This window comes from Cynocephalus volans, chromosome 16 (assembly GCF_027409185.1).
Source record: "Cynocephalus volans isolate mCynVol1 chromosome 16, mCynVol1.pri, whole genome shotgun sequence".
Lineage (NCBI taxonomy): Eukaryota > Metazoa > Chordata > Mammalia > Dermoptera > Cynocephalidae > Cynocephalus > Cynocephalus volans.
In genome coordinates this window covers 56,696,989-56,769,077 of record NC_084475.1, presented here as the reverse complement: position 1 = coordinate 56,769,077, position 72,089 = coordinate 56,696,989, and the positions used below count along the sequence as shown (strand labels likewise).

Below are 72,089 nucleotides of genomic sequence, written 5' to 3'. Positions count from 1 at the left end.
CAAATGATTCTGTCAAGTCAAACTTACATTTGGGTGTACAGTGAAGACTTGGGTGGAGATGAGAGAGAACAAAAGATATCTTCTTTTCTGTTTACTTTCTTAGATGAGATTGCAAAGTAAAAAAGTTAAATAAAATCACAGGCTGTCCAGTTTAAAACCTAAAAGAGAATCTGTTTTAAAAATTATATTTGCAAATAGATCTTATGATGGAAACAAACACCGAGCTTAATTATTGCAATATAAGTAACTTTCACCTAGTGAGCACTGGGGTGGAACAAATGTCTGCAAATATCAGACCGGCAAAAAATATTACAGAGAAAGAAACTTTATCAAGCAGAATGACACAAAGGTTATAAAGTGCTAACACAATGGGGAGAGAAGAGGACGAAGCTCTTTTGCCAGGAACTTGGAGTCTGTGGAATAATGGATCAAGGGAAATAAAAAGCAAATGATTGAAATTTCTGTTTTAGTCTGTTAAACCAGGAAGAAAAAGGATAAGATGATATCATATAGTGAATTTTAAAATGATATTTTCCTTGAATTATGTCAAATGGCTTTTTATGAGCTATTCCTAGGGAAAGCTATGTATCTTGAGAGAATAACAATAGAATTATTAAGATACAGATTTATTATTACATTTTCTAATCTTCTCAGTTATTAAACAACCCCACCTCCAAGCATAAGGACTTCCCTTAATTGAAAACGGCAATTTCTGCACCAAGTTCTGTACAGAGCATATGCTTAAATAATGTTGGCTTACTTTTAGAAGATTCTCATAAAAATAATGTGTAATATTTGAGGTTTATACATTTTGCTGACTAAGATTATAAATGTAGAGAATGGTAGGGATCCTGATCATTTCCTTTGGGCTTTAGTAAGGCTGGAAAATGTACTAGGTATTAAATGCATCCACTGTATTTTTGTGTTATCTACTTCAGATAAGCCTGATAATGAACCTCTTTGAAAAGATAGGTTTGATTAGTTGTACAATGATATGAACTTAAAAAAAAGGGAAACTCCAAAATAAACACGTTTAATTTTTAAAGATCCCATTCCAGCAGCTCAATTACGCACCTGCTCTCATTAATTGGAATATTTAATCAGCTATGATTGCTTATGACAAATATCTTGAAAGTAGCAATGCTGTTGAATTGCCACATGACTTTATCAAAAATCCTTTGGTTGAAGCTAGTTTTTTCCCAATGTCTTAAATTATTTTAATATATTTCTTTGAAAAAAAGATAAGGTAAAATGGCAAAAAAAAAAAAAAAAAAAAAAAAAAACCACTGGAAATATCATTTCTATTGGAGGTTTTCAGGAATGTATACAATGTCCACTAACAGATTGAGGGAGGGGGAAAAAAACCCATGGGCTAATTCTGGCACCTTTCAGATAGGGAGGGCCTGGGTTCCTCTCTACCCTGGCATGAAATGCACTCAGGAGGAAGTGGATCTGAACTTGCTGAGATACACACACACCGGGGCAGTGGACTCTCAGAATCAAGATAGCTTCACGTTCTACCTCTGGGATGGCAACAACAGGTCGCCTGCTTTTGACTGTCACATCACCATCAAGGACATGGGAAAAGGTAAAAGTGTGTGTACCAAGGTTTATTGGTATCAACTTTTGCAACCAGAAGCGAACTGGTATAAATATTCAACAATTGTTTTTTTTCTCCCTCCTCCCCTCCCTTCCTCCTTTCCTTCCTTCCTTCTGTTCTTCATCACTGATATTCCATCTTTTATGATGTAATCCTTCAGCTCCTCACTTGCTTTGTCTGTGATCCATGAAGTTCACCAGAGTCCCCAATCCATTCATTATTTTCAGTATTTCGGAAAGTCTATTAGAAATCTAGCGTTGCCCACAATATGGCTGCACAGGCTGGATTAATGGATAGGGTTTTTTGCTTTAAGTAAAATTTTACCAAACTGATGTGATAACTCTAGTTTTATTTTTAGGAAGTGAACTATCATTTGAAAATGGAGTTTTGATGGAAAAATATTTTCAATATATATAATAATAAAAAGAGAAATAAAATAAATGCATTAAAACATTTAAAGATAAGAAAAAGGAATTTGTCATTGAAAAGTTGGAATTTGTTGCTCTTTTTACTTTGAAAGTACTAATGTATACTCTTTAGGGACAAGGGAAAACACTGTAAGATAATAAGCTTCTCTTGAATTAATTAAGCAGACTCATTTGTATAATACAACTCAGCAGCTTATAAATGGAAGGAGAGTTTAAAAAAACCTCAGCAAGGGAGAGTATAAGCCCTTGATGCCTAATTGTCACTACCCCATAATTTTACTCACAGCTTATATGAGGAGGGTAAAGATCATATCTTGTTCATTTATATAATGCCAGGATCTAGATATTTCCAGGACCAAGCATAGTCTTATATCCTTAGTAAATGCTTGATTGACTGAGTGCTTGCCTTTTTTGCCTTGGTTGCCAGGAAGCTCAAAGCTACATAAAAATCTTACTTCATATGTGATAGAATTAAAATTGTTCTGAAATTTAAAAATATATATATATTTAAGTCAGCTCGGTTGATCTTGAGATGTTTATTTTGGGCTGTATAATAATATGTTTTATTTGCTTGTTTCCTGTTTATAAAATGTATTCCTTGAAGATGTCTAAGTGATGTTCAGATAAGCTAGATGTTGCTATACACATTTATTTCTCTCTGCAAAATACTATGTTCATCATAAGTATATGTCCTGGCAAAATGTAAGGCAGGCAATATTTTAGGGAAGACAACTAATGTATTGGGGTAGGTTATCTTCTCATTGGCTTTCATAGTTTCATAGCAATGGAGGAGAGGTCTGTTCCACACAGTCATCTGGGGACTCTTTCTGGCTAGCCACTCCTTCATCTCTGAAAGCCTTAGAGTCACTCAGAAAGTGAGATGTGGAGGAAAATGAGAGGATTTCATGGATGAGGCTTGAGGGTAGTGTGCCTTTCTTGTGCACATTCCAGTGGCTGAATCACAGTCACGTGCAATGTGGTGAGTACCTCGCTTGACTCTGCCACAACTGACATGATGATTTTAAAAAGCGATTTGTGAAAACCTTCACCAAGGAGATCCACTGAACTATTAACATTTTCCGAAGTTCAGAATTTCTCCTCTGTTTCTTTTTACAAAGTGGTGTTTTATCACTGTACAGTGTTGCGTCCTGTTCCTGTTATTGCTGTTGTAATTGTTTACTGAACATGAGTTTTCTCAGGTTGCTGCATAAATTTACAATCATAATTGTTTATCTCTAAATAAAATTATACTAAACAGATTTAATCATAACCTTAATATCGAGCACTTGTGTTATTTCCATTTGGGAGCTGTTATAAATAACGTTAAAACTTCCAATTGCATTGTGTCTTCTGATTTGCCCAGTGGCAAAATGGTACAGATATCATTGAGAGGAGTTTAGGGGGACATTGGCTATAGTTGACCCTAATCCATATTTGCCCTTACAGTGCTGAAAAGTTGCATCGAGGCAAGAGCCAGATGTTCTTCCTCTTCTCACACCCACTTTTTACTCCTGGTGAAACCTCTTGTGTGTGCTTTTTTGTTTCTTCAGCCTTGTTCATTCTACTTCCTTGATATGTTCATCTCGCTTCCCTCTGTAGCACCTGCAGCTCAGGTTTTGATTGAATTTTAGGATAGTCCTTGATTCTACGTAGGACTAAAGTTGCACAGCATATTGAGATAAAAGGGTAGCATGCCCCAAAGACCAGTTTGGTCATCTAAAGCAGGGTTTCCCAGTCACGGCACTGTTGACATTTTGGATTGGATAATTCTCTGTTGCAGGGGATTTCCTTGTGCACTGTAGACCTCTGCCCACTAGAAGACAGTAGTGACCCCCAGTTACGACAACCCAAAATGTCTCCAGACATTACCAAATGCCCACTGGGGGGCGAAATTGCTCCTCATTGAGAACGTGTCTAAAATTATACCATCTTAATGTTTTATTTTCATTTTTGTTCCTCATGAGACTGAATATCTTTTCAAAATTTTATCGACCATTTGCATTTTTTAATTCAGAGATAGCTTAGCATTTATTTCACATATTTTTCCTTTTGGATATTCACCCTTTTGGTATTGATTTATAAGAACTCCCTGTGTACTAAAAAGAGAGAGCAAAGTAACCAAATGTTTGAGAGCTCTACTTTCAAGTCAGATGGCTTGAGTACCCATTCCACCTCCACCTTTTATTAATAGTATGACCATTAGCAGGTTAGTTAGCATTTCTACACCTCACTCACAAGATTGCTCAAATTCCCTGCCTCACAAGATTGGTGTGAAAATGTAAGACTCCTGAGTCCTGTGCCTGACACAAAGTAGAAGCTCTACGTTTTAGATATGATCACTTTTTAATGGATCTCAGGGGAATGAAATTGGATTATAATCCTTCCTTTGTAAAACTGCATCATTGGTTCATGTGTGACCAAATTCTACCTTGTTATTCATATACTCATTCATACATTTTTTAAAAATTGTGGTAAAATGTGCACAAGATAAAATTACCATCTTAAACATTTTTAAGTGTACAGTTCAGTAATGTTAAGTATATTTACATTGTTGTATATCCAATCTCTGGAACTTTTTCGTCTTGTGAAACGAAAACTCTACAGATTAAATAACAACTCCCCATTTTTCCCTCCCTTTAGCTTCTGGCAATCACCATTCTATTTTCCATTGTTATGAGTTTGACTACTCTAGGCTCCTCATATGAATGAAATCATCTAGTATGTATCCTTTTGTGAGTGGCTTATTTCACTCAGCATAATACCCTCAGGGTCCATCCATGTTGTAGCATGTGCCAGAATTTCCTTCCTTTTTTAGGCCGAATAATATTACAGTGTATATATAAGCGTGCTTCAAAAAGTTGTGGAAAAATAGAATTAAAAGATAATAGGATCTTTTCATGAACTCTTTGAAGTACCCTCATATACATTACATTTTGTGTATCCATTCATTCATGGATGGGACTTGGGTTGCTTCCACCTCTTGGCTATTATAAATGATCCTGCTGTGAACATGAGTGTATGGACGTATATTCTTTTAAAAATATATAATGAACACTTGTGCAACCTGCACACAATTTAAGGACAGGAATACTAACAATAGGGGACAGCACCCTATGTGCTCTTCCCATCCTCCAGAGAAAACCACCATCCTGAATTTTGTATTATTTTCTTACTTTTGTTTACAGTTTTCTTGACTTGCTCATGCAACTGATAAATGCTAATAAACAACATCTGTGTTGTTGCTCGTAGCTGTAGACCATTCATTTTGCAACTGTAGGAAATTCAGTTTTATGAATAGGCTATAGTTTTTTTTTTTAATACATTCACCTTTTGAAAAAGCATTTGGGTTGTCAATTACAAACAGTGCCACAGTGACCATTTCAGTACGTGTCTCCTGGGGTACAACTGCAAGAGTTTCTCTTGAGTACACAGCGGGGGTGCAATTGCTGGGTCAAGGTGTATGTGAATATTCAACTCTTTGCAAAATAATGCCAAATTGTGTACCAGTTTACAGTTTCTCCAGAATTGTATGCACAATTCTCTTGATCTCCGTCCTCTTCATTACTTGGTACAGACTTCTACATCTTTGCCAATCAAACAGTTACAAGATGGCAACTTATTTTGATCTTGATTGTTTTTCCTCAATTATTAATGAGATTGAGCATCTTTTCATATCATTATTGGCCACATGAGTTTCCTCCTCTGTGAGACAGCTGCTCATGACTTTTGCCTAATTCTTTTATTAATAATAGTTATATAAACCTTTCTATGTCATGTTAGTTTTGATTTTTGTACAGTTTGGCCTTTGTCTTATAGCTTTACCTTGGACATTATATATTTTTTAATATGGTTTTTGACCACAACCTCTTTTGCCATGCAGGTGAAATTGTCATGCTCACAAAACCACTCGTGGTGTCTAAAGGTTCCAGAGGTTTCCTGACGACCACCACTCTCATGGCTGTGGATGGAACAGACAAGCCTGAGGAACTGCTCTATGTCATCACCTCACCCCCACGATATGGCCAGGTCGAATATGTCCACTATCCTGGAGTCCCCATTACAAGCTTCAGCCAAATGGACATAGCAGGACAGACAGTCTGCTATGTACATAAGAGCAAGACGGCTGTCCCCAGTGACACATTCAGGTGAGCCCATGGAAACTTTTCTGAATCCCTTCCGTGGATTAATGCTTAGAAAGAGAAGAAGAGAAATGTTAATGTGTTTCACTAAAAGTAACCATTTTACTAAATAGATGTATCTCCTAATATCATGTTGTATACCTTAAATGTATACGGTAAAATTTATTAAAAAAAAAAAAAAAAAAAAAAGAGAGAAATGGAGAAAAAAATGATTTTTTTTCCAGCTCTGGTTTAGCTCTGTTTTTCTTCTGCCTAGCTGTATGAAATGCGAAGGTGCATAATTAAAATGACAGCAGCAAGGCAAGAAATTAGGCAGCAGTTGAAAAATGAATACAATGAGCAGACCTAAATGCAAGCTCTTCTGTCATGGGGGACCTGAAGAGCTGAGGGCCCCAGCTAAGGACAGACATGCAAAAGTAATTCCCCTCTTTTTTTTAGTATGTTTTTCTATCTCAGGAAAAGGCATTTATTGGTAAACATTCCGCAGAAGCAGACACTGCCTTTTAACACAATGTGTTCTGGTAACTGTATCATAAATCATGTTGTCATAAGGTGGATCATATTTTCCTATAGAAACAATGATAGAATTGGGGGCTGTGCACCTGTTCAAGGATTCTGTATCAAATAAATCTTTGGAATGAATAATAATCTGGTGAAAAAGCAAAGATACAACACTAATGAAAGTCTACATTCATTCAAAATGTGGAAATTTGTTTCAAATCACATAAAGCAAGAGAAATATAGAAGATTTATCATCCAGCGGTTCTCAAAGCTGGCCGAATTTGAGAGCCTTGATAGAAATACAGACTCTAAGGCCTGGGATGAGGAGGGAAATCTTGGGCTAGCCTTTGGGGGAACATGACACGTAATCCAGCCATGAGTTTTACCGGTTAAGAAGGAGGCCCTGGGAGCCTTGGCTTATCTGCCATGAACACAGGGCATCTGGCCCTTGGCACAGTCTTCACCATGTCACAATACGACCTTCTAGAGTGCTATAAAATAGCATAAATGGAGCATACTCCTGTATCATTCAGTGGATTCCCATATACTATCAAATATTACTAACATCCATGTTCAAATACCACTTTTCTCTATCATATACATTTTACCTATCTAAATCCAATATATCTGCTATGGTAAACATGGTTTAAATCATCGGTATAGGTGATTTTGCTTCCCTCTTTAACATTTAAAATGATTTCTGAAAGATAATTTGAATAGTCTGATTGTTAAGCCAAAAATCTATGGAAGCTTGAGCTCGCATCTTTTTTCTCTTGGTAAACATCCCTTAATAAGCAGGTAATTACTCAATTGATCAATATCTTAACCAATTCAGTGCTTGACTGTTAGGCATTAACTAAAACATTAGATGTGGGGATTCCTTTTTAAGCTGTTTTTTTTGTTGGAGAAGTGGGATATTGCAGTTCTTAGGTACAGACTGGGGGTCAATTCCTGCCTCTCTGCTCACAACTCTGTGGCCTTCATCAAGTCACATGACCTCTCGTGGTCTTGTTTCCTCTTCTGGGAAATGAAATGATGTTCATAGCATCTGCCTTACAAGGTTGTTTAAGTAAGCCAATGCATGTAAAGCACTTAAAACAATACCTGGCACCTAGGAAAAACTAAATAAGTATTAGCTGCTTCTATTATTACTATTACTGTAATTTTTATCATTAATTATTATATATTTTCCTTGGCCCCTTTTTTACCTCTGACCTTTACAACACCAAGCACGATCCTGCGGGAGGAAAGAAATTACAGAGAGGAGCAATGGTCATTCTTTTTTTCCTCTTTGTTAATGGAGGCTGGGTGCTTCTTGGCTTAATACATGATATATCAGATACAGGGCTTTTAATTTTACACCCATTTCTGGAACTTGTTTTTTCTATCCACTCCTGCTTCCCCCAGTCAATGCCCATAGGAGAGTCTGCTGAAGACATTAGCGGCTGTATTGGAGAAACCAGTGACCCTGCTGTAGAAGCCAGTGAATGAATACATAGAGACGTTGAGGAATAAAGGTTAGGTGTTGATCAGATGGTGAGAATAAAAAACAAAATCTTCATATGTAAGGATTGGAGATACTGTAAAAAATTTTAATTTGCATTCATAGAAAGTCGTATTAGACTGCATTTTTAAATTCATTTATCCCAAGAATCTCTACAGAGAATTACCTGGGAGAATTACAAAATACAAATTTTGGGGCCTCACCCCAGAGAAGTGACTTTGGTAAGTCCAGTCTCAGGGCCAGGAATCTGTGTTTTTAAAAGCTTTCCAGAAAATTCTGATGCTGTCAGGACTAGCAATCACCAGTCTGGTCCAGTCCATAGTTCAAAGAATGTTTTTAGGAGCCTGGAGAACTTACGGAAGCCCTCTCAGGGCCTCTCAGAGACAGAAAAGGAAGAGGCTGAACTGGTGGGACTCTGGGACTCTCACCCCAATTTACTGATCAAACTTTGTTTTGTTTTGGTTTTTGATGGTTTGTTTTCTAGATTGTTTTGCACACTTGGCTTCCAGGCAAGGTTTTCTTTTATGACACCGTGCTCTAATCAACTGAGCTAACCAGCCAGACCTCAAGGTTTTCTTTTAGCAAGAAGGCTGTGGCTCTATTTCCCAAAGCCAGTGGTTTGTACCATCAGTGATACAAAAATGCAAAACGATGTGGGCTGGTACAGGCACGAGGCAGTCAATAACAGGGACTCAAGAGTGAAAAACTACTCCCTTTTAGTTCTCTCTGTCCTTCTGCTTGGTTCAGGAAGACAGTCTCAGGTTAGTGCTAATATACCTTCAATACCTCTTCATATTTACAGTTGTCCTTTTTTAACAAAGAGAGTACAGGTCTTAGGCTGCAAGCCATCAGACAACAATACCGTATCTAGCTAGAATTAAACACATTGTTTTCTTGTATTTATTTTTGTAGTATTTATGGTAATTACATTTTTAGTATTTAAAACTTCCAGTTATTAGTATTAAAAGGTTTCCTATTAAGCACATCTATTTAAGTAGAAAAGTGAATTGATATAAAGCAAAATAGTAAATCATAAGAGTATGGGTAGTATGAGCATTTGGCAAAAATAATAATGGTGGTGTTTGAATGACTAAAGATTAGGAAACAGGGCTACAGGGAGAAAACAAACAATAAAGGCTGAAAAGCGTTGATTTGGTCCTAGCCCTTCACTTACACGTAGGAAAGCTAGTATTGCCCGGAAGCCTGCAATGCCTCAGGCCCTTTTTGTATGTTGTTTCCCCTACTCCGCATACCACTGCCTTGAGACAGATGCAGTTGTTCCCATTTTACACATGAGAAAACTAAGGCTCCAAGAGGCAAAGGAAGTTGCATTAATTGACATAACTGAATATCAGAGCTGAGTGTGGGGCTGAGAGCTCATTTCCAGTGGAGTGTTCTTTCCATTATACTTGGTTGTACTGAAAATTTGTGGAGAATATGCGTTTGTGGGAAGGTCCCTTCTCAATGTGTCATTCTGTTCTTTGGCTAGCAGTTTTACATATTTATAATGGAAGAGCCTCGCATCTGCCCAAGACCTGCATTTTAATCTCCTCATTCCACTAACCCAGTCATGGACTGTTGTTTGTCAAGTGGCATTAAACCAAAGCTGAAAACCTGTTTTAATGAAAGTGAGATCATGGTGCTTTTTAAAAATTAAATATATGCAACCAATCTAATCACCTAAATTTATGTTGCTTGCTGTTAAATTTGGCAAAGAATTTGGCTTGGTAGAAGAGATAAATTCTGACAGAGGATTTTTCCCTCTTCTCTTTTTATGTAAGATATGGCAGCATTAATTAAACAGGGGAATTTAATGGTCAGATTTTACCTTCTGCAAAAATATTTTGTGAACCATAAATTTCTCCTGCATTGTTTGGTGCTGCTGGCCTGGAAGAAAGATTTGGCAGCACATTCTAGGACAGATGACACCAAGTGATTAGCAAACTGACTTCAGCTGCTGGCAGCCGGGTACTAAAAGAACATGCTAATGTCCTCCATTTTGACATGCCGGCTGGACTTTTTTTTTTTTTTTTCCTGAGGAGCTGGCACTATTTATGATTCCATTTTTATCTTTTAAATGCCATGACAGATGGCAGATTCTTCAGCCAACTCTATTGCCAGGAAATGCGGAAAGCTTGAAAGCACGGTGGTAATGGTGAAATCAGACCAGGCAGGCACCCCAGACAAATCTCAAAGTCACTCCCCAAATTTCATGAGAACAGTGGTCATCCTGGCTGCATCTCTTCTCAGAGGGGCATAATAAGGGGAATCAAACAAAATGGACCCACAGAAGGAGCTGCTAGCTCAATACTACCAGATTCTTCACCTCAGAATGTATACCAAAATAGCAATGGCCCTATTGTTTTAAACCTTGAGAGTATGTTTGGAGGAATTTGGGGTGTGGAGGGACAGGACTATTTGGAGGATCATGCGGTCAATGTTTGCAGACACAACCAGCTCTGGCCTTGTTTCACCTGTTCCGCTAGCTTTATTTTGACTGGGAACCCAACTATAACCACTCACTCTGTCTCTCTCTTAGATAATGTTTCTCTGCCTGTGAGTGCTTTGCTCATGAATGTGGAGTGATGTATTGGATCCAGCCATGTTTAGAGACCGCATCCTTTTCACCCTGGCTTATTAGCTTTAGGTCAGTGCAGACAGCTGCCTCAGTGTCCCAGCTGGGAGCACTGGCCTCAGTAAACATATTTCTTACTCTTCCATGGTCCCTGGCCTGCTTGCCCTCGTCCCCATCTGTCTGATGGCAGGCTGCCTATTTCCAACGTGGCCAGACCAGGCAGGGAGGAGTTAGAGATGGACAGTCTGGATCATAAGGCTATTCAGTGCCCTCACAGAGATCACGCATGCATACAGTAAACGTGGCCGTCCTGAGACTGAACTGTGAGGACCCCATCAGGCGTTTTTGCAATTCAGTCTCTAGGGGGGATGTCAGTTAGGTAGTCAAAATGGCCACCTCTGATGGAGCCTCTGGCATTCCCTGGAGCTCACATTTAACCTTGCTGCTCCTGAACCCCATCTCTCCCCTTCTTTTTCCTTCCTTCTCCACTGATGTTTGATAGGCTTTTAATGGAGCACAATGTCTTTAACTCCACAATTAATGATAATACTAAAAATACATGTCCTTAGGCTTACATGTCTTCTATCAGTGGCCGATATAAAACTCTCCACAAGAACACATTTGATACAGGGATCTAGTAGGAAATAGAGAACCACTTTATTTGTGAAACAAATAGAGTCTGGCAGAATGGGAGGTGTGAAATATATTTTTGTAGGGATAAAATGGAAAAAGGAGAACTTGGAGGCACTGGGGGAACACCTAGTCTCCTTCCTACTTTATCTTGGGTCACATGATAGGATCTGAGGGGGAAATATGAAAAAGTAACAGGAAATAGAATAACAGTGATACAATAAAGGCATAATTCCATCAAAGGCTCTGCCTGAGAAATAGAGCATGACTTTTATCACTAAAAATGCATGTCACTTGACCTTCACAACTATCAAAGTGACTAAATTAAGTAAAAAGTTTGAAGAACATGAAGGTATTTTTCTATTCACTTCTTTTTTCTTTTTCATAAATAACTAATTTTGTAAACACCTCATGATCCAGCAGTGAAATTGCCCAATTTGCTTAGAATATAGCTATCAAAAGTTTAGCTTTACAAAAGGAAAACAAGTTGGTTTAAGGAAACTATGTGATTTTGCTCAATCTACAATTCTAAAGGTAATTCAGTACCTTTATTCAAAATGTAAATAAAATGATGCTGTGGGAAAAAAAGCATGTTACATTCTTTACAAGACGGGTGTGAAATGTCAAAATTTACTTTGTTATAGGTCACTTAGCAATTTTAACTTCGTGTACATAGATTTCTTTTTCCATGCATCACATAGTATTGTCCTTGTAGGCAGATAAGTAGAAATTAATCAGATAATGAGAAAACTCAAAAACTTTAGCCTAGCCTTCAAAACAGAATCTGTACTCAGCCAACTCACCTCTGAGGGTGACACAAGAATCCCTTTACTTCTCGTCCAGCATCCAGCATTCTCCTGAGTCCTTGGTCTCAGGCAGGCTGGCGGACTCACTGCACTCCTGCCACCTGGTTTCAGGTTCCTCCATGGTCAGAGGTAAAGCGTCAACCCTCAAGCCCTCAAACAAGACACATTTCACAAATAATAAAGAGCTTGTTAGGCAAATTTGCTCGTTTAGTAAAATAAATGTAAACCCCGTACCTTTTCTAGTTAAAAAAAAGAACCTCTAAAGAAAATTTTTAGTGTTATATTATTTGTTGTATTAATTATGCATAATTTGTTATATTCCACTAATATTATTTGTAGAGATTTTTACATCAGTGGAATAAAAGAGTATCTCCTCCATAAATATTTCTAGTAACTATGGTACATGGAGAAAAACTAATAAAACTCTATGATTATTTCCAAGTACAGTTCTTTGGTCTATGGGGAATTTGTTAATCCCATTTGATAGTAGTGATTTCCTGACTTTTTAGAGTTTTAATAGTGCACCTTGTTTGCATGATTTCATGATACTTCTTAATTCTCCTTAAAATAAAAATTATATTTTGAAATGTTATAAAGGTAATTTATATCAGTGTTATTGTGAGACTGACTGCAGTGGGTAGAATGTCATTTAGTGATTACTCTAATCAGTAGCACATTATGGAATCACAAACTCAAGATTGTAAAGAGATTTTGCTTCCCTCGAATGTGGATCATTTTGGTTTTGATGCCACAATGCTTTTATGGTGGAATGCTAAACCAGCATTTAAAAAAAACTCTGCAGGAACAAAGGCAGAGGATCAGGAGACCTAGGTTCCAGTTCCAGCTCCATCTCCTACTCGCACTATGATATCTCACCATTTCTGTACTTTTCTTTTAAGCAGGGAAATAAGCCTTGTCTAGCAGCACTCTCACCTATCTTATAAGGAGCAAATGTGGAAGCATGTGTAAACTGTGAGAGATTGGACCCTCACATAATATTTTAGAGTGGGATGGTACTTAGTGATCTTCTGGTCCATCCCCTTCATTTGCAGAAGAGTGAACATGAGGCCCAGAAAGGGGAGATGAGTTAGTTAAGATTACATGGCTGAGTAATGTGATTTGTCCTTAAGAAATTTGCCTCGAAAACAGATAAATAGAATGAATTAGCCAAATTAAGCCTATTCAGCACTTCATTGTATTGGCCCCTTATTTATCAGTCTTAAAATTTTAGCTTATTACATTCCCACAAAGAAGATGCAATTGCAAAATTATAAATATATAAAAAGAGTACACTTTTCACACTCATGTAATGGGTGTATCTGGGTATGAAATTCCTATCTGGGGCAAGGAACTACACTAAGCACTGACAAGCCTGAGAACACTGGCAGGATTTGCCTGCTCCCTCACGAGTCTGCTGCCAATGCTGTTGAGAAAACACTGTTGGGTATAGAAGGGTCAAGTCATACGTTACCCAGCACCTGGTCTAATCATAGAGAGGCATTCTTCTGAAGCTCTGCCCTTGATTTTTCATTTGAGTCACGACACAGGATATCCTTTAGTAAAGGTGTGTATTGTTATCATTTCATTCCAGTAGATGGTGACACAAGAATCCATGCTGAAGGCTGCCTTGCCTCTCTTTGCTAGATTTATCATCAGCAATGGACTGCAGACCAAGCACGGGGTGTTTGAGATCACACTGGAGAGTGTGGACAGAGCCTTGCCTGTGGTGACCAGGAACAAGGGGTTGAGACTGGCCAAAGGGGCCATAGGGCTGCTCTCCCCTGACCTCCTGCAGTTGACCGACCCTGACACACCTGTGGGGAACCTCACCTTCCTCTTGGCCCAGCTCCCACAGCATGGCCAGCTCCACCTGCGGGGGACAGTGCTGCTTCAACCCAACTTCACTCAGCACGATGTGGACGGCGGGAATGTGGCCTATCAGCACTCAGGAGGGGACTCTCAGACAGACCACTTCACTTTCGTGGCCACAGACAAGACAAACCAAGGCTTTGTTGTGGATGGGAGAGTGTGGGAAGAACCAGTTTCATTCCCCATTCAGGCAAGTATGACAGACACACAGTTCATTGCCAGAAATGCGAAGAAAGTGACTTGGAGGAGAACTATTTCCCATTTCCTTCCCTCTTTCATTCAGATATGGACTGTGACTTCACAGCATGCCAGGCATGTTAACATGAATAAAACAGACGTGGTCCCCGCATATGGGCTAATGACTGACCTTGAGAGTCAATGCGGGTACAGAAAGGGACCGGAAGCATGGGCTTTGCAGTCAGGCAGACCTAAGTTTGAATTTCTGCTTTACTGTTTATTAGCTGCGTGACCTTAAACGTAAAAGAGTTTCTTAACCCTTCTGAATCTACTTTTTTCCTTCTTTGAAAAACATGCCTACAGCATTGTGGTGAGAATTAAATAAGATTAGGTATCCAAGGCACTAGCATATTGCCTGAGATATATTTGATACTCAATGTCTTATAACTACTGTTACAAGACATCACTAACCATGCGGTTGTGATGGTGCCTGTTGGTCCATGCCATCCACGGCATTTTAATGGTTTTCAACTAAACATACGAAAACTTAAACAAAGAGCGTAATAATGATGAGCATAGTAACAGCAGCAGCTACAATCTTTTTAGTATTGACTATAGGTCAGTCCCACTTTACATAAACCTCATTTAATTCTCATAAAGATCTTAAGAGGTAAGTTTTATTATCTTCATTTTACAGATGAGGGAACTGAAGTTCAGAAGTGAAATAATTTGATCAAATACACACAAAGACCTCAAGCCTTTCTGATCCCAAATGCTGTGTCCTTTCTATGGAACTGCCACATTTGTTGGCTATTACAATGATTCCTGAAGGGCATAATGTATTTTTCTTTTTTTAATCAAAATACAGCAGGTATGTTCTGGCCTTCAAACCCTTGAATCCACTCTTTTTGGATGTGGTGCACTCCTGTTCTACACACTTGCACCAAAAGCGAAAAAGATACAAATCTGTCTCTGACTTCAGGATGCTTTCTACGAAATAATTATATTTTCCCCTGTTCTTTAGTCTCTGTATTAGTCAGGGTTCTCCAGAAAAATAGAATCAATAGTGTTTACGTGTGTGTTTGTGTGTATATATACATGTATGTATGTATGAGATATATAGTATATATATGTTGTATGTATAGATATATAGATAGATAGATAGAGATTTATTTTAAGGAATTGGCTCATGCAATTGTAAGGCCCAGCATGTTTCAAATACACAGGGCAAGTGGCAGGCTAGAAACTTCAGCAGGAATTGATATTGCAGTCTTGAGCCCCAAAGCAGTCTGGAGGCAAAGTTCTTTCCTCTTTGGGGGACCTCAGTTTTTTCTCCTAAGGCCTGCATTTGATTGGATGAAGCCTACCCACGTTATGGAGGGAAATTTGCTTTATTCAAAGTCTGCTAATTTGAACATTAATCACATTTAAAACATACCCTCACAAAAACATCTAGCCTGGTGTTTGAACAACTGGGCACCGTAGCCTGGCCAAGATGTCATAAAAAATTAACCCTCACAGTCTCTACATAACGTGGGGAGTCCTGATAACATAGAGAGGGTACCGGATGACTCTTTGGCTCTAGGTAATGAAATGATGACAGTGTAATGAAATGATGACACACCGGGAGAAGAGAAAGGTATTGAGGTCATTGGACAGCATGTTAGAAGCCCTCTGTACATGTTAAAATAATTCCTTTACTTTTGTTAGTCCCATTCCACTCTTCAGTCTGTTACTGTCTTTTTCTTGATTCCTAACAACCCACTTTGGGTTGGGAAATGTCACTGTACTGTCCAACCAGGAATAATTTTCTGGGTCTATTTGGCTGCAAATTTGTAAAGAGTTATAAATTCTGAGTGGAGACAGAAGAGTTTCTTCCTATACTCTAGAGCAGAGATGGGAAAGGGGGTAGAGTTTGAAGAAAGTACCAGAACATAAATTAGGTCTCTCCTAATACCCTCACTCATCTTAAAGATCATGGTTATCATAAGAGAGTTATCTCTTGGAAGTTGTGGAATTTACTGATAGGAAAATGTTGGATACATGTTGTCAAGTTCTTTTTTAATCAAAAGCATAAGGTTTTCCTTGCAAAAAAAAAAAAAATATATATATATATATATTAAAGTTATTATGTGTAAAAACCTCACAAGGAAAGCCTTAGACTTTCTCCCATAATTTCCCTGAATTCCTAGTCTCTCTGAGCAGAGATGTAAAGCGGCTTAGGAAGTGACTAACCCCCGCCAGCAGCATATTTTTGTTTACCAACATGAGAAATGATTATTTTTGCTTTTAAAAAAGCACTTTACCAATTTGAGAGGGAAAAAACCCTCCATTTAGAAATAAACAAAAGGAGGAGCTGTAATTTTCTCCACCCCAAGACAAATGAACAGTTTTGTACAAATTCACCCAGACTTTTGTTTATGTCTATACAGCCATATACTAGGGTGCTTCAAAGAGTTAGTGGAAAAATAGAATTAAAAGGTAATACAAATCTTTCCATGAACTTTTTGAAGTACCCTTGTATATGTATTTTTTAAACAAAAATACTATAGTCATATTCTATTCTGCAACTTGGTTTTTTTCAATTAACACAAAATTATGGAAAATTTTTATTATTGATTCATCTTGCCCTTAGTCTTTTTAATAGCCGCAGAGTAGTTTATTTAATCATAATATGCAAAATACATATGGTCTTGTCATCGACAGGAATTCTTCGCTGTGGTGAACTAAGATTTACAGTAGTATCATTTTGGAGGAAATGAAGTTAAGAAAGAGATTAGAAGTGAGGGGAATGAAGGTACTATTCTTGCACCTGTTTTCTAGTGTCAGTGGGGAATTTGTGCTAATCCATCCAAATCTGCTCCACCCCTAAACTTCTGCAGTCATTTGCAAGATGATTGAGCTCCATACAGACTGCCATACCTGAATGACTTCTGTAGTGTTTGAACCTACACTCCTGTTCTCACTCATGAATAATTGCTCATCCACCATCTTCGTAAGTCTAGTCCACCTGTTTGGTTACCTGGTCCTTACCTTCAATGAAATAGGCAAATGTCTGAAGATAATCACCTTTCACTTTTTTTTTCACTGAGGTATTTCTATTTTTATTCAACATTTTTGCCATTTAAATAAAGACATGCCAAAAACAAAGCAAAACAAAAAAACCCAAAAACCTCTATGTATTTGTAAACTCTTACAATTCTGTTTCTATAAATCACTAAACCCTGGAAAAATAAGTTTGCAATACAATTCTTGGGTCAATTTTAATATGTTTATTTAACAAATATTGCTGGGGCTTCTGTTATGGTTCAGACACTGTGCCAGGTACAGGGACTAGGTAGGGGTGGGGAAAGAAGACCTGGTGTTGCCCTCATGGAGCTTATATTTTAAGGGGAGTCAGACAACAGACAAATTGATAAAGTTCGGTTGAGATTTATAATGGAAAATTGGCCTTTGTTGCAGGCACTGGGATGTTTACTGAGGATATGGCCAATAAGACAGTCTTTAGCAGAAATTAACAAATGAGTAGTATAAAGAATCTGAATCTTGGGAGAATTTGTCCTTGTTGAACCATTAAAGCCCCACGTTGCACGGGGGTGAGAAGCCTGTGGATAACGTGGCATGTAATTATTGATGATTCAGGTGGACCCGTTGGACAGGACAGCCCCCCAGATCGCACGTTTGCATTCTCCTTCTCAAGTGGGGCTCCTGAAAAATGGCTGTTACGGGATTTACATCACTTCCCGTGTGCTGAAGGCATCGGACCCTGACACTGAGGATGATCAGATCATCTTTAAGATTTTACAAGGCCCACAACACGGACATCTGGAGAACACAACAACAGGTACTGGCTTCCTTAATCCTTTTAATTGCTCATTTAAAAATATCCAGTGGTTGGCAGGGCTAGAGAGTAATTTAATTAAGCGCAAGCCCATTTGGTAAACACTCCCCAGGGATTACTGATAGATGCAGTTTATAAATCAATATTGGTGCTAAAGAGAGTTTGAAGCTGAGCTTTCCTAAATTCATTTTGACTGGGAGAACCAAATACGGATATACAGCTGTTTATTGTTTACATTTTTTTCCAACAGCCGGATTGTAATGTATTCAAAGGAACCCACAGTGTCAGGAGCAAATTCATATTTGTGACTAATTTTTTCTTCTATTATAAATTCGAAATGATGTCAGTTTATTAAAAAAAAATTCTACTTTTTTTCCTAATGGTTTCTCTGGATTGTATATTATTTCTGCTTTATAAAGACAATGATCATAATATATCACTAAACAGAATGGCACAGAATTACATTTTTCTATTATTGTATCTTCCTACTCCCTCTCTCTCTATTTTTATATTTTCTTTAAGGCAGACATTTCTGAAACGAAGTAAATTTAAAGCCTAATTTGAGTTTAATGTTTTGTTTGATTATCCATGAGATTCATTTGTTTCCTTTTTTTTAGGTGAATTTATCTATGAGAAATTTACCCAAAAGGACTTAAACAGTAAGACTATTCTTTACATCATAAACCCATCTTTGGAAGTAAATTCAGATACTGTGGAATTTCAAATCATGGACCCCACAGGGAACTCTGCCACTCCTCAAATGTAAATGCTTTTGCTTATTCAATAATCTTGTATATAACATTCGTAATGTATCTGATTAGGAAAGTGAAATGTTCTTTTTCAAAGAGAACCTAAGAAGAAAATTTGATAGGCTGTTCCAAAAGCTCATAGAATTTATTTTGGAGAGGGAATTTTCCTTTTATTACTGCTTGAGAATGGGAAAGCCAATAGATTGGTATGGGAACATGAAAAAGTTAGATTGAATAGTGCTGTGTCATTCATAATATGCATGTAAATGCACACACTTTCACACACAGAGAGGTTTCTGCCTTGATCATTCGCTAGCATCCAGGACTGAGCTTGCGGGCTCATGTATAAATCCTGCAGCAAGAGGTCACTATAGGACCACGCTAGTAACCAGTCTTCTAAAACATTGAGGGTTGAGAAGAACGAGGTAGTCACGAAGGGTTAGCCAAACATCATCTCTTTCCCTTACAGAAAAAATACAATTACTTGAAACTGCCTTTATAAGTTAATAAACCTGTCATAGGTAAGATGAGGACAGTGTAAAGAGGAAAATAGACTTGGGTTATTAAGTGACACTTGGAAGGTGAATAAAATGTATGACTCTCAGAATAACAAGATTAACAAGTCTTCAAAATTAACAAGATTAACAGACCACAGTAATTTCGTTGACTGGCTCCCTACTCTGGACTTTTTTTGAGTGTAGACTTTTTTTTTTTTTTTTTTTTGTCGTTTTTTCGTGACCGGCACTCAGCCAGTGAGTGCACCGGTCAGTCCTATATAGGATCCGAACCCGCGGCGGGAGCGTCGCCGCGCTCCCAGCGCAGCACTCTACCAAGTGCGCCACGGGCTCGGCCCTGAGTGTAGACTTTTAATAACTTACCAGCTAGTAGATGGACATAGCAAGGTCTATCAGACTTGAATTCTCCTTGTGCTGTGTTTTTTAAAAATTTTATTTGATGCCCTTCCCAGTCACCTCAAAGTTGCTAATTTATCTTAGTTTTAGTGTTCACCATATCCTAGCCATACTAAACCCCATGAGTGAGTACAGCCAGGGTATTGCCCTTTTATGATGGAATATGGACAAAGGAAGACACCCCCTCTGCTCTTCAGTCTCGCCTTTTCTTTCCGATCCTAGTTGTGGTTCCAATGTTCACCAGCAGAGGTCTCTGTAGTCATTGTTAGAAAAAAACTGGCATCCTCTTAACAAAACACGTTCCCGGGGTCCCAATTCCATTGCCCTGATAAAGTGCAGTACCTGGCCCAGATTTATGAACTCTACAGATTTTTATTGAGTGGCTGCTATATGCCAGGCACGTGGTACTAGAAGCTGGGAAATAGTTGTAAACGAGGAAGACCTGGCCCCTGACATCAAAATCCTTTATATCATTTATAATCCTGAGGTTATAAAACCAAGACGGATGACCCCCACCCATTAAACTTCCTTTGCCTAAGAAAAATGATTCCTCAGGATCACAGTCTTTATAGAAAATATGTGAATTACCTGTAATTTCAGATAAACATCTTCCAATTCTCAAAAAAGTAAAAAAAAAAAATGCTGTTCCAAAAAGGTTGATAAATTGACTTCACTTGTTTTTCTTTTAAACAATTTTTAACATAGTTCAACTAAAAAACATAAGAATATTGATCAGACTTGTTACTGACCTAATGCTGACCTCTGATCCTCCACGTGTGAACCCAGTGTAGCAGACAGATTTTTTCCGCCCAGTAATGGCGCTGGATTGACATTGCTCACACACATGTCCATTGCATTCCCTGTTGTTACCAAGGGCATTGCTTTTTGAAGATGATTTATGCTTTTAAATAGCCCTCAAATTCATACGAGAATCACAGCAGAATTTACTTAATGTAATTATAACCTTAACTGAAGCTATTTTAAACAGGCTCCTGATTGTGTTGGATAACAATTTTTATGTACCTATGCTGGAGATGTTTCTAATTCAACTTGAAAAGATTGGAACCAATGGAACGAAATGCTGCAGCATATGCCTACCAAGGGAAAATACAAAAATAACTTTGATTTGATTCTGACATATATTAGATTATTTTCTTTAGAGTGGGCAGCGGAGATAGAAATTACTCAGCATTTATCTTCATAATTTTTGAATGGTATAGATGTCCCCAACCTCATTTGTAAGTAGATGTTTTTTGGAGCTAGATGCACATTATTTCCAATAAAAAATTTTGTTATGAGTAGGGATTTGTCTTCCCAAGAAAGCCAGCAAGAGCCTAGTTACATGTACAATATAAATCAGAGGCATCTGAAATATAATTGTATGTTGCTCTATTTCAGTGCTACTCATTTAATTATTGCAAACACCTGTGAGTTAGGTACCATCATAATCCAGAATTTACAGGTGAGGAAACTGAGGCATAGAGCTAGGAAGTGATTTTTCCAAACTTATGCAGCTAATTAGTAAAGGAGCTGAGACTCAGGCCCAAGAAGTGTCACTTTAGGGTCCATGGTTTCACTCAGTGAATTGAAGAACTTCTTGCCCACTCTTAAAGACTGTGCTGAACTGGCTGAAGAGAACAGAGCAGCAGACTTAAACCCCTTCTTTCTCTCCAGACATTGGTTGCCCAGGCAGGAAAAAAGAAGAAATACTTATTCCTCAAGGACCTTAAAGTTCAGTTTTTTTAAAAAATGTGAATTACAGGTATCAGTATTAGCATGAACCCCGTATCTAACACATTGGGAACTACCAGGTGTAGATAATAAAACACTGGACTTGGAGCTGAAGGACAGGGTTTGATCTTTGGCTCTGCCATTTGGTTAGTAGTTGTTTAAGCCTTCGATATCTCATGTGTAAAATGGGGGCAATACCACAATTTGTGTAGAGAAACAATGAGACAAAATATATGAAAGCATCTTGTGTATTTAACATCCTCAGCAAATCCAACTGGTGGTGGTGATTACTATTGTTAATTCATGTGGGTACAAAAACTGACTGTTTGAAGAAGTATCCCAGAACCATTTGGTAGATTAGAAAGCCCATCTCTAATTAGAAATTGATTCTGGATGGTTCACAAAGTGAACAATCAATACGATTATTAATCAATAGCTAAATGCTGTGGAACTCTGTGTTCTTCTTTGGCTTAGACAGGATTAATAGATTAATATTCTGCATAGTTGAAGGGGTGAAAACCTTTTGTAATAAAGCTAAAGGGACTGGTGGATGCAATCTGGAGCAGAAAGGAAGCTCTCTTAGAGCACAAAAATGACCCTTGTTCAGTGGGAATGTCCCATAATCTTTATTGCTAGTAAGCTTTTGCTGTTGCAGCATTTCTATGGAGTATCAGTCCTGAAGGATCAATAGATGTTCCATTTTAGAAAGTATGAGGAAGTGCTGATTTAGGTGAGTTTAATTAATTTATTGCCAGCTGGCTAGCTTGTGTGCTTGTTTAACTGCATCCCAGAATCATCACGATGCTTGTATGGATAGGTCTTCTCTGACAGAGAGAGAGAGTATGCAGCATATCTCAACCTAACTGGGCTAGAGAACCACCTTTCTCTCTCCCTCTTCCCCCTGCCCCCATTCGACTTCAGGGAACAAGTTTGTCATGGAATACATTTGGGAGACCCTTTGTTGTAAATAGAAATTATTTTATAACAATGAAATTCATGGAAATTTGCATAGAGGTTTAGACTTGGCTAAATTTCAGGCACTGTGCTGGGTGCTTTCACATGTATTGTCTAATTTAATCTGCAAAAATAGTCATTTGAGGATGATGAGGAAATTGGGCTCAAAGCATTTAAGCAATTATCCTGAAGTCACTGGAGAGGAGGCAGAGCTGGACGTGAACCCTGACCTCCAGACCTACTGAGTGCTCATCTTATTGGCTCGTGCCTTGGCACGACTCACTCACAGCTCCTGTCTGTTTTCTAGTCCAAGTTGAATCTCCATGATGATCTGCAGAACTCCCAAGCTAAGTTACACAGGACCCACATCATTCACCAAAAGCACCTTTGTGGACCACCGAATGTAGCCAACTTCCCACCAACGCAGTTTTCCTAATACATCTTCCACGTTGACCTCTTTTTGTGCCCAATGAGAAAAAGTGAACTTCAGAAGAAGAAAACCTGGCCCCTGCTGAAGGTCTTGATAACTCAGTGGCTGCTTCTCCAGTTGCTTCTGCATCATTCTGAACACTCTGATTCTTCTCCTTTCTCTGGTGACCCACATTCTAGCTGTTCTGTTATTCACTCTTGGCTTTAAAAGAGAAGGGGCAGAAGAAATTAAAAAGTAAAGGAATTTCTGTCAGGTGAACTTTGCCTTGTTTTAGCAGCTTTTATGAAACACTTTGTAGGGGAAGAGGTTGACACTACTGGCTAGGTAACACCTGCACGTTACCTGCAAACCAGGAGTTAAAGCATTTGTCTCCAGACTAGATCTTAGGAAAGCACAGAGGAAGGGAAGGAAAATAGCACATACTGAGCATCCACTATGTACAGGTGCTTTAAACATATGAACTAATTTAAATTTTAATCATTTGACGTGAGTGAAATTCTCTTCATTTTAAAGATAATGAAAAACCAAGGCCCAGAGAGATTGAGTAACGACTATAATCACGCACTAATAAGTGGCTACAAGGTGTGCTTGACTCCAAAGGACTTGTTTCCAGGACACATTATGCTGCCTTTTGGCTAGACATTGTTTCCCCGTTATCAAGAGAAAAAGAGAAACTTGAAAACACAGGTGTTGATAGCATTAGATTATGGAGCTTAACAGCTTCATCTTTGATAAGCCTTTGACTACTTGGAAAAATATTTTTTAACATTTCAGTTTTCTTAAGTTAATATGCTACTTGATCATAAATGAAGATATAGTTATGAAAATAATAATTTAATCATAATTTTAGCTTCATAAAACCTTTTACTGAGAAGCTCAAGATACTTAGTGAACATTCATGAAGATTCATTTAACCCCTTTTAGGTATGGACGTATTGTTATTACACTTTGGGATGTGGGGAAATTGAGGCATAGAGAGGCTAAGTAACTTTCAGAAGACCCTTATTAACCTGAATTAATGTCCCAAATCCCACAGTGGTGTTTCAACCTCAAATATTTCTTTTAGTTCATTGTTCCTTTATGTAAGTTAATCACGTGACCTCAAAATAAAATATCAGTAAGTACATATTTTTTACTCTAGAAGAGGTTCTCTCAACACTGGCACTATTGGAATTTGAGGACAGATAATTCTTTGTCATAGGGGAGCATCCTGTGCATTGCATGATGTTCAGCAACACCCCTGGCTCCTACCCACTGAATGCCAGTGCCATGCTCTTCCCAGCTGTGACAGTCAAAACTACCTCCAGACATTGCCAGATGTTGAGAGCTACATATACACCTTAGAAAATAGCATGCACATGTGTTAAGAAATCATGATTTATGGTGGAATGCTCTTTTATCAATGCCACCTTTCTCTCTAATACGTCTAATAATATATCACCTCCTTGTGGGTGGCCCACCACAGCCACACAATAACCACGGCTGTCACGAAAGAGGCTAGATGCCACAACCACCATGTAGATGGTCCATCAGCCACTGGAGTGCATTGACACAAGGAGAGTCACCAGCAGAGACTAAAGAAAAGAAGAGGACGTCTCTCTCCACAAAGCCCATTCCAGAGTGACAGAAGAAGCAGCTGCCTTATGATAATATTGGGAGAACTGAACACACCTCTCAGCATTGGGCAGATCATATAGTCAACAAATCAACAGAGTAACCATTACTCTTTCAGGAGAGAAGAAATCTAGGGTTATCAGAGGTGGAAAGAGGGAGGGAGAGGGGGATAGGGAGAGATTGGACAAGGGGCATACAGCATAAGTACAATTTATAATAATATACATAGTAGTAATATTGATTTGGTCAACATATGTCAACATTGAATCCCAAAAATATGTATAATCAAAAATGATTCAATAAAAAGTTTTAAAAAAACAAGAAAAAAAAAAGTCTAATAATAGTCAAGGAATCTAGAGTAAGCCAGGGCTAGAAAGAACATGTAAGGATGATCTAGCTTAGCATTTTTTCGAAATGTGTGAAAGATGACGTGTTAACAAGGTTTGGAGAAAATCATTCTCAGTGGTCAACTCAGCCTGGGAAACAAGAGTCATTCATTAATTAGCAAATATATATTGAGCACATACTATGTCCTAGACACTCTGCAAGAGACTTTGGATGCATCAGTGATCAAAAGACCTGTTTCCTTGGATCATACGTAGAAGCTAAGTAAATTAGTATGTAACACATGACACCCACTTTGAAAAATGAAAAAGTTGGTCAGGATAAGAGTGCTGACAGGTGCTGGGCTTTGGGGAAGATGTTGCAGTTTGAAATTGGGTGTTTAAGCAGCATCTCATATGTCTGACCGCTTAGAGTGAGTCAGTGGTGGAGGGAGCAGAGCCGGCTCCAGTTTCACTTCCGCTGCTCCATGCTGCGTCTTCCGTTCACAATAGAGGTTGTTGGGGACCAAAATTTAGCTTCCACATTGAATCAACTTTTCTGTTGTGATGAGTACCTGAAAACCACTTATGGAGGTAATTCTCGACTGGGGGTGACTGTCCACCCGAGGGACATCTGGCAATGTCTGGAAACAATTTTGATTGTCGTGACTGGAGGGAAGTGTTGGTACTGCACCTGATGTGGAGAGGCCGGGGATGCTGGTGAATGTCTCACAGCGCCAAGGACAGCACCCGTGACAAAGAGTTATCTGGTTCAAGATGTCAATAGGGCTGAGGTTGAGAAATCCTGACATAGGGGCTTAGGGAGTTTTCACTTCCTGCTAAATGACTTGAATTGATTGTCATGTGGGTTTTGCAAAAAAATGTGTCTGTCACCTTCATTTCTGACTGTAGAATGAGCTTTGCTCAATAGTAGTAAGAGAACGAAGGGATCATTAAAATGTGAAGATATAAACCAATCCTTATTTATGTGATACCTACACATCCAGAACTTTCCAAATTTCTCTCATGGGCTCCTGCATATGGATATTTACATGATGCCAAGCATATAGCTTTGTGGCTTTTTGCAGGGAGAGTTCCCAAATGATTGATGACATCCCTTATTTTTCTTCCAGGAGTTTGTGTAGAGTTTAAGCAAACACAATCTCAGCATAGAAAGGTCTTTCCACTACAGTACTGAAAAAAAAGTCACATTCAAAACATATGTCGCACATATCCTGTAGGTATGCAAGTGCTTTGCTGTTTAAATATTTTTCTGGAAAATATATAGCCTGGCTTAAATGTCATGGCTTTTCAATAGATCTTTATTATTTGTAGTAAATAGTTTTAAGAACATAAAATAGAACATTGCATAGTAACCTTAACCTCTAGGCATTAAGCAGCGTTGTTATGTTGCATCAGGGAAATGTATGCACATTCCCAAGCACTAAGACTCTTTATGCCTAGAAGCTGAACAGCCCTCTAAATGGTTCCCTTCTGGATCTAGATCAGCAATCAAATTGCATTTAGCTTTAGGCCTTGCAGTCACTTGGAACTAAAGAGTGACATTGATAGGTTTTTGCTTGTCATAGTTAGCATTAGCGATGTATGGATTCTCAGAATTGGACATTGAAACATTTGAACCTTACAGAGACTTAGCTGAAATCCATCCAAATTTATCTGTTTCACTCTTTCCCTCTGCCCTCCTTTCCTTCCCATTTCATCTTTCTGTCTTCTCCCCTAATCCCTTTTGCTGATTTTTCTTTTCCTTTCTTATTTACCCAGATCCTGTAGGTATTCTTTGTAACATGTTATTTCTATTGGCATTTATAATATCCTTGTTCCTAGTTATCTTGTAATTCTTTAAGCATAGTTATTTCTTTCTGTATTTCTTGATCTGTGCCATGCCAGATTTGAATTTAGTTGCATTGAAGACCCATTAGGGTACCAATATCTTTTGGTATAAAGATCCTGTTTTCATAACTAAAATTTTCTGAAGCCTAGCATGCCAGTAACAATGTTTCATATCCATTGACTGCATAAACATGAATGTGTTATAGATTCACGAACCCCTGTAGTAATTCTATGCTCTCACCCTACGCCTGCTCCCCCTGGCCCGTGATCCTGAGGTATCAACCAGTGATATCGAGTTTATTTTGCTAGTGAACTTAGTCTATAGGATGTGATTGTGTTACATGATCAGTGCAAGGACATAAAGTGGTTATTTGAGGATAAACTTACCCTCTAATATAAATGGTACCCAGGAAAGCCTGGAGAGCTAATGAAATTCATGAACTTGTGTTCCACATGGTTGCTCCCAGAATTTCTTGTTCTGCAAGCAAGTAAGCAAGCAAGCAAGCAAGCAAGCAAGCAAGCAAGCAAGCGAATGAATGAATGAATGAATAGAAATTGTAAAAGACAAAAATTTAAAAATCAACAGAAAAGAGTCTGAATCTGATTGGAAGTTTGGGAAGTACAGTAAGGCAATCACTGAGGGTTTTATAAATCTAGAGTAAAAGGGAAATAAAACAAAAGCAATGGGAGGTGTGTTCAACAATCATAGCAAAAATTGCTTGTGTCTTTCATATTGCTATATTGTAAGGTTACGGAGTGGGGTAAAAAAGGTGAGAACGTGTTTGGAGAGAAATGTTTAGGTAAAATGTTTCAAGTACTCTCCCCTCAAAAAGGGAAATGTTTCAGGGTAAAGATAAAAGTGTGTTGTTCTGCTTGAGCTCAAACAGGAATTATGAAAGAACTTCAATTGGGAAGAGAAATGGTAGAGAAGGAATAGATTTGGCATCAGATTTATGTTTAAATTTCATGTCTGCTACCTATTAGCTTTGCCATAACTTTTGACTTTGAGCTGGTTATTTAACCTCTCGGAGGCTTGGTTTTCTTTTCTTTTTTGAGAGAAAAAATGTTCCTCTCTACATGATGAGGATTAAAGAATACAATGTTCATCAAATGTTGAACTCACTACATACATTATAGAAAAAAAGACCACCCTCTATCAGATTTATTTTGGTTGCATCCAAGCTACATGCTAGTACAGTCCTTTTTTATGCACAGAAAGAGGAACAGCTAATGGTTATAAAACACACGCACATTTTAATTCCTAGGTACATTCTCCAGGGTAACTTGTTAGTACACTGGTTCAGAGATCTGTGTCTGGAACAGTTCTTGTTGTACCAATGAGAAAGGCCAAAAGATAAGACAAGATTTCATATTAATGTCTTTTGCAATAACAAATGTCTTCTTGAACCTAACGGCTTATTCCTTTCCCTTCAGAACACTCAAGTTTGAGTTCCTTTTTTTGTTGTTAATAACTGTGGGACCTTTGGCAGTCTTTTAACTTTAGTTTCTTTATTTGTAAAATGGAATTCTAATACTTACTCTACCTCACGGAGTTTTTGTAAGGATCAAATGATATAATGTCTGTATAAGTTCTTTGTGAACTAAAATGCACCAAACAAGCATGAGGAATTTCGATTATTGGTATGGGTTCATCAGCCACGTTTGCCACCATGATGAGGACCAGTGGCTCAGTCTCCTATCCAGCAGAGAATCCCTACAGGCATCTAGTATGTATTTCTTATGACACCCCTTTTCTTTTCTTTCCGTGCACAGTTTGGAATTGAAGTGGTCTCATATAGAATGGTCACAGGCTGAATATGAGGTCTGTGAGAATGTTGGCATGTTGCCCTTGAAAATTATCAGGAGGGGACATTCCATGGACTCGGCCTTTGTGGGTATAAAGGTAATAACTCTAAAATGCAAATTGTCAAGCTAAAACTTATGTTGCCATTGGTGCCTTTAATGATTTTCTTAGAAAAATTCAAAGTGACCAAGTAAATTTCAAACTTCAGGGACATCACACTAGAGATTCTAAGTACAAAATCCCTTTGTCCCTCCATCCTTAATCTAGGTTCATGAACTAATAGATATGATTTAAAGACCCAGTTTTAGTTTTGAAATTTGGTCATTTGTTTCTATAAGCTCTTTAAGTTTTAAAGCTTGATTTCACAGGGAAATATATCTAACTTCATAAAATTGGGCCAAACTCTGCTTTGGAAAGAGAAGTTGTATGGAAGATATTCTGTGGGGTCCCCAGGGCAAATTGTAGTCCCCATATGGCTCTCTCTCTGTATCACTTCCCATGGTCTCAGTGGATGAGGCAAAACAGGAGGTTTAAACCTATCGCAAGAGTCATCCAATTCATGCAAAAGTAGGAGAGCACATATTAATACAGGAACCCTGAAATATAAAGAATTTTCAGTCAATTGCTTTTGGATTGGTCACCTTGCTGTTCTTTTTCATTGACATGGAAATGGAGCATAACCAATAGGTTCCTAGAATTGAAGGGTTTTTTAGGAGCCATCACAACAATAGCAATAAAAGTGAATGAGAGCATAAAAAGCTTGTACATACTAAGAAAGGAGAACGAACCTTGAAGACTTCTCAATCTGATGAAAAAGGCCTGATACTAGCTTCTAGGGCAAATGGCATCTCTGTTAAGTCTCAATTTTAGTAATGAATTTAAATCACGCTCAGAAACCTTGTGCACCTAAATTTGACCATATCCAGACTCTGTGTTTATCTTTCCAGTGGACACTGGCTCTTTTTCCCAGATTCACTGGTGCTCTGTTGGTATTAAAACAACAGAAAACTTGGTATGCCTTATAATTTTCCAGAAGATTGCTTAGAGAAAAAGAATCAGGCTAGATGGTTTTCTAGTAATTCTCTGGTCCTTCATAGAAAGCACCATATGCTCTAGTCTGGAGTCTTGGGCCACACTACCATTCACTCTGCCAGGTAGAAAGAACAGACGTGGTGTTACATGGAACCTTATGTCTACTTAAACTGAACGCGCACCATGAACCTGCCAGCTGAGTGTGCAGGACTTCACGAAACACAGTTCCTGAGTCTTTCAGTACAACTCTACCCCGAGCAGAACCTGCTGCTTTACACAGGAGCTTACTGGCTACTTGTCTAAGAGCCGGGAAAGAGAAGTTTCTTTTACCCTGTGTGGTTTGCCCTGTTTTGAATTGTGCCACTTCACCTGTTTTTTCCAACCTCCTTGCCTCAGGCCATTCCTTTTCCCACATAGGATTCTGTAAACTCAGTGGTGGTAAATACTAGGTAATTGCACATGCAAGAACCATGCGGGGAAATGTAACTTCCAGCATATGTTGGATACAGGTGTACAATAGGCTGCCTTTTCACAATGAAAGGTGGTTCAGGAGGAGCCTTGGCATTGTAGACAAAGAATAAATGGAAGCTTAGGTGGTAATACCTGTCTTCCAAACAAATGTTTTCACTGCAGACCCACTAAAACATGTCAGGGCCTTTGATTTGAAATGAACATATTGTCTGAGGCCATAGAAACACAAAATTTTAAGTTTTTAATTGTGTACTTTATTTCTTTGTAAGAAGGTGTAGAAATATACTAGCCCACTTTCCTAATCACCTTAAATGTCTAAAAAATGCGCACAAGTAACATACCTATTATGCTTGCACAGGGTTCTCACTCGACCTCTTTTTCAAACCAGCCAAGGACTGTTTCTTAACACGTATTTAGGCACCCTCTGGGGAAACTTTAAGGCCATGACTTCAGAGCCCTAACATTGGCTCTTTGGTTTTTAGCCCTGGAGCTGAGGAGCAGGGGAGTAGTCAACAGTCTCCTTGGACGAGGGCGATTTTTTTCCACAACTTATTTGGTGGGAGCCTCCAAAGCCCTGGGTTCTGGGTGTGGATTGCTTTTGTCTGGCTGTTCACCAGGCCTGTCAAGGCCACAAAGCTCTCATTCATGTCTGCAAAGAGTGATGGTTTCATCCAGACAGGAAAATGGACCAGACTTGTTTGAGTTAATCTGGCCTAAAGGTGTTCTGTGCCCTGGAGCTTGCAGGAGACCTCAAAGCTGGCTGACAGATCCCCTCACAGGTCATCAGAAATACCTGTTTTTTCTTCTCCTCTTCACTTCTCTCCTCTCTTTCCTTTGAGGCACTATTCTAAAACCAAGCTGAGGGAGAGAGAAGGTAATGAAATAAAATTGTATGTGTAACAAAGAAAAAATATTGTTTAACATTCATGCTTTCTCCAATAACTGAATCATTTATAAAGGAGAAGCCAAAAAAAAAAAAAAAAAGCTTTTCTTTCCATTGATACTAGTCTAGCAAAAACTTAACTTTAAAAAGGATCCATGTAGTCTGGATCTAAAATGGTTTATTATAACAACAACAAAAAAAACTCACTTAATATTAAAAACAGATTTCAGAGCATGAGTTTAGTCTATGTGAGGGAGAATAGATGTTTTTCTATTATAGAATATTTATTTTTATTTAAAAAGACTTTTTTTTCTCTCTTAAGGTCAACCAAGTGTCAGCTACAATTGGAAAAGATTTCACCATGACTCCATCTAAACTGATTCAGTTTGACCCAGGTACGCCTTGTGTCTGCAGTTTGTTTCATGTTTTTTGTAAGCAAGTCTGGAGATTATGGAGAAGACAGAATATTATGCAGCTTCAGCCAGCTGGAAAGTCCTTAGGGAGCCATATCACCGCACTCCAAAAGAGATGAGTTTGGACTTGAGGTTTTGCCCTCATATTTTTTTATTGCAAGTGTACATTTAAAACGAGAAGGAAAATGATAACAAATATAAAACAACAAAGCATACATCCAAAACAATCCAGAAAACATAAGGTCATTTTAAAAAATATTTAAAGGGCTGACACAAAGCTGTGATGATTTAATTGCCTCATATTTGCTGGAAATTTTCAGAATGTAATATTTACATGGATTCCTAAGGGGTTTTTCTGAATGATCTTTTTTTAAAAAATTCAATTTTATTTATATATTTTTTGTAGGGTGTACAGTGTGTTGTTTCAATACATGCATATCCTGCACAGTGATTCTCTTAGGATAGACAGCATAGTTTTGTCTCTCTCCATTAGTTCACTCCTTATCTCCCCCCTCCCCCACTCCTGTAACCATTATTCTACTCTCTACTTTTTTTTTAAAACACACAAAGATCCTTAATGCAAAAAGAACTCTTAAAAATGAATTAGAAAAAACTAACCTGAAATTCGGTGAAGGACATGAACAGATAAGTCACACACACAAAGAAATACATGTGGTTAATAAGTATCTCTAGGATCTGGTCGCGGGCAGGGGCTGGCCCATCCTGGCCTCTGTCTCTCAGGATCCTTTCGGTGTTGGCTGGCTCTGTTGCTGGCCTGGATGTGTGGTGGTGGCGACGATGGGGACAGGGCCAGGGCCCACGGCCCCTGTCTTCCAGGACGCCCTGGGTGTCACGCTGGCTTTCATCACTGGCCTGGCCTGGCCAGGAAAAAGTGATCCCCCTTGGAATAAGTTGGTAAGATGAGATTCCAGGAGAAATTATTATTTAATTAAATAGCACGTATTTTGTTTTAAATTTGTGGAGAATTTTTGCTGGGTGCGAAAGGGAATACAAAAGTCTGGTGCTGGTTCTCAAGGATGCTCTAATGTATGGAAAAACGTAGACATGAAAACATTCATTAATAGTACATTGGGACCCAAAGGCGAGACATTGTTGTGGCTAAGGAAAATCCTGGGAGACGTCCATGGGGAGACAGAATTCTAGCAGGCAGAAGAAGAAGGAAACTCCAGGCTGAGAGACTAACACAAAAGGGCTGACAGCCTTTGGGGAACCGCGTCTGAGGCTGAGGCTGGAGCCCCACCCTCTTTCCCTGGCTTCTGTGGACGGGGCAGGTAGCTCTACCCCGCCACGTCATGTGGTTCCCTCTCTTTCTCTGTGGTGTGGGATGGACCTGGATCACCTGTCCAGGGGCAGATGGAAAAGGTGTGGAGAAGCAGCCGGGCTTGTTGCTTTGTGCTTTCCTGCAGAGAAGATGTTCTGTGCTCTAGAATACCCCACCGTGTATAACGTCTTGACATTATCTGCAACTAACACATAAAGCTTCCAACAAAGGCAAAGTGGCCTAAATACCATCACCACCCCAAAACTGACAATCAATACTGAACATAGAAAAGAAAATCCTTTCTGTGGCTCAGCACAAAACACATGATGTTGGATAACTATTAGTTTCATAGGTCTGCCGTAACAAAGAATGACAAACTGGGTTGCTTAAAAAGTAGACGTTTATTGTCTCCGGAGGCTAGAAGTCCAAGATTAAGGTGTCAGAAGGGCTGATTTCTTCTGAGGGCTGTGAGGGAGAATCTGTTCCAGGCCCCTCTATCATGCTGGCAGTCTTTGGCACTCCTTAGCTTCTGCTGCAGCACCCTGATCTCTGCTTTTATCTTCACATGGTATTCTCCCTGTGTGCATGTCTGTGTCCACAGTTCCCTTTTTATGAGGACATCAGCCATAACGGATTAGGGGCCCGCCCTAATATTCTAGTATGACCTCATGTTGACTAATTACAGCTGCAATTACCCTATTTCCAAATAAAGTCACATCCTGAGGTACTAGGAGTTAGAACTTCAACATTTCACACAGCAATCGTGTGAGGGACACAATTCAGCCTGCAACAGTGACCCTTAAATTTGACATGCAACCACCCAAATATTATTAGTGGCCTCCTTCCCATGACTTTTAACTTTCTAATGTGGGTAAGTTGGATCCTCAGCCTGACCACACTTTGTAGGAAAAACTATCCCTGTTCTAACTAACCCTCAGGCTGCTACAGGCTCTTGTGTTCTGGTCAAATCAAAAGGTTTGCTGCGTTTGTGATCCACCCTTTTTGTACCTCATGTTAAGGAAGTTCCAACCTTTCCACTTTGAGAGTCAAGAGTCTTTGCCATTTTTTATCTTTATTATTTGAGATCTGTTAGTTATAAGATCAGGATTGATTTTGGCTTCCAGTAGGTTTTGAGCAGCCCACCAGGTGCTGTGTTTGGATTGATAGGAACTAGAATGTATGGCACTAGGGGAGGATCTGAAATCTACCTCTTGGAGATTCCACTGGATAAGATAAATAAATACCCATTTGTCTAGAACAGTTTATATGCTGTTTTGAGTAGATACTAATTACTTCTGGAAACTTTAAATAACCTTATGACTTTAGAAATTATTTAGACATTTAAAAAATAATATAAGCATGTCTTATAAATTGAAAACATAGTTGAGTGTTCATTGTTTTGAAATTTATTAAGCCAGAAAGTTTCTTAAATCGAAGTCTTGCTTTAGAGAATTTTAAAGTTCCCCATGCCCACAGATTCAGTACATGTTTATTTACTCCCATATTGTTAATCCTCACCTCTTTGGGATCTGGTGTCCCCAACCCCACTCCTGTCCCTTTTGCCCAGAGCATTCTGTTCATTTCTCTAGAAACAGCAGCTTCCATGACTGGGTGAAGAAACAGAAAGTGAGCAATCAAGGACAGTGGGATATTACAAGGTTTGAGTCCACTTGGGAGGGAGCTGGTGGGAAAGCTTGCCTTGCAGCTATTGTACCAAACCAAAAAATGAATCCTAACTACTTTACATTCTGCTATTGTGACTAATCTTGAGTCGATGTGTAAATACTCTTAAGAAAATGATTGTTTTCCTTTAAAATACGTGTTCTTGAAAGGTTTGCTGCATTTTTAATTGAAACTTCATCATTCCTAAGAGTCAAAATGTTTTCCAAAGGAACAGATCTCTAATGTGGCATTTACTAAAAAATATTGAGAAAATGTCTTTCAATAGAGAAACCTGCTTTGCAGGAAAATATCCAGGAATTACTCTGTAAAGGTGGATATGTCTGCATAAAATGACACCTTCTCTCTTCTCTTCAGCACCTTTTGTTTTGTGGGAACAGGGGGCCAGTTCAAGCCTTCTGAAAATACTTGTGTATCTCAGGGACTTAACAAATACTTTGCACCTTGAAAATGGAAGAGGAAGGGGAAAAAACCCAATAAAGTTCTTACTTCCAATCTCATTAACCTAAAAAAGTTCGTCCTATGTGCACACCTGGTAGGCATAGAAACAGAGTTGAAATGCACACAAACAAATCAGAAGCACTTAAATGAAACTCAGAATAGATTTTTTTCTAACCATCTGGCTCTACTCTTAAGTTTTAACAAAAAACTTAAAGGTTTTCTTTGGGGAGAGGGGAGTTACTATACTTTTAAAAATAATTCTTAAAATAAGAGGGCCATTAGTTGGGGCTTTGAATAGTTTTTGTATTGGACTTTATTTAAACAATGCTTAATGGTCTTTGAGGGTCGAAGCATTTCTCTGAATACTAATAATCTTAGTATTCGTATGTTTTCTTCATTGTTTACCTCTTATCTTTTCAAGCCAATTTTATTGCAATAGCTGCCTATGCAGTCTCCCAACTTCTAGCATTTCTGCCTATCTGTCTGTCTCCCCAAATCCTCTCACATAACAGTTTCATTTTATAAAAACATCCACTTTTAGCATGTCACTCACCTCTCCACTCAAGAGTCTTCTCCATTATCTATGGTGTAAAGTCTGAATTTGGCCACGGGATGTCCAGGGCTCTCTACAGCCTGTCTACAAACAGTTTTTGCACCCTTACAGCCTCCTGTCTACATATGTGACCTCTCTGTCCCAGCCATCTCCTCCACTCACCCTTCCCTAATCTACTTTGCTGTCTTCCTGCCCTGCCTATGTTGTTTTCTCATTTCTTTTCTGCGAATCCTTCCACTTCTGCAGCCTACATACATATGGTATTTGCCATCTATTCTATATCTTCTGGCAGAAAATCATACATAACTTTGAGTAATTATTTGACTTTTCTGGTATTTATGTCTTGTCTTCTTCAGGAGGTTTTAAACTCCTTCAGGTCAGGCTTGGTTTATGTCACATTTCTGATATTCTCCACAGTATCTAATGCAAAGATAAACATGCAATAAGTACAAGATATATATTTTGATGGATGGATTCATCTATCCATGAGATGGGAATTATATAGTATTTTATACTAGATGCTTCGACTTCCATTTTTGCAAAAGCGATTGATTTAAGAACTCAGTTGATACTGAAAACTTAATAAATTAGCTGTCAGCTTGTTTTTTTAAGTAAAATTATTACAAATACACCTAATTTTTTCCCTCTAAGTGCAGCCAAGAGTGGGATAAGTGAACAGCTTCATCTTTCCACTGGATTCTGTTGGGGATTGATGAGACTTTGATGAAGTTGTGAGACCTATGTGAGGCTTACCTCCAAGAAAGGTGCCCTTATATAGATGGCCCAGTTGAGAGGCATAAAACCATAGAAGGCAATCTTTAAGAAAAAAAAAGAGTCCTATTTTCAAAAAAGAAGGCTAGAAATAAAAATATTTAACTGCTTTATGTAGAGGGAGTTGATGGCAGTGAAAGCACTCAAATAGCCAATGAGTGAACGGCAGGGTAAATTTTTCAAATTTAGCCCTAAAAGGTTAGTCCATAAGTTTACTGTCTTTTTGCCCCTTAAGCTTGAGTCTTCTTTTTCCACTCAGCAGTATTCTCTTTACTTCCTGTCACCACTTTCTCTCCTAAATAAACTCGGGGAGATGTCCTATAATCCTCATCATGGAAACTGGTCAGGATTAGACAATCTCAGAAGTTTTTTCCAGCCTTAATGTTGTTGTTTCTCTGGAGTTGCTTTGCTTCCCATCTTGTTGGTGACAGGTTGGCTGGGATATGTCACATCAAAACTGTTTTGTATTAACTTCACAAAGTTACTGTGAATCAAGCTTGATTGTAACTCCATGAATAGAGGCAGACAGAAAGAGGGAAAAAAGTATTGGCTCAGTCTATTTCTAGAACCCCCGGCCCATAAATTCTCTCTAGGAGGATATCAAGCTACTGAGTATTACATCATCAGAAAAAGCATCTGTGGGCTAGAAGGATCTCGGAAAGTAGGGCAGCCGATACAGGCAGCTGACTTTAGCAATCAATCATTTCAAGGGTTCCATGAATAGCATGAAGTACCATCCAATAATCACTTCTGTCTGCATCAACATCTCAAGATTTTTGAAACTATTAAGATTTTAAGATTGCAGTACTTGTTTATTCTTAAGAAGAGAAGGGACAGGTTGGGAAAAGAATTAAGTCTTGGATCTCATGTACTAACCTTTTCTTTTTTCCATCCTTAGCATAATGCAGCTTAATTTTTTGTTACAGTGTTTGCATTTAAACGGAATCATCATTGTCCAGGAACAAATGTGGTCTTTTCATATTATTTGGGAGAACAGCAGGACTTCAGTGAATTGGTAGCAGTACAATAGCTCACTCAGGCTACTGCAGTCTCGCTGAAGACATGTTAATTAATATATTTCTCTGACACCTAGGTGATTGAAATAGCAATTAAAGAGTAATTAAAATGTTTACTTCTTGTAGGAATGTCAACTAAGATGTGGAATATAGCAATTACCTATGACGGATTAGAGGAGGGTGATGAGGTCTTTGAAGTAATTCTGAACACCCCTGTGAATGCAGTTCTTGGCACAAAGACAAAAGCTGCAGTGAAAATTTTGGACTCAAAAGGAGGTATTCTTTTGATCCTCATCTTGAAATCAAGAGTGGTACTGGCGCCGTAGCTGCTTGCTTTCAACAGCCAACGTGCTTGATAACACCTTCAAATCAAAATGCTTAATTTCTTGTCCAGAAACCACCTCGGTCATGATGTAGGCCTTTTATTCTAGTTTCTGCTTCATGTGGTTTTCCTCCTGCTAAGAACCATCGCTAGAGAAAAGCAACAAGTCAGTGCCGTGGTTGTTTTGTTCCTACCGTCTGTTGTTCTCACCGAGGGGGAAACAATGTTGGTGGGAATCTATCGACAATTATTTTCCCCCAGAGTTCGTAGGGCTGTAATTATCTTCCTCCGTTAAAGAGAGCTCTCAATGCCTAAAATGCGAGCCCCCACTGTAATGTGATCAGGAAAATTCTGAGAGGAAGGAATTGGAGAAAAATCGAGTGAAAGATGCAGCTGGCTTGGGGATTCAGGAGCAGCTGGAGAATATTAATGAGTGACTTTGGAGTGCGGAGCCAAACAGGTCCTGGATAGTATATGCTAACAAACAACCTGTGAGCTAAATAAAATAAAGACCAGCAAAGTCCTTGGTGCTTTTCTGCTTTTTTTTCCCCCCCTGCTGAATACTGTCTAGTTGCTTGTCTATTTAGCATTTGACAAGTGTCCAATAACATACTCGACTTTATACCCCTGTTTTTATACCTGTGGTTCATTTTTTTAAAAAATCTGGAATCTGTGATCTCCTCTTCTCTTTCTTACCTTGTAATAAAAACAGGCACTATCCTCTTTCCTTTATATCTATGTTTCCTCAACATCTTTTCCCACCACCTTTTTTTTTACCAAATACATTTCTTTTCTAGTAGAATTTTCTGGTCACATTAAGTACCCAAAATACACACTTTATTCGTGAAATATAAAATACCCAGATGAGGGTTCTGACCTTAAAATTTTTTTCATGCCTCCCAGAAATACAAATTGGTTTCTAATAGAAGCAGCTCTGTTAAAATGTACTGGGTCTTTGTTCTGTAACAGTCAGATATAAATTTTTATAACCACTACTTGATTCTGTGACATCTTTAAACAATTCGGTTTCTCCCTCTAGGAGATCAGGGAAAGGACAAATACTTTGAAGTGCTTGTGGAATAATACTTGATCAGTGAATAAACCTGGTCTACCGAGAAGTACTATAATATGAAAAGATGTGAGGCTTTTTCCCAAGTATATGGTATGGTTATAAAATCATGACAATGATTTTCATTCATGGTTTGTGAAATCAGTTTCATGATTTTATAATCACACTATAGATGTGCAGAAGGGCACAGCTTTCCTGGATGGAAACCAATGACGAGTAAAGGAGTTTCTGGCAAATGGCAAAAAGGCAGCATCTGGTGGGAAAACCATCCATCTAAGTTTAATGACAAGCTGCTCCAGGAACTGTGTCAATGTGATCACTTATGTGTTTGTGTAAAATGAACTGACCACCTGCTGTCTTGCATGCCTCCAGGACAGTGCCATCCTTCATATCCTTTCAACCAGAGCAAGCACAACTCACGGGAGAAGGGCGTTTGGCACCCACTGCCTCCAGGGTCTTCTTCATCCACCATTTCTGGTTCCCTTCATCTGGAAGGAAGACCCTTTCCATCTCCCAAGGAGCTTGCGATCACCAGGGGAGACACCCTGCGGGGCTTTGATTCTACAGATCTTTCTCAAAGGAAGCTTAGGACCCGTGGGAATGGCAAAGCAGTGAGTCTGGGAACATCTGGGAGTTGGTGTGTGGAATACATATTAAAAGAATCAGAAGATATTAATAAGTATTCTGAAATACTGAAGAAGCTGTTTTGATTCTCATAGTGAGTGGGCGCCATGGCTCCTTGTGCAGTCTATGCAGTGCCTTTAGTATGCAAAGTTTATGCTGCTACTCCACTTCAGGAATTGTACTAATTGAGGTGATAGATAATACTGATTCATCTATATGATTTCCGCTTTGGTTCCTTTTGTGATCAAGACAGATAGAGAATGCCCAATGACCCTGGAATAGAGAGAGATTAAGTGGAAGCCATGGCTTTGACCTTCTCAGCACAGCGTTCTAACCAGGCACACTTTCACGCGTGCATGTGTGTGTGTCTGTGTTTTCTTGGACCTCTGGGTGCCATAGATGTTCCAAAAAATAAAGATCTCCTCTCTCCCTAACTGGGACTATATACGTACAAATCAACACAACAATCATAAGTTGTGACTAGGCCTAGTATTTATTAAAATTCTAATGATTTGGGCATGGAAAATCTCAAGAAATATATGTTTTAAAATATTAACAAACATTAAGATATCGTACTGGAGGGGTTTGTACCCTATTGCTTATTGTTATTTAAGCCAATTTTGTTCCTATTTTGCTCTTTGTTGATTTCAGGTTCATCCATCTTCTGTCCATAGAAATGGAACAGACATCATCTATAATGTAAGCATAGTCAAAGAACTGCTAAATTTTTCCCGTTTATGGATGCAAAATATTTAGTGAAACAATTATTTTATATCTTTCATACTGATATATTTCCATTAAAAATTGTTTCAAAATTTGTTTTAGAGTCTTGGGTGGTCAGAAATAAAACCTTTTATCTTTTGGCTTTGATTTAATATTTGAATTGCTCATTTTTACAAGCATTTTTAAAGTTTGTTATCTTGGTGTTTGTTTTTTCTTATTGTTGTTGATTGTGGGTTTCCTCAAGTATCATGGGATGGTTTCCTTGAAACTAGAGGAAGACAGTTCCCCAACTCACAAAAGGAGGGCCAAAGTACCCAACATCACTCAGCCACAAAAGATAATCAAAGTGGCAGAATTGCCTCGAGCAGATAAGGTGGAATCCACAACTGACTCACACTTCCCCAGACAGGTATGGAGATCTTTTTTCCTTCCTATTCACCTTGTAACAAGCTGTTTGCTGGGCCATAAACACACTTAAATCACAAAATAGCCTCCAAATTTGGGGATAGTTTACTTAACACAAATGCAACCCAACAAATGAAGACCCAAAGGAGGTAAGTGTATGATCAACTTACACTAAGTCAATTCTAAATTGCTTTTCCTTCCTGTAGGACCAGTTGCCCTCCTTTCCAAAGAATTGCACTCTGGAATTAAAGGGACTCTTCCACTTTGAAGAAAACAAACAAAAACTCTATCAATGCAATGGGATTGCCTGGAAAGCCTGGAGCCCCCAAATCAAGGTGGGACACAGGCCAAGGAGCCAAACACCTGTACTAGCAGTGTGTCCTGTGACAAGTTAAAAAAGGGAGTGATGTGGTATGTGACTGTCAACTCATGCTACCTCTGCCTACCTCTTTATTCTACCTTGAAGGCCAAGAGGAAAAAATGGTCTATTTTCTTTTTAAAAATCACAAATACATTAGTTAAATGAACACAATTTAAGAAAATATTTACTCATTTAAATTGTTAGAGCATCAAAAACATGTAAAATTGAAACATTGCTGATTGTGGTAGTATTTTCTGTAAGCAGCCATTGCATTTCTCAAGATGGAGAGCTGGAATTAGGGCTGACTCCCTTTTGGTGACAAAAATACTCTATTGAAGTTAGGGGACTCATAAGGCTCCTCATGCTGAGAGCAGACTCTAGATTGTAAAGACCATTATGATGCGAACACAGACAACTATTTTTCAGGAGCTAGAAGACAAATCCTGCCCAGCTGGGTGGCACCATCACTCAGGCTACTGTCACATCTTGATCACAAAGGAGAAAGGCACCTGGAGTGCAGCTGCCCGAACTTGCAGGGAACAGTAAGAAAACTTATTTTACATTTGATTGATGTTTTCTTTTCCATCATTTCTCTATTTTCTCATGGAACTGTAGGGCTGTTTCATTCATTCAACAAGTATTGAGTGTTCAATATCTGCCTGGCTGTATTTTAGGAATCTGGAAGGAGTTCTGTAGTTTACAATGGATTTGCAACTGACCCTGATAATGTAATTTGACTTAGCTCTTTCCTGTTAAAGCTGAGCCATTCCCACATTTCTTTTTCTTTCTTCCCTCCCTCCCTCCCTCCCTCCCTCCCTCCCTCCCTCCCTCCCTCCCTCCCTCCCTTCCTTCCTTCCTTCCTTCCTTCCTTCCTTCCTTCCTTCCTTCCTTCCTTCCTTCCTTCTTTCCTTCCTTCCTGTCGTCTTTCTATCAGTCTTTTGGAGAATGTCAGGAGGAGCTTTTCTGAGTCAGCAGCATTGCAGGTTATGAGACACACACACACACACACACACACACACACACACACACACACACACACACACACACACACACACACACACACACACATATATTTTATGTGATAGGACTTCCTGCCCAGTGGTTTGAAAATATATAGTAATGAAAGGCCTTATAGCATTAGGCCTCTGGCAATGAAAGAGGCAATGATGATTATAAAGCTAGACAAATTGGACAAAACTCATTGGGAAAGAGAACATTTAATGAAGGATGACTTGTGGTCAGATAATAGCAACAAAATTTATCTAGTTCAGAAGGACTTTAAAAATGCATATGTAACTATTCCTGACCCTCCTTTATTTGCCAACCTGGATATTATCCAAGCAGTGCAATTAAAGTGATATGCCCCGTGGCTGGAAACTGAGACTTTGAGAGGTCCCTGGTTAATATTGATCAGATCTTGTACTTCATCAAATTTTAAAAGTTATGCTCATCTAAAGACACCATTAAGAAAATGAAAGAGCAAACCACATTTAGGAAAAGCTATTCTCAAATCGTGTATCTGATAAAGGTCTTGAATCCAGAAAATGCACAAAAACCTCTTAAAATCAATAACAAAAAGGCAACCCCCCAGATAGCAAATGGCTTGGAGGCTTCACAGGAGGAGATGCACAATTGGTCAATAAGTAAATAAAAAGGTGCTCAGCACTGTTAGATATCAGGCAAATGAAAACTAAAACGACAGTGAAATGCAACTTCACACCCAGAGACATAAAGATGACAATACCAAAGGTTGACGAGGTTGTAGAGCAAACAGAATTCTCATGTGTTGTTGGCAGAAGTGGAAAATGGCACAAACACTTCATAGAACTGTTGGCAATTTCTTATAAGGTTATGTACATCTACCCTATAACCTGGCACGTCTACTCGTAGGTATTTAACCAAAAGAAATAAAAATATATGCTAATAAAAGATACACAAAATAATTTTATAATAACTTTATTCATAATAATAATATTAATTTGGGTCATTTGCTTTTTTGTTATTGGTTTGAAGAACTACTTGATATTTCCTCCATCGAAAAGAGAATACTTTTTTCCTTTTTTTTTTTTGATAAATTGCTTAATAAGCAATGAAATGGAATAAATTACTGAAACTGCCAACACTGTGGATAAATTGTGGATGAATCAAAAAGAGAATATAGAGAGAAAACAGCCCTACATAAAAGAATCCGTACTGTATAATCCCATTTACATAAAGAGAAAAATCTGTGGTGTTAGAAACCAAAAATGGTATCTCTGGCAGGGATTGCGGGATGTCTAGAAAAAGCACGAGGTGATGTTCTCAAGTGATAGAAAGGTTCTACGTCTTATTCTGCGTGGTTGTTATGTGAATGTATATAAAATTGGTAAAACTGGTCAAATGGAATATTTTACACATTTTATTATATGTAAATTATACCCAGATTTTTAAACAGCTAATTTTTTAAGTGTGTTTAAAAACTGTTCAAATCAACTACCTTTTTCTTTCTTTTTCTTTTTTTTTTTAAACATTTACTTGTATATTTTTGTGGGTTACAGTGTGTTATTTCAACACATGCATATGCTGCACAATGATTCACTCAGGATTGATAGCATGGTTTTGTACACATTAGTCCACCACTTCCCCTTTCAGTCTCTGGTAGCCATTATTTTACTCTTTATTCCTATGAGAACCACCTTTTTTTTTTTAAGTCCACATTTGAGTGAGATCATGCACTATTTGTCTTTCTGTGCCTGACTGACTTCACTTAACATGATGGTTCCCATCCATTTTGCTGCAAACAATAGGATGTCATTTATTTTCATAGCTGAATAGTATTCCATTGTGTGTGTATACCACAGTTTTTTTGTCCATTCATCCATTGATGGGAATTTTAGGTTGATTCCATCTCTTGGCTATTGTGAATAGCATTGCGATGAACATGGGAGTGCAGGTGTCTTTTTGATGTATTAATTTCCTTTGGGTATGTACCCACTAATGGGGTAGCTCAGTCACCTTTTTCTTCACTGGTCTGTTTATGTCCTAACTACGGGTAGAGTTACCATAGAGCCTACCCAGTGGCCTGCAGGTTTTTTGTTGATAAGTTGGTGGTATCAAATAAGTTAAAGTATAAAAAATCTTAAAAATAATCATTGTTTAAGTACATATACAAGGGTATTTCAAAATGTTTGTAGAAAAATAGAATCAAAAGATAACCATCTTTCCACGAACTTTTTGAAGTATCCTTGTATCTCCACAGTGCTAGATGTTAAAGAACAAATAAGACATTATTTGACAAAAATCCTACTTTCACAGATGTGCTACTTCTGTTTCAGGTTTGTCTGAAAGCTCAGGTAGGAGTAGTGGTACTGGTCTTTTTTATGCCTGAGGAAAGAATTTTGATGTAGAATCAAAAGGTAACTGAACTAGCTGGAAGAACATTGCAATATGCTACAGAAGAGAATATTATGGCTTCTCTACTGATGAAAATGAAGGCATCTTGTGCATCTTTCAGTGGTTCTCAAAGGACAGTGAGAGTAACTATACTGGTCTATAATGAAGCTTTCTTTGGTACTTAATGTTATGAAAAACATAAGTACATGCAGTGAGAGGTATCTTGCCATCCAGTTGTAAATGTTAGTGTAAGGTCCCAAGCGTCTTTTCTTAGGACTGTTTTTTATTCTGAGATTATAGTCTTCTAACTTTTTGGTGAAAAAAATTATTTTTTTTTATGAAATAATGGCAACTTTTGGTAATATTGTTGATGCCCTTATGTTGGCAACCCTACATCAGTCTCTCAACATGTTATTTTATTGGTCCATCTCATTGCAGCTGGGTTTTAAAACATAGTGAGTAGCAAGACTAGTTACAGAGAGATTCTTCACATATCTATTAATATTGTGCAATTCAATTATCCCAGTAATAAGCTTAAGGCTCAAATTAATTTAAAAGCCTAGCTACTTCCTCATGGACTTGACCTAAGATTTCATCTGCAACCTGGTTTTAAGCACCTTCACCCATGCATGACCCTTTTACAATAGTCTAACCTAGTTCTATATGCTTCCTTGCTAATAACACCTTACTTTTATATTATGCTTTATAGTTTACAAAATTCCTTCACATGTATTAATTTATTTGATCCTCCCATCACTTCTATTATTATCTACAGTTTACAGATTTATTTTAAAAAAAAAAGATTCAAGGAAGCAAAATCACTTGCTTATGGTCATACAAGCAAGTTAATGAAAGAGATAGGACTTAATATTCCCTGCAACCCAATAACTAAATTATTCCTTATTCATCACTAGGCTTCAGGGAAATAGATACCATAACTCTCCAGATCCAACTGTCCTACATGGCAAGTCCTAAATGCTACATTTTATATCAGTAAGGTTGTCATACTGTCCCAATTCCTTCCCATATCTCCTTCCCACAGAGCTCTATTAAGAGTGCAAAAATTGCTGAATTTAAATTACAGAATTTAGTTTTCATCAAGTTGGTGTCTTACTGTAGGTCCAATTAAGAAATTCTCTAGGCCTAAATGAGATAATATGAGTTGCAAGCAATATTTGTTGATTGTACATATAAGAACATAGATGGTATTTAGAAATACTATGAGTAGAAAGACATTTTATTCTGGAATAAACCATTATAAAATCTATTGTAATACCTGAAAATTTTCCACCTCCCCTGTTAATTCAAGTGGGTTACTGATCATAGCTAACAGATCAAACTTGATATTATAAGCAGGTTCAGAACTATTTTGCTCAAATTATTTCAAAGTTATTTTGATAAACTGGTTTTAGGGAATTGTTTTAAGCTGTAAAACTGTAACTTCTTTTTAGATGTAAAACTGAGAAAGCTCTTAGAACAAGAAAACATTTTTAGGGACAACTAGAGCTTTTCCACCATATTCTAGAAAGCAACTAATTGTCAGTAATGTAAACTCTTTTAAATTATGTATTATCTATTTACCATATTGGTCCAGAAATTAAAACATCTATGGGATATCATGGTATTTCAGAGTGTGCAAGTGAGGTTAAAAAAAAAATATGTATGGTGCGAGATTTAAAAATACGATAAAAAGCTTCTAATTTAAAAATTTTAATTGAAAGAATAGATATGAATGTTTTATCTGATTGCATTTGCATGATACCTCAATATACATTTTATTTCAGAAGAACAAGAAGAATGCTTACTGTTGTACTAGTTACAGGCATTTTAAAAGCAAATTAAAAGAAAAATAAAAGATTACCATATTCCTTTGGATCAGTCATTCTGGGCAGAACATGTTTAGGTGGCTAGGCCACCTCCTCAGTATGACTTTTCTCTGAATCTCAAGTCCTTGACTGCCCACTGAGCATATTTTCATTCATCCTTTGGGCCTCCCTGCCTTCATTCATTACTTTTCTGTTTCATTTTCTCCTCTTTCTTCTCCAACCCAATCAGCTTGAAAATGGGCGTTCTTCTTGGAATTGTCAATTCCTTCTGTGATGTAAAATTCACAGTTTAATATTGTATAACCTGGAGATTTGCCTTCTCTTTAGGTGTTTTAGAAGATGGTTTTAAATTCTAAAACTAGAATTAGTAAGCTTGTAGTACGGTTTTTGGTTTGGTAGGGACCATTATTCAATTCTGGACTATGTTTCCTTGGACTCCCTCACTGGTATATGTACCTGAAGGTCCTTCACCCTTTATAGAGGGTCATTTATAACACCCATGTTTCAGTAAAAACAGCGAATTTTACTTTATCCCTCGTCCCTAATCAGATTGCCAACTCAAGTCAATCTTCTTTCCATATCTCCAATCTTCTTTCCTCTGCATTGGCGTTTTATTATTTTTCTAACTCAAAGGAGCCAGACTCTTAAATTAGGCATTTTTGAATTTACATATTGTAATCTCATCTACTCATTTCCTAAGGCAGTCATTGTACATTGGGTAATTCTATTATTATAGATCATTATCTATGAAACCATTTTGTTTTCCCACAGGTGTGTCTAGAACCCCTGCTGTCCTATCCTTAGAGTTACCCTGAAATAAACCTACACTTAACCAAAAACTTTCAAAGAAGAGATGTTTATTTCTACAACCAGAAAAACTAAGGGTTTTGTTTTTAATTCTATATTTCAAATGCCTTCAATTTTCAGAACTATCAAAAAATTCTTATTTGTTTGTGTGCCTATGTATTTTATTTTTATACCCATGTATACGTATATTTGTACAAATAATATCTACCATATTTATATATATGACAGTGAAAGAAAAACATGATATTTTTATAAAATTATCAATATATAAATACCTAAATACATCTTTTGTGAATAACTATGCTCTAACACTTTAGCTATCTAAAACACACCTATTTTCCTGTCTCGTTTTTTTGGGGGAACTTCTTGCTTTTTGGAGAGTCAAAAAGAAAACCAAAATTGTACTCGAGCAACTAAAATGGATTTTATGAAGTCTGTTTTAACGATAGTTTTAAGAATCATTAAGCTAGAGGAGTTGTTAAATATCCTTGAATACAACTCGTATTTCCTAATGATGAAGTTGAGGCTGTGAAGTTAGGGAACCTCAGTGAGGGAATTACTTTAGAAAGTGAATTAGGGAATTCAGTAAGGAAATTAAAGGGCAGAGCAGGAAGTGGAACCCTGATCTCCTGTGCTCTGTCCAATATGCCATATTGACTGACAGCCACTCAAACCCTCCCTTGGCCTACATTTAACACAACTTTGATCTTCTGTGTTCTAAGCCCACAGCATGTTAAAATGACTTTATATTAGATGGGGTGGGGGGGAGAGAGGAGAGAAGATGCCCCTCATACCTGCTGTAACTGTCAGACAGGAGCTGATAGTAAATAATGAGGTCAAAACCGAGTCACAAAACCCATATCCAGCAGCCTGAGGCCATTCAGTGGAGGTGCAAAGAGCCTTACCTATCTCAGGAGACCTAGAAGTCACGATTGCATTATAGAGCAGCAAAGTACTGGTATTAGTGGGGAAAATCATTAAGAAACAGACAAGTTACGTTCGTCATACATGATCTGGAAAAGCAGAGAAATGGATCTGAATTTTGGAAAGACATAGGCAAAATGAATAAAACTAAATTCAACCATTGTTGAACCTTATACAAGTATTGATAATTTTGTTTCCTACTTTCTTTTTTCATATCAATGGCTATTAACCAGGCAAGAAGATCATGGTGATTTTATTTTTTTTCTTCTTTGATTAAAAATTTTAAAAAATTATTTCTTTAAAATTTTGTTTTTATTTTTTAAAGTTTATTCTTAAAAATATTTTATTTTAATATTTACTTGTACTTATTTGTGAGGTACAGTGTTTTGTTTCAATACATGCATATACTGCACAATGATTCACTTAGGGTAGATAGCATAGTTTTGTACCCTTATATATGTATGAGGTACAATGTGATGTATGATAGATGTATACATTGTGTATTTATTTCTTGTTTAAAACCTTCTCTTATTTATTTATTTATTTATTTATTTATGAATATTCATGAGATACAAAGCTGATTGTTACCCCTCATGACATGATATGAGGGCCAGATTCAAACTGGCTGCATACCCATTACCAGAAATTGCTTTTGTACCCCGTGTCCCCCACCCAATTATCCCCACCTCCCTCTGCCTCCACCTTCCCTTTTCCCTCCATTTCGTAGCCCAAGGAATGCTCTCTCCCTCTACGAGATGAATGCACTACTGTGGTCTTTCTTTCCTTCCTTCTTTCTCTCTTAGCTCTCACATATGAGTGAGTACATGTGGTATTTATCCCTGTGTACTTTGCTTATTTCACTCAACATAAGTTTCTCCAGGCTCATCCATGTTGTTGCAAATGGGAGTATTTCATTCTTTTTTATGGTAGAGTAGTATTCCAGAGTAGTATGGATAAGGAAACTGTGTATATATACCACAGTTTCCTTATCCAATCATCCATTGATGAACATTTAGGTTGGTTTCATGTCTTGGCTACTGAAAACAGAGCTGCAATGAACATGGGAGTGCAGGTTTCCCTTTGACATGATGATTTCCATTCCTCTGGGTATATACCGAGAAGTGGGATTGTTGGATCATATGGAAGATCTATCTGTAGTTTTTTGAGAAACTTCCATACTGTTTTCCATAGCAGTTGTACTAACTTACAGTCCCACCAAGAGTGCAGGAGTGTTCCCTTCTCTCCATACCCTCACCAGCATTTGTTATCACCGTCTTTTTGACTATAGCCAATCAAACTGCAGTGAGTTTGGTATCTCAATGTAGTTTTAATTTGCATTTCCCTGATGACTAGTGATGTTGAGCATTTTTTCATGTACCTGTTGGCCATTTGTATGTCTTCTTTTGAAAAATGTCTATTCAGCTCCTTTGCCCATTTTTAAATTGGGTGATTTGGGTTTTTTTACTGTATAATTGCTTGAATTCTATGTATATTCTGGATATTAATCCCTTGTCGGATGCACAGTTAACAAAAATTTTCTCCCACTCTATAAGTTGTCATTTTACTCTGTTGATTGTTTCCTTTGCTGTGCAGAAGCTTTTTAGTTTGATATAGTCCCATTTGTTTATATTTTCTTTTGCTGCTTGTGCTTTGGGGCTCATGTTCATAAAGCCTGTGCCCAGACCTAGTTGCTGAAGTGTTTCACTTATATTTTCCCCTAGTAATTTTACAGTTTCAGGTCTTATACTTAAGTCTTTAATCCATTTTGAGTTGATTTTAGCGTATGATGAGAGATGCACATCTAGTTTCATTCTTCTGCATATGGATATCGAGTTTTGCTAGCACCTCTTGTTGAAGAGGTAGTCTTTGCCCTAATGTAGATTTTTGTTGCCTTTGTCCAATATCAGATGGCTGTAAGCCTGAAGAGAGATTTCTGGGTTCTCAATTCTACTCCACTGGTCTGAATGTCTATTTTTATACCAGTACCATGCTGTTTTGGTTACAATAGCTTCGAAGTATAATTTGAAGTCAGGTAGAGTTATGCCTCTGGCTTTATTTTTTTTGCTCAGGATTGCTTTGGCTATTCAGGGTCTTTTGTTGTTCCATATGAAAGGTAAGATTGTTTTTTCCATTTCTGTGAAGAATGTCATTGGTATTTTGATGGGGGTTGCATTGAATCTGTAGATTGCTTTAGGTAGTATAGACATTTTCACAATGTTATTTCTTCCAATTCAAGAGTATGGAATGTCTTTCCATCTTTTTGTGTCTTCTTTAATTTCTTTCAGAAGTGGTTTGTAGTTCTCATTGTAGAGGTCTTCTACCTCCTTGGTTAAATTGATCCCTAGATATTTTATTTTTTTCCATGACAATTGTAAATGGGCTTACTTTCTTTATTTCTCTTTCTGTTAGTTCATTATTTGAGTATATAAATGCAACTGATTTTTGGCAAAACCTTCTCTTTTTTTAAAGAAGAAGAAAGGAGAAAATAAGAATCTATTGGCTTTTCAATTAAAGTATATTTTTTAACTTATTTATTTTGGCAGCTTGCTGGTGCAAGGATCTAACCCTGGACCTTGGTGTTATCAGCACCATGCTGTAACCAACTGAGCCAGCCCTACTTTAAAGCATTTTAAAATAACTTTCAGTAAGCACTTCTGGGGAATCAAATATTGCTTATAAGAATAATTCAGCTAGCTGCAAAAATAATTCATATAGAATTCTACTTTGTGCGAACGTTTCTATATATGTTTGTAAGAACAGGTGCATTAACTTCTACACAGTATGTAAAGAAATGACAGTGAGGCTATGCTTATCTCACTGTGTACAATAAAAGGGTCATACTTATTGGTTTATTTGACTAAACACACCAACTTCAAAATTTAGACCTCAAGTAATTTTATCTGAATAGTTACCTTATTGGTCAAATTAACTGGATAATTGCCAAATTTAAACCAGTTAGAAATAAACTTCTTATGAGAGGAGTAATATTTTGGCGTCGAGTAATTAATCTTTATTAGTAGGCAGTTGCTGACTTTCCAAAAAGATGTTCAAACCCTGCTGAACTGTGCCTTAAAGCCCAGATGTGGTAATAGAAGATCACTTCCCTTGCTGTCGCCTACCCCCACCCTGCTGATACTCATTAAAGTAAAAATAGAATATTAAAATTTTGGAAAGTTCTTTCTACACTAAATACCCCCCTTTTATTGTTTGTTAAACGTATTTTTATTTCTGTTATGCATTTCATATCAGCAGAAATGTTAACTCCTTGTGGCTGATGCTCTCATTTATTTGTGTGTAGGCACCTGGGCAGTCTGGTGACTGTATTCTCCAGGCAGCACATGCAGTGGCTCTGGGATCTCAGTGGAAGAAAGCCCTTTTGGATAGGCAAGTATCTGTGCTGCATGGGGAAAGGAGGCAGCAGCATGAAGAGAATGGGCCACCCCTGCTGCTCCCTTCCATGGACCAAATGATTGTGGATACGATAACAGGATGGTTAGATAGTTGGTCTAGCCATGTGTCTTTTAAAAGCCATCTTAAACCTTTGACACAATACTTTCATCTTTAGACATCTATCCGAAATAAATAACTGGGGATGTGGTCAGATTGATAGCTGAGAGAATTCAACACAATGGTATTTCTAAAAATGAAAAATTAGAAATATCTTTAAATAGGAATGGTTAAATAAATTACAGTATAGCCATATGAAGGAATATTTAATATTTAATGTTTGTAAGGCATTAAATATTAAAGACATGACAAAATGCCTCATGTTTATTAATTCAACAAATATATGTTGGATGCACATTATATTGGGTATAAAATATATAATGTATTACATTTGTGGCAAGGTGCTAAGTAAAAAAAACAGAATCCACAGCCATATGAAGAATAAATAATTTAAAATAAAAAGAAATTTATATTCATAAATATAAATATATATGTAAAAGAAATAGACTCAAGTAACCTCCAGTTGAGAATTATAAGTGATCTTGATTTTATTCCTTGATTTCTGAGGTTTTAATATTTTCTATAATTTTAAAAATAATAACAAATCTTTTCAAGCAATGTTAAAAATGGAATTCTCAAAGCACATCAAAGTCAGTATCCTCACTACTTCTCCTTCGAGGCATTGTACTTAGGGGAACTATAGTAAACCTGGTCTTGGCTTCTCAAAACTTGTGTAATATTCAGAGGATCTCTAAATTCTGAAATGATCTGAGAGTATTACAAGTTCAAGCTTGAGAATAAGTTTTCTCTACATTCACAATGGCTGATTTTAAGGCTCTGTCCTTACAAAGTATTTAGGCATAATATGATCTGATCAATAATTCAAGGAACAATCTACAAGAAGGTAGGATATTCTCAACCCAAATGTATTTCATTTGATTCCACCCAAAAATATTGACTGAGAATCAGCTGGGAGAAGTTAATAATCTATGAAACTAGGATTATTTTTCATGGTCAAATTTGAGTTGGGAGATGTCAGATCATGCTTTGGCAGGGGTTCCTTTCCCATTTTATTCTTTTTTTATTTCTATTATAAGAGACAGTGAGGAGAGGATTACTTCTTTAAGAAAATATTGCAGAAGCTCTACAACATTAAAATGTAATTTGCAAAAATTGCCAGTGAGAGTGGAGAGGCAAATAGAGAAAAGCTGTTTTTTACTGGAATTGCAGCAGATTGAAACATCTTAAGCTCCAGACTGAAAATAATACATAGTAAGCTACTTTCAAATATGAAAACCAAGACATTTAAATAATGAGGGAGAAGAATAGAGGAGAGAATATATTTCCCTGAGGTAGGAGTTCTGTATGTAGAATGATATGAATAGTAATAATAGCTGCCACTTACTAATGCTTATATGCCAAGAACTTTACATTATCTTATTTAATCCTCAAAACAGCCCTAGATGTACTATGTTTATGCCCATTCCTTAGATGAAGAAACTAAAACCTCAGAGAGGTTAGGTAACTTGCCCAAATATGGCCAACTAGCAAGAGGCAAAGCTAGAATTTGGATTTATACTCTTAATTGTGTCCTACAATATTCTCAGTTCCTCTTCCTTGTTTTAGAGCCTGGTCCCATGTTTGCATGTGATAACTGAGCATTGAATGAGAGACTGGATATGATATCTAAGTATAAATGTAATAAAATTGCTTGGCACGTTCTTTTGGTTCACATTAGGTTTGAATGACCAAGTGCGAGCTGGCCACTGGGAGTGGATCGGTGGTGAACCTGTCGCCTTCGCCAACGGGAGGAGAGGGCCCCCTCAACGCTCAAGGCCTGGAAGAAACTGTGTTTTAGTTCAAAGACGAGGGAAATGGCAAACCAAGGACTGTAGGAAGGGCAGACCTCACAATTATGTGTGTTCCAGGAAGCTCTAAATGTAACTCACCCTACAGGTGCCCAGCTGGCATTTCTCACCTATTTATTTGCAGGATTTGTGAATACTGCTCTATAGAAAACAAAATGTCATGACTGACTGGGTACATCTTTGTGATTCTATCTAGCAAAAATGGAACTTAGATTAATAGTTCCAGGAAGATTGATAAATGAATATTTTTTACAAAATGAGATAAAATTTTTGTATCTCAATACCTTTCAAAATAAATAAAGTGTAAGATTTGCTTACCCTCCTCACCCCACTTTGAATCTCAGGCCTTGGATTTTTTTGTCCCATTACCTCAAATGAGTCCATTCTGAAATATATACTGTAGGAGCTCCTACTATTTCAGTCTGAATGAAGCCAGCCCAAAGATTCATTAAACCAAGGTTGAATTGTGAAGGATTGGTTTGTCCCTTTGGAGTCCTTTAATTGTGAAACCCAAGATTAGAGGCTGTAGATGAAAAGCAGAATTTTCTGTGGTGAGAAAAGTAGGCTTTAGATGGAAGAATCTTGCAGATGGAGGCTATCTGTAAAGCCATAGTTGAAGTAAGAATTCAGGGGGCTACCTGCACTTCGGAGGTCTACCCATCACTACTCATGAAACACATCTCTTTTTCCAGCATGAATGTTGGCATTGTATCATGCCAAAGCTAATGATTGGGTTTCCCCAGTCTTACAGAGTCATGAGAAATGTGAAGTAACATCATCTCTTTATCTGTGTTTATTGTACTGACTAGCATTTCTCAAGGACATTTGGAGTAAAGAGTATATAGGAATGATGGTTGACATATGGGAGAAAAATACTGCTTCCTCACTAGTGTCCCCATGAACTATGCTGATGAACACAGAAAAGTAATACTGAAAACAGAGCCCTTGAAAGGCTATATTCTCGGAAAGAATTTTAAGGCAATTGGAGCCCTTAAATCATTAATATTTGCAGAAATCCATCGTAACTAGATTCTCTAATGGGAAGTTATCTTATTAATTTATAATCTCAGCTGAGTGAAACATTTTTATAATAATGAAGCATGTCGTAGCCTTACAGAACTCCTTTCTGAAATCAAGGTTTAATTACAGGAAATTAGAACTTTATTTCTAAAACATTTATTCAAAATTTTCCTATTTTCATAATCACTGAAAAATGTGGTTGTGCCCAATGTAACTTGCTATATGAGCACCAGTGTAACTTCAGAATCAAAATCAGGTTATTAAGTAGACTAGAGCCTTGGTGCAGGTTTTATTGCAATAATATCATCAGTGTTGTAGACACTAAAAATGCTTGAAGAAAGCGTCCAGTTTCTGGATATAAAACCATGACAGGATCATTTTATTTCTTCTCATTTATCAAAGTTTTAATTAATAGAAAAATTTACAAAGAGAGGTTGGAATAAGACTCAGACATGCTACTTCTTACTTAAATCTAAATGTAATGGTAGAGTCAGGGGGTACCTTGCCTTAGTTGTCATGGGTAGGCTCAGGATTGGTATAATGTATAGGTCTTCTGTGGGACACAAGCAGTCTCTGGGGTTAGGTAAAAGATGCCCAAATCATCCTCCATACCAGCCCCAGTCAAATTTCCTTCTGATCCACTGGCTTCTGCAGTGTGGAAGGGAGGAATTTGTGAAACAGAAGAGTTGTTTATCTAAAGGGTTAAGTCCTAGGAGGGAAAATAAAAGTTCAAGGAATGAAGAATTCAAGGGACCCTCCCGACTGGAACTCTAAAAATATATAAACTATTTGAAACTGGAAATCTAGACCTATGTCAACTACTTAGAACTTTGTCAGCATGGTAGATTTATTACACATTTCTCCAATGAAAATGATACCTAAGTGTAATTGCAAATGTTAGCATAAAGGGAGAGTGTTTTGATTTTTATACAATTAGAAATACTAGAAGAGTATTTCAAAAATATTTCTGATCATGAAAGCATTAATCAAGTTGGAAAATCCAAGTAACTGAAAGAAAACACAACTAGAAATTCAGGCAAGTTTGGGTGCTGGGCAATATTCACCATGACCTTCATTCCTTTCTCATGATTGGGCTTTGACTCGGGGGAAAGAGAAGTCAACGATTGTCAAGTTTCCCTCTCCATTGATTGGTCACTTCTGCCCTTCAGGTTCTGGTGGGAGTGGGAAGGAAGGAAATGGAGTAATGGATAGGATGGGAAATGGGAGGTTACAGGAGAGAAAGGAGAGAGGAGAAAAGGATTGAGTAGGAAGGGATGGGGACTGGTAGTAGCTACGAAGGAGAGCATCAGGAATAAGGACCGAATGTCACCCAGCTCTTCTTTCCAAACTTGAATACTGACTCAGGAAAAGTCCCACTTTATCCAAGGGCATCAATGCAGCTCAATAATGTGTAGCTTTTCAGAATCTTCTGATTTTCAGCCTTTAACAAACATACAGCATACATTTGCTAAAAATAAATTTTAAAAACATATATATGGTAATCATTTCATCTCCTTCCAAGGAGTAGTGAAAATGAACCAGGTGACATTTATGTGCATTTCCATTTTTTTTGTTTTTAATACAGCCAAAAAGATATGCACATATTTTAATTAACACCATGGTTCTGTGTAATTTAAACCATAAACTGGTGCTGATTAATTTCTGCAAAAAAGCAGCATATTAAATGTACTGTATCTGGTATTGTATCAAAATAAAAAAAATATTTCTAGTTCTGAGACACTGTTGCTTCAGTTTTTAATGTTTTTCGTTTTTCCTGGGGACTTAATGGGTTTTAGATTTTAATGATTCTACCTATTATAAGAAGGGATGGGAGAGAAAACTCAACATGTCTCTTACCTTTGCTGTTGTACACTGGCCTTTAGTTATATGTGTTCTATGTGTCCAAGCATTCATCCACAATTCATTCAACAAATATCAAATATCGAGCACCAACTCTGCACCTGGCATTGTTCTAAATACTGGAGATATTGTAGTGAATGAGAAAAGGAAAAAGATGAAACCATAGCGTATAGATTCAAATTTCTAGTAGTTTTTTTAGGCCTTGAGCATTTGTCAGGGAGGAAGTCACAAGAGAAATCCGTGATTACATTATCCTTTTTCAGAATTGGAGGGAAACACACAGCTACAAACAGCTCAGGCTGACTTTTGTTATATTTCTCTCCTGATTAAGAAACTGGTGTTAACTTCCTGAGTTTATAATCATGTGAAAATATTGATAGCAGCTGTCCCAAATTTCCTGTCCCCAGAATTGAGTGAGGAACTAAAGATTTTAAACCTAGCTAATTGATTTTGTAACAATTATTTTTTCCAAATGATAAACAGTATGTGTCTCTGTACTTAGAGATTCCTGGAGTAATGGAAATAAAAGAGTGAGATCGTTGATATCATCTTATCTAATACCTTTATCTTAGAGGAGACTGAGGTCCTTAGGAGTTACAGTGTGAAGAAATCAGCACTCGACCTGAGGTCTTCCAAACTGCAGGCTGAATCTCCTCTAACTATTCCACATATCTATTCCCAGTCTGAGGAGATGATTTTGTCATATTCAAGTAAAATATCTTTGAATGATAAATATTGTAAAGTTCACCATGTACTTAAAATTGTATTGTTAGTGAAAGAAAACAGATACAAAAGGCCACATATTATATGATTCCATTTATACGAAATGTCCAGAACAGGAAAATCTATAAGATTAGTGGTTGCCAGCGTGTGGGGAGAGAGGAGAATTGGGACTAACTGCTAATAGGTACAGGATTTCTTTTTGAGGGGATGGAAATATTCTGGAGTTAGATAATGGTGATGGTTGCACCACATAGTGAATATACTAAAAACCACTGAAGTGTACATTTTTAAGTGGTGCATTTTATGTTATGTGACATTAATCTCAATAAAAAATGCAATTAAAAAGCACCATATAAAATTTATTTTAGACTGCTATAAATGGGTTGATGTATTTGCAGTGTGTTTATTTGATTTATCCAAGATACGTTTTCCAGTCTTTACCCCATGTCTCACCTAGGTTTTTGCTAATTTGTTTATATAGTTGATTAAAAGGAAGGCAATGCTGATTTGGCATATTTTAAAATTTATAGTTTTGCTTTATTGATCTTCCTTTCCTTTCTCCCCATCAGTCATGGGAAAACTGGTACTAATGGCAGAGTGCGTTTGGATGTCTTTAATGTCCAGAACGCCATGATTTTCTTAAAATTAATTTTACAAGTCTTTAGAACATGATCGTGCAGGAAATGAATATGCTATCCTCGTAACTTACACATATAACTGTTCATTTTGAACAGTTTTTATAGGTCTTATATTCTGCTAGGCAATAAAGTTTAGTTTATCTTAAGACAGAAAGGAACAAAAATCAACCAACACTTCTATTAAAGGCCTCGTGGAAACCTGCAACATTTTTTCCAGGCAATGATGTAGAAGTTCACCTTTGGTTTCTATCCCCATCCATATTTTTGCTTTCCAAAAGCAATCAATCCCAACTTACCCTACAGAAAAAAATGTTCAGACTCAGCTATAGGCTACCTACAAGAAACATACTTATAAATAAACAAGTACATTAAAGGTAAAGTAATGGAAAAAAGATATACCTTACTAAAACTAGTCAAAAGAAAGCTGGAGTGGCTATCAGAAAGAGTAGAATTTAGAGCAAAGAATATTGCTAAGGTTAAAGAAGGTTACTTCATAATGTTAAGCGGTCAATACATCAAGATAACATAATCCTAAACATTTATGCATCTAATAACAAAGTTAAAATACATGAAGTAAAAGCTGATAGATCTGCAAGGAGAATTGACAAATCTATACTTATTGTCAGAAATGTCAATACCTATTTCTTAATAATGGATAAAACAAGTACACAAAATCAGTACGGATATAGAAGTGTGGATATTATTAACCAAATTAACTTAATTGAAATCTCTAGAACACTTTACCCAACAGCAGCAGAATGTATAGTTTTTTCAAGTGCACATGACACATTCCAGTCTGGAACATAAAACAAGTCTCCATAAATTCAAAAGGATTCAAGTCATATGAAATATGTTCTCTGACTACTATAAAACAATAACAATAAAGCAATCAATAACAGAAATATTACTGGAAGATCCTCAAGTGTTTGGAAACTGAATTATATACTTTTTTTTTTAAACACATAGGTTGAAGAAGAAATCAAAGAAGAAATTTAAAAAGTATTTTGAACTGAATGAAAATGAAAACACAACGTATCCAAGTTTGTTGGGTGCCACTAGGGCAGTACTTAGGGGGAATTTTATAGCACTAAATGCTTATATTAGAAAATGAGGAAGGTTTTAACTCAATAACCTTGTTTCTACCATAAAAAAATAGAAAAAGAACAAAGCAGAAACAAGGAAATACTAAAGATCAGAACAGAAATCAATAAAAAAGAAAACAGAAAAACAATAGAAGAAATCAATCAAACCAAAAGCTGATTCTTTGACAATATAAATAACACTTGTAGACCTCCAGCCAGACTGATCAGGAAAAAAAGAGGACACAGATTACAAATATCAGAAACGAGAGAGGTCACATTACTAGATTCTGTAACTATTAAAAGGGTAATAAAGAAATGTCATACACAACTAAGTACCAATAAATTTGACAACTTAAATGGAATGGAAAAATTCTTTGAAAGACAAAACTACTGAAGCTCAAACAAACAAAAAAATTAGATAACTTGAAAACCCTGTAACAACAAAAAACATTAAATTTGTAGTTTAAAACTTTCTCACAAAACCTGTTGGCTCAGAGAGTTTCACTATTGAATTCTACAAATATTTAAAGAGGAAATAGTACCAACTGTACAAAAACTCATCCAGAGAATTGAAGAGGAAGAAACACTTTCTAGCTCAGTCTATAGGCCAATATTTCTTTGATACCAACTATATGAAGATATTACAAGAAAACTAAAGACCAATATCCCCCATGAATACAGATGAAAAAATCCTAGACAAAATTTTACCAACTCAAATCCAACAATATACACAAATGGATAGTACATCTTGACCAAGACATTGTTAAGAAAATGAAAAGACAACCACATACTGGGAGAAAATTTTTACTATGCATATATCTGATAAAGAATAAGCATCCAGACTGTGTAAAAAATTTCAAAGCAATGATAAGAAATTTTAAAATGAACAGACATTTCACCAAAGGAGATACATGGATGGCAAATAAGCACATGAAAATATGTACATCATTAATTATTAGGGAAATGTAAATTAAGTCCAAAATGTGTTAGCACTACACACCTATGAGAATGGCTAAAATTAAAAAGACTGACCATACCAAGTGTTGGTGAGGATATGGAGAAACTGGAACACTATACTGCTGGTGGAAATATAAAATGGTACAACCACTTTGGAAAACAATTTGATGGTTTCTTAAAAAGTTAAACATATAGCTTCCATATGATTCAGCCATTGTTCCTCTAAGTATTTACCCAAGAGAAAGAAAGCATAATATCTGTTCAAAGACTTTACATGAATGTTCATAGCAGCTTTATTTGTAACAGCCCAAACTGTAAACAATCCAAATGCCCATTATTATGTGAATGGATAAATAAATTATGGGATATTTTTAAAACGGAATAAAACAAATGAGCTATGTATACAACATGAACGATTCTCATAGTAATTATGCTGAGTGAAAGAAGCCTAACAAAGAAGAGTACATAGTGTATATGTACCCCCCTTATAGAAGATTCTAGAAAGTGCAAGCTCATCTAAGGTGACAGAAAGTAAACCAGGTGTCACTTGGGAATAGGGAAGAGGGCTGGGAAGGGTAGAGGGAGAGACGGCAAAGAGACACAAGGAAACTTTTGAGAGTGATGGATACATTCACTATCTTGATTGTAGTAATAGTTTCATGTGTATATGATATATATACACACATACACATGTGTGTCAAAGTCTATCAAATTGTATACTTGAAATATGTGCAGTTTATCATTTTAAAATTATACTTCAATAAAGCTGTTTAAAGAGAGAAGAAACAATAAAATAATTTCCACATGGTGGAAAAATTTCAAAACAAAATGAAAACTACATGCATAAAGATGTCTTTACTTCAAGAAAATAAAAAATTAAAACAAAATTATGTGATTTAAATATCCAATGATAGAAGGATGAGTAATAAAATATTATTGCCTCATTAAAATGATAATTTTATCATAATGCTAATTTAAAATAGAATAAATTAATGTATGCACCATTTTAATAGCCACATGCAATCGGCAAACTGACAGGGGAGAAGAACATGAGGTGGATTCATATCTCAGTTTCACCACTCACTAGATGTGTATCCTAAGTTTCTTAAACTTGGGTTCCTCATCTATAAAATGAGGATAGCAATAACTTCCTGGAAGAGTTGTTAAAATTAAATGTGAAGCTACAAAGAACATGCCTGGGACATAGTAGGCACTCCATAAAGGATACCTGTTTAAAAGCTGTAAAGGGTGTGTGTGTGTGTGTGTGTGTGTGTGTGTGTGTGTGTGTGTGTGTGTGTGAGATGCAAAGCCAGCATCTGCACTGGGGCAAGAGTGACAGATTCAAATGGTGCTTGTTCTCACTGGTAACTAACCCCAGAGGAGGGAGGAGCTGGAGGTGGGTGAACTGGGGTTTTCCGGTTCCATATTACAAGTGAGAACTTACCCACATGTGATAACATTTGTGTTGAATATGCAAATGTTTTCAGTTTTTGGAGAAATCCAGATGACTGAGGGGACCATTTTAAAAACCACAGTATGCCTTGCTTTTAGACATGGTCTCGGGTATAAAAATCTTGTTCTACAGAGAGACAAATTAGGGGGTAATTTTCACATGGCAGAAAGGATTGATTGCTTTGCTAATGGATTGGACTTGGGTGATAGTTATTTTCTAAGCATGACTCCTCCACGGAGCCACATTTTCAAAATTTCCTTTTGCATTCATCGTTTAAGGAACATGCTTGTTGCATATACTAAGGAGGACTGTGTTTACAAATCATGCCCCAAATGAACACTTGAAGATCTAAATGGTACTAAATGGAGCCAAAGGTAATTTAGTGTATGTAGGAGTTAGTAACGATTCAGGGCAGAAGCTAATTAACAGTAAGAACCAGCAGGGACTGGCTCTCAGTAAATCATTCCCTTGCCTATAGATTCCCTACCCAGCAAAATCATGGGGGTCATTTTAGCGACTAGGACACAAATAACAGGAGAGTTTCAGATTTGATTCAAGAGTTGAACTTTTGCAAATGTGACTAAGGCCTGTTCAGCTTTATGGCAAACCTGGGTTCATCATCAGGTACGCAGCAGAAAGCAAACTCTGGCTGGAAAATTTTGCTTTGCCTTTGCGTCTCATTGTCACGATTTTTCACAGTTTGTCTCATGCCACCTTGTTATTTAATTCCCACACCTAGGAGGGAAAATGTGTAATATTTTAATATTTATGTTACAGATACTTAAGATTATGTTTCTGCATAGGTGTTGCCAAGATAGTCAAGCCAACTTTTGTTTATAGAGGGTAGAAAATATAAATCTGTCTAAAATCTTTCCTGAAATGAAGGTCTTAATATTTCTGAAGAGTTGATTTTGGTGCCTACTCTTGGAGAGCCTTAGAGAAGGGTTGTCAATACAAGGCGTCATTGTTTTAGGTTTCCTATCCATGACTTGCTTCCCCCCCCGCCCCACTTCCCTCTCTTTTGGCAACTTCTCCTTGCATTCTGTCCTACATTTGGCCCTGAGTCAGTTGAAAGCTTTGCAAGTTGATTTTCCATTCCCATCTGAATTTTAGCTTAGCTGTGGAACTGTTTTCCATGTGTTTTTAATCATTTGTCCATGTGTTATGAGCTTATAGGAACAATATGGCTCCCCCAATCTGCCTGCATTGTATAAGCAGAAACTGGCAAGGTGGCCAGTGGAGGAACAGTTTTCAGACAGATGCCCCCTACACTCATTTCTGTTGGTGATACACCACCCCCATCTTCCAACTGGAGTACAACAATTTACAAGCTGCATAAAGTTACCTAGCAGACACACAGTCCTCTGGCATGAGTTACCTTTTTTTAGGAGTGTAATTATCTTTCAGGAGAGACTTGTCTGGGAACTAGGGCTGGTGTGACAAAGTTCAAAGACCTACTCTGAGACTGTGGCCAGGCTGGGAAATAAAACATGGTTTACTCTGAATCCTCCCAGATTCAGTGGAAATTTGATTTTAAAATAGAGTCTAAACAGACGATTAAGGATAAGTTCTCTGGGACAAAGAGATGCCTCTTAGAAAGTAAAGCACAACAAGGACCTATGTGGAAAGTTTCTGTCCTCATTTTTATTGGATTCGGTATGTTAAAACAAACATTCATTAACCTCCTAACTACAGAGTGAGGGGCCAGGAATGGGAAACATAAAAATGCATTAAACAAAATCCCTGTTCTCAAAGTTGCTGACAATGCAGTCCCCAGCAAACATAGTCCCTGCCCATGAGGGACTCTTCTCTCCCTGCTTAGGAAGACACACATGTACCCAAAGTAAGTCCAGCCCAGGAGATCCCTAAATGGCTGAATAAAGAAGAAACCTGGCTTCCACAGCCCCAAATAAGCCCCGGTATTACTGCTGAAATGGCTTCCTCGTAGGTCCCTGTCCTGCCTCAGGAGTTGGCTGGATGGCAGGTCTGCTGTTATAGCTTACAACTTCAGCATTCTCATAGCTCTTTTCTGTTTGTTTGTTTGTTTTAGTGAGCTTCTTTTAGGAGATTTATTGAGGAATAATTAATGTACAATAAGCTGCATGTATTTAAAGTGCACAATTTCATAACTTTCAACATATGTATACACCCATGAAACCATCACAATAATTGAAATGGTGAATATATCCATCACCTCCAAAGGTTTCCTCAGGATCTTTTGGAATTTCTCCCTCCACCCTTTCCCCTCTCCTTTCCCTCCCAAGCAATCTACTGATCTGCATTCTGTCATTATAGAGTAGTTTGCATTCTCTAGATTTTTATATAAATGAAATCATAAAATATGTACTCTGGTTTTTTATTCATAAGTATTTTGAGAGATTCACTCATGCTGTCACATATTTCAAGAGTTTGATTTTTATACCTGAGTAGTATTTCATTGTTTGAATATACCAAAATTCATTTATACATTCACCAGTTGATATACATTTTTATTTTTCCTGGTTCGGTATATTACAAATAAGGCTGCTATGAACATTCACATATACATCTTTGTATGAACATATATATTTTCTTTGGGGTAAATATCTAGGTGTAGAATGCCTGGATAATATGATATCTGTATGTTTAAATATATAAGAGACTGTCAAACTGTTTTTCAAATTAGTTGAACTGTTCCACATTCCCATCAGCAGTGTATGAATTCCAGCCCCTCCACACAGGATTGTCATAGCTCTTTTCCCCACACTGACATCACTTTCCTTCTCTATTTCATTTAGGACCAATTTCATGAGAAATGAGTTAAGTGTTGCAGAGTTCAAATAGCTACAAGAAGGCTTGGGTGGCCCTAGGAAGGAAGTTTTAAAGGAGCATTGGAGCAAAAGCCAGACTTTAGAGGGTTGATGTGTGAGTGGATGTGACAAAGTAGAGGTTGGGTTTGGACAAAACTTTTTAACATTTGACTTGTGAAGAAGACAGAAGACAACACTGAAGTGCAGAACCTGAAAACTTTTATGGAATCAAGGGACATTTTAAAAAAATAAAAACAATCAAACAACGATTGTTTGATGAAACAATCAAACATTACCTAGATGCTGATAGGAGGCGGCCAGTGGTGTGGCGTTTGACACTATGGGAGAGAATATTTAGTAGAGTAGGTTAGGAAGGCTGTGATTTGGGGAGCAGAGGGAAAAGGAGAGATGAACTGGTGTGGTTTGATGGTCAAATGTGAAGAAACTCTGCTATCTGATGACTTCTATATTACTCTGCAGAGGAAGGGGTGAGGTCATTTGCAGTGGAGGAGAAGAGCAGTCAAAGGTCTAAGGTAATTAGAGAAGATTTTAAATAGTGTATGTGGTCAATAAAAAGAATTGACCACAGTCATAAGAAAGATCGCTGGGCAGAGTTGAAGATTCAGTTGAGACAGATGATGGATTATACAGAATCAGTTTGTGCTATTTTGTCATTGTTTCTGGCAGCATTCCATATCCCAGGGAAGGTGGGTGTTTCCAGGGAATTTAGCTTCCTTGCACTCCACAAATATTTATTTAATAAAATTAGCACAAACATGGTGTATGGTCTACTGTGTCTTTGGGATTTAGATCTACCTGAAAGTCCCTGATTAGTACAGAAATGGTTCTCATTTAAACTTTCTTTGTATAACTCATTTTAAATAAACTGAACTCTCCCTAGAGATTGTGAAATCTACTAGACCTGGACGAGGACACCCTCATCGTTTATCCCCAGGACCTGGCACAGAGTTGGCACTCAAACATATGCTGTATGAATGGATGAATGAGTCCAGTAAGTGGAGCAGTGTTAGTGAATAGGGCTCTTCCTAATGTGTCTTCTCCATAAGAAGGGGAAAGAGAAGTCCTGGAGGAGTACTCTACATTTTGAATAAGTTACTAGACTAAATTATTGATAAAAAGATTACGGGAAACCATTTACCCTAATTTGCCCTTTTCCTTATCCTTTGGAAAACAAGAAAAAGATTCTGCTTTCTTTTGAGTGTTTTTAAGTAATCTAACCCCCCATGACACTATTGCTATTCTGTATTTTGAAAAGAGAGGTAGTTGGCAATGGCCAACACCCCAAGCAGACTTCCCCCACAAATCCATCGGCCCCAATTCCTCTTCCATCTCTCAGTTGTCCTGTTGAATCCTAATGCCCATCCCCTACCTCAGTGCTGCCTCTCACTTTTGGTTGATTTAAAACTGGGGTTTTCAGGAAAGAACTTAGCCTCCATGTTTCCCCACAGAGAGCACTAGACTTCTTTTAACTCCCTTCTGAGAGTCTGTAGGAGGAACAGAAATTGTAGCCATTACTGTCTTCTCATAGTCACACCAGGGAGCTCTGAAAAGGCACAGAGACTCACAACCTCAATGCATCTCATGAGTTGCTGGGTTTCACAGCCCTGTTTCCTTGTCCATTTTGTAAAAGGGCTGGTGGCCTTTTATGAAAACGAGTTGAAAACAGAAAGTCAGATCCTGCTGAGCATGATTTGTGTATAGTAGGGCTGGCCCATGGCTCACTCAGGAGAGTGTGGTGCTGATAACACCAAGGCCATAGGTTCGGATCCTATATAGGGATGGCCGGTTCACTCACTGGCTGAGCGTGGTGCTGACAACACCAACCAAGGGTTAAGATCCCCTTACCAGTCATCTGGTCATCTTTAAAAAAAAAAAAAAAGATTTGTGTATTGGAATCAATGAATTCTGAGATCGGCCGGTCTGGCTGTTGTGCGTGCCTGGGGTGGGCCCAGGAAGTGGGCTTAGCAGGCTTGGGCTTGCTCACACAGGCTCAGGCCTGCCTTTCATTCTGGCATTTGGTACTAAGTGCACCAACAATTTGTGATGCTCTCTTCTCACAGTAGCTTCCTGCTGTGTCTGGAGATGTCCTCCAGCCCTGCTTCCATTTGGTTCATCCAAACTGGGAGGTAACGGGATGTCTGTACCAACTGAGGACCAACAGAGGCAGCACATTTTTACTAAAAGCTTTAAAATGTTTGTTTATTCTCTTAAGAATAGACTCTCACATATCAGATACATAGCTTTAAGACTGATAAAAGGACACAGTAGTGAAAGGTGAAAGTCATTGGCCTTTAGCAGTAAAAGACAGGGGTTGGAGACAGGCTCATGTTCCACAGTTCTCATCACAGAAGGCTTCACTTTGCTAGAATTACCCTTCAGGATATTTGCACATTTTCTCAACAGGAATGACAGAACAGCAAAAGGAAATTCTCCATGAATAATTTCTAAATGACTTTTATAAATACCAAAATTGGAATCAGAGGAAGAGGAGTTTAGGACTAAAGAAAAGTTAAAAATGAATAAGTAGCAATCCTACAGATAACATAGTAAAGTTAGAGAATGTATCATACCACTAGACTATATAACCTGCTTGAGGGCAGGGACCAAGTTTTAATCAGTTTCTATCACCTCCCAGTATTTAACATGATTCTTGGCTCACAATGTGAGTCTTCCACAAATTTCAGTTCAACAGAAATCATTTAAACTGTATGCCATGTTTGGCCATTTCAGAGCCTGAGCAACCTGAGACCCCAGATAGAATCTCTGGGATAGACTTCAGCTTGGGGAAATGCTAGATACGATGACTGAAAGCAATGGAATTTCAGTCACTGAAAAGTAAAGTTTAAAAGGAATCAGGAAATGTATCACAGCTGGCTTCTCCACCATACTTATTACTAGAGGACCTAGTGGCTGGCTCTGGAGGGGAGTTAAGAAACTGAGATAGCAGACAACTAAAAAAATTTTTAAAAGATGCTTTAGAAGCAATGACAAATACTAACACTCATTTAGTATGGATCAGCAGTGCCTTAATTAATACTAGCCCAGCTTCCATGGATATATGGTACAAGAAAAATATATCTCTTCTCATAGAATTCTGGAAGAATGATGGTTCATTTTAAAATAGTTTATAATCCTAAATCAAGGGACTTGAGGCTTTACCTCATAGAAATTAGGCATGGCTGTCAAGAAGAACACAAATGCCTGGAAAAAAAGATTCCGGTGGATCAGTTCTTGAGAAGAAAGCTTAATCGGTATTGAAAAAAAGGGGGACATGTTCCAGGGTTATTTGTGTCACTGAAAGCAGGGAGTATGGTGATTAAATTAAAAGGGGAGAAATATGAGCAAGCACTGCACTGATTCCCAGTGGAAATACTGTTTGAATTGATTAGACTCAATTCTGGGGTTTCAGTTTTGTAGATATGTTTCTTTCACATACCTTTGGCTGATTTATCATAGTTCTGAATGACAGCCACTTAACAAATTTTCCTTTGATCTCTGAAAACTCATGTTTGTCTCAGTCTTTATTTAACCTGGTCATTAATTACTATAGAACAAGGGAAGATGATGTGCATTCAGTAAGGTAAGGAATGGACCGTCCAGCTTCATGCCCAAAGCTATCAAACCTGGTTCTTGGAATCCACTTTCTTCAAGTCTGGCTCTTTGTTTAAGGAAAGGAAAAAAATCAATAGGGTGGCTCAAGAGAGACGTTTTTTCCATCCTCACCGAAGACTGATGAGCTGTCAGCCTGCTACTTAGGATCCTGTTGAGAAACATGTGAACAATTGAAAGAGTTTATCTAATGACTGACCAGTTGTGAAATTTAGCACCCAGTAATTGGTTCTTAATGTGAGAGGATTAACTTGGGAATTGTGAGTTTTCAGGTGTGGAAAAGGAGAATGTATTCCCTTTTCTCCATAACCATACAAAAATCACATGTAAATAAGAGGCAATAATTCCCCTGCTCAACAAAGGTAGCATCCTTCTTCTGGCTTCCTTTCCCTTCTTTACAATTTTGATATACTTTTTTGGTTCTGTGTGTATGTGTGTGTGGCTTTCCTAAAGGCCTGGGCTTTTGCTAAATGTATGCCTTCAGTTTTTAAAAAAATTTAATTTATTTTTTAACTGACAAAAATTGTCAAATTTATTTATTTTTAATTGACAAAAATATCTATAGTGTACAAAATGATATTTTGAAATATGCATTCATTGTGAAATGACTAAATCAACCTAATGAGCATATCCATTACCTCACATACTAATATTTTTTTGTGGTGAAAACACTTAAAATCTACTCCCTTAAATGTCTTTAATTTTTATCTGATATACTTCTCTCATAAAAAAGCATACCTTGTCTATTCCATCCCAGCTCAATGCATATGCACAGCATATGTTAGCTGAATCTAGTCCTTCTAATAACAGCGATGGAAAACCCGGGCTAAGAATGTGTTGTTCTTGCTAATGCTGCTCTTTAAATCTCAGACGAAAGCTAAACTGTCAGCTAATTACCCCCTGGGCTCCAGGCTTTCACTGGGGCCTTCTAAAATACACAAAACCAGAGTGGAGGCAGGACACCATTAGCACTACATAATTTAAGCAAACAGTAAATGTGTTTACTCTGCCTGGCTATTGACCACCTGCCTTCCCACCCCACTAGGGAGGCATCTATATATAGGATTTCTTTGTTCACGGTCCTGCAGAGAGTGAGCCCTTCCTTTGGGCCTCACCATCTGCAAATAGGAAAGAAGCGTGGGCCCCCAACAGAATGCATCTCTTATTTCCGCTGCTGGTGCTCCTGCCTCTAGGAAAGGCCGGATGGCACCAGGATGGCCGCCAGAGTCAGAGTTCTCTTTCTCTTGAGCTCCTAAGAAGGAATCGCAGAGAACTCCCCACTGGCAACCATGAGGAAGCTGAGGAGAAGCCAGATCTGTTTGTCGCAGTGCCACACCTGATAGGCACCAGCCCTGCAGGGGAAGGCCAGAGGCAGAGACAGAAGATGCTATCCAGGTTTGGCATCTGGAAGAAGCCTGAGAGAGAACTGCGCCCACCCAGCGACTCAGATAGTGGGAACGTTCCACCTGGGACCCAGGCCCTCACTCAGCCGATGGATGGGATGAAAATGGAGAAATCTCCTCATCAGGAAGAAGCCAAGAAATTCTGGCACCACTTCATGTTCAGAAAGAGTCCAGTTTCTCAGGGGGTCATCCTGCCCATCAAAAGTCATGAAGTACATTGGGAGACCTGTAGGACAGTGCCCTTCAGCCAGGTATGTGTTCTGCAGGGAGGCTGGAGGAGGGTTTGCAGGAGCTGGGTGGAAAGCTGGGGCAGGTGGAGAGCAGGGGAAGAGGCGTCAGGAGCCTGAGTCTCGCCTAACTCCAGATTTGGTCCTTGGGCATTCATCATAGGATTTGGCAAAGCATGATCATATTTCCTAAATTCCCTTCTAACCTTTCCATTGTTTCTTAGCATTCTGGAAATGCTGCACGAATGGTATGAGGACACTGACAATATCGATAATCATTCATATGAGGACACAGAGATTTGTTTTTTATTTTTGTACTGGAGTGATCTATCCAGAGGAAGACTGTACCCTCTGTTAGGAAACTGGGGATTTAGAGCAATCACCAGAACTTCCTTGTGCTCTAGTAGGACGTGGATGAGCAGTTCACTCCACCTGTAGATAAAGTGGATGCCTTGGATTCCTCTCCAAACACCCACTTATGATGGTCTTAATCCCTATATTTCCCACCTGACTACTTCATAGATTTGTGAAGGGCTTCTTTAACAGTTTGTCAAAGCTATTCAATTTTTTAAAAAGCTATCCCACCACATCAACATATGTTAACAAAAATCTCAGGCAAAAGTTGCCACATTATTTCTAGTATTACCATAGGAAAAACAATTATTTGGCTTAACTTATTTTCTTATAAGCTTTCAAAAAATAATCTTGATGTGAAATCAGATCTCCTTCCCTTGGAAATACCTATGTGCCAATTCATGTTGTGTTGGCTGATTTGTGGATACTTTGACCAATTCTACACTGTTAAGACAAAGGGACATTTTGCTATCTACTTCCTCCAGTCCTGGAAACCCCCACACTCCAAATGTTAAATTAAAATTGAGAAATTGCACCAGGTCCTTAATCACATATTGAACCAAAAGTAACTCAGGGTAGAGTAAAATTGTATAGTCCGGTAATGTCACCTAATTAAGCAGGCAATATTATAAAGCAATTGACTGCAAATCAGTTAAGTATTCTGCCTTAAAAGGCAAGGATATGTAGGAATGACAAGTCAATTATCAAATAATAATGACTACTTTGTTGGCCCATGTGCAATTAGAAAATTGCTTCTAAGAATCTGGCAATCAAATTTCCTTTGAAATTCTTATTTTGAATTCTATTGCTAATTAAATTAGAATTAAGGTGTTTGACTCTTACGTATTTTGGAAGGCACATAATGCTAAGTGTACCGGGTTATGCGAGAGGCAAAGGTGATGTAATACATGATTTGTAGGCATATGTGCTGCAACTCTGCTGCATGAAACTTCATAGATTTTAAGGCACTACAGGCCTTGCAAAATAGAACAGAACTAAACTCATGATGTTTTGATCTACTCTGTGATCGACTGGACAAATATGTATCGAGAACCTGCTATGCACAATGAGGAGCAGAAAGGGAAGACACATTATTTGTATAAAAAAATTGCCACTAGAATTCTTCCAACTGATCACATCCCATTAGACAAAATCTCTTACGGTTTGGTATTTAAAGTGTAGAGTAAAATATTTTCATGTTAACTTAGGGATTTCCTAAAGGCTAATTTAATAATTTACTCAATAAAGAAAGTTTAGTTGAGGTGGCCCTTTGCCCTTATAGATACCACCACCTGGACATTACAAAATGTTTCCAAAATTGGAAAGCTTTGAAAATTTTAGTCTAAATTATCCTCAGGCTTACAGTCTATAGCTTCTGCAGCATGTACATTAAAGAAATGACTCAAGACAATGTAATGGAAATGTGTTTGCCTTTTAGACTATCACCCATGAAGACTGTGAAAAAGTAACTGTCCAGAACAACCTTTGCTTTGGGAAATGTGGATCTGTTCATTTTCCTGGAGTTGGACAGCATCCCCACACCTGCTCCCACTGCTCACCTGCCAAGTTCACCACAACGCACTTGCAGCTGAACTGCACTGGCACTTCCCTCGTGATGAAGATGGTGATGCTGGTGGAGGAGTGTCAGTGCAAGGTGAGGACGGAGCATGGAGATGGACACTTCCTACAGGCTGGCTTCCAGGATTCCTTTATTCCAGGCATTTCCACTTAAAAAGTCACCCCATTATTACCTCTGAAAAGCAAAATCAAAACAGCAAATGTGCTGATTTTTCAGTTTGGAAATGTTAAGGGTATACAATTTTTTAAGGGAAAGGTGGTTTAAAAAATAGTTATAAGAGCACAATTTAGAAAAAATGTTATTCGTCTAGTTACCAGTACTTGTTTGGGATCCAGTCTTGGCTCTGACACTAACTGAATATGGAATATTCAGTTGTAGAAGCTTTCTCCATCTAAAGTTTATCATCTATATATGAAGGACTCGACCTAGATGATGCTAAAATTCTGCCCACTACTAATGTTCCACGATCTATTTTCTCCAAGTTTTGGTAAAAACCATCCACTTAAAGAAGGAAAAGAAGTCAACTAGATCATAAAAATGGGCTTCTTTAATAGCTTGTCTAATCAGCAAACAAGGAAAAAAGAAAAAGCTGGGGTATTTTTATAAAGGATTCCTCATACTTGTACCTGCCTTTGCAATTCGGAAAGTGTTTTATTTGATTTCTATCAGATGATTAAGTCTTTCCATAGGTGTGAGAAGTAACTTGCTTGGTTGCCTCCTTTTTTTGATACTCCCCATATAAAGTTCTTCATGTCAGCTTTCTGGATTTGCAGAAGGAACGCTGATGTTACTTTTAGTAGTTTACATAGGGAAGAAGAACAATCATTGGCAGCCAAACAAGTACCTATATTATGAAGAAGGAAAAATTATATGACCAGCTCCAGGTTTAAAGGTCAACCCAGAGATGCTAATGAAAGTAACCAAGAAATTTCAGTAGATGTCAAATTAAATAAACTGCACATGATTTAAAATGGAGACAATTTACAGGTGAAATTCTTTATCCACATGCATTTTGGACTAGGTGGCAATGTTTCTGTGCTTGAATGACTATTTTTTGCTATTGTATAAAACTTTGTGTTACAATTTTTGTTTCAGCAAATGCCATGATTACAAGTTCTGAAAATATTCTGAATATTTTAATGCATTAAATTTTAGTGCATGAAGTATTCTGGAAAATGTTGTGGCATGCAAATGTCTTGTATTTTGTCCTTATTTGTTTTGCCTGTCTCAAACTAAAGGCACTATCAGGACATTACCTAGCTAGAAGCATTTCTGAAATGTCTTCATAGACTTATGACACTAGCCCAAGAGTTTCTTCTGATTCCCCAAGCAGCCTTCTGTTTAAGTTCTTCAGTTACTGTTGCTTTGCAATTGCCTCTCTTGTCTATATTTATTTGTATGTATATATTGTGCAGAACTGGCTTTCCCCAGTTAGAGATTACTTTTGCTATAATAATTCTTTAAGAAATTCCTTTTTAAAAATTATTTTAATATTTGGATTTCTTTACTTTTAGTACACAAACACACACACACACATACACACAAAGGTTTCCCAGAGTAGTGACTAATTATTTTTTTAAATCAATTTATATTTTAATTTTATTCCTCTTTAACTACACTGTCTAACATTGTGTTCCAAAGAAGCAA

At 37.6% G+C, this 72,089-nt stretch overlaps 2 protein-coding genes across 3 annotated transcripts; both read left to right on the top strand.

Annotated features, from left to right (window-relative positions):
- Positions 1–13,777: 13,777 nt before the first annotated feature.
- LOC134364743 (FRAS1-related extracellular matrix protein 1-like) lies at positions 13,778–52,829 on the top strand. 2 transcript variants are annotated; one of them, XM_063080881.1, is made up of 13 exons: positions 13,778–14,242; positions 17,872–18,073; positions 18,688–18,832; positions 28,407–28,536; positions 31,146–31,218; positions 37,106–37,255; positions 38,743–38,981; positions 39,646–39,693; positions 39,962–40,126; positions 40,329–40,457; positions 40,910–41,025; positions 50,711–50,796; positions 52,598–52,829. In XM_063080881.1, the coding sequence occupies exons 1-13, from the start codon at positions 13,778–13,780 to the stop codon at positions 52,795–52,797; spliced, it is 2,148 nt and encodes a 715-aa protein (XP_062936951.1). In that variant the 3' UTR covers positions 52,798–52,829. The 2 variants fall into 2 exon arrangements, with proteins under 2 accessions (XP_062936951.1, XP_062936952.1); XM_063080882.1 differs by lacking the exons at positions 37,106–37,255; positions 40,910–41,025 and having other exon boundaries at positions 52,598–52,607.
- A 15,203-nt stretch (positions 52,830–68,032) lies between these two features.
- On the top strand, positions 68,033–70,595 carry CER1 (cerberus 1, DAN family BMP antagonist). The gene is made up of 2 exons (XM_063080255.1): positions 68,033–68,533; positions 70,302–70,595. The coding sequence occupies exons 1-2, from the start codon at positions 68,033–68,035 to the stop codon at positions 70,593–70,595; spliced, it is 795 nt and encodes a 264-aa protein (XP_062936325.1).
- The last annotated feature ends 1,494 nt before the right edge of the window (positions 70,596–72,089 follow it).

What these genes read in the sequence shown, in the direction of transcription:
- LOC134364743 (XM_063080881.1), top strand. Translation starts at nt 13,778, where the DNA reads ATGGTGACACAAGAATCCATGCTGAAGGCTGCCTTGCCTCTCTTTGCT. An exon ending in CGGCCTTTGTGGGTATAAAG is followed by an intron (nt 28,537 to 31,145) that starts GTAATAACTCTA and finishes TTCTCTCTTAAG; the next exon opens with GTCAACCAAGTGTCAGCTAC. An exon ending in GCCCGAACTTGCAGGGAACA is followed by an intron (nt 41,026 to 50,710) that starts GTAAGAAAACTT and finishes ATTTGTGTGTAG; the next exon opens with GCACCTGGGCAGTCTGGTGA.
- CER1 (XM_063080255.1), top strand. Translation starts at nt 68,033, where the DNA reads ATGCATCTCTTATTTCCGCTGCTGGTGCTCCTGCCTCTAGGAAAGGCC. An exon ending in GGACAGTGCCCTTCAGCCAG is followed by an intron (nt 68,534 to 70,301) that starts GTATGTGTTCTG and finishes TTTGCCTTTTAG; the next exon opens with ACTATCACCCATGAAGACTG.